Source organism: Pteronotus mesoamericanus, unplaced genomic scaffold (assembly GCF_021234165.1).
Source record: "Pteronotus mesoamericanus isolate MK-2021 breed Mesoamerican mustached bat unplaced genomic scaffold, CSHL_Meso_final contig_269, whole genome shotgun sequence".
NCBI classification, from domain to species: Eukaryota; Metazoa; Chordata; class Mammalia; order Chiroptera; family Mormoopidae; genus Pteronotus; species Pteronotus mesoamericanus.
Window position 1 is genome coordinate 3485303 of NW_026555114.1, and position 60948 is coordinate 3546250.

At 54.8% G+C, this 60948-nt stretch overlaps 1 protein-coding gene across 1 annotated transcript; it reads left to right on the forward strand.

Annotated features, from left to right (window-relative positions):
- Positions 1-12611: 12611 nt before the first annotated feature.
- Positions 12612-56773, forward strand: CRHR1 (corticotropin releasing hormone receptor 1). Its single transcript, XM_054574818.1, has 13 exons — positions 12612-12702; positions 32068-32155; positions 40539-40658; positions 45249-45334; positions 51488-51594; positions 52152-52272; positions 52494-52647; positions 52931-52991; positions 54992-55064; positions 55303-55388; positions 55584-55719; positions 55891-55932; positions 56523-56773. Exons 1-13 carry the CDS (start codon positions 12670-12672, stop codon positions 56661-56663), a joined length of 1248 nt encoding a protein of 415 aa, XP_054430793.1. The 5' UTR covers positions 12612-12669; the 3' UTR covers positions 56664-56773.
- The last annotated feature ends 4175 nt before the right edge of the window (positions 56774-60948 follow it).

Sequence of the window (60948 nt, forward strand, 5' to 3'; positions counted from 1 at the left end):
TAAGGTTAAAACCAGAAGAGCCTTAAGGACCATTTACACAATCAAAATATTTTGACTGTGACCCATGGTAAGAAATCCACTCTATATTGTGACCTGGCACACTCACAAAGAGACATACACATTAAACACATATAAACATACATGCACACAATGTATACATAGACACACTCAACTGCACATGGGAATAGCCATACACATGCACCCACATGCATACAAAACACACATGTACACACATACCCACAATGGAAAGAAGTTTATCTATGTAATACCTTCTTACCTCTGCTATGTGCAGTGCTCTGATTCTCGTATGTGGCTTCCTTTTTTTGGAATGCTGGTTCTGACTCACCAAATTTATTTCACCATCTTGTAATGGGTTACAAACTGCAGTTTGCAGAATGCTAACCTAGTTTAACCCCTTATTTTACAAATAGAAGTACCAAGGTCCAGAGAGAGGAAGGCACCAGCCCAAGGTCACACAGCTGGCCGGTGCAGCCACCTCTCCTCTCATACATGGAGCCCTATACATTGCAGCTGCACTCGCAAGACTGTAGATCCACAAGAACAACAGCCACGTCCCTGTGCCATGTCCCCGTGAAGTCTGGCCCGTGTGGGGGCCCAATAAACGGCTCCACTGGAATGCTGCAGTAATGATGAGAAAGGGTTTGGGGAATCAATGACAGGCCCGCCAGAGTGAGAGATTAATAAATGCAGCGCCACGGCCTGGAGACCAGGTCTGCTTTAGCTCATTAGTGAGGCTGGGCTTTCCCAGGGTTTAGAAATGCTGAAATTGCCAGTGGAGCAAAAATCCTGCTACTGAGTCGGGGGAGGGAGGAGGAGCAGGAGGGGAGGATGGAAGAGAGGTGGAGCTGTCAGGGAGGGGATGTTGGAGGGAAGGTGCTCTGGGCAGCTTTCAGGGGGGTGAGCCTGCCTGCAGCTCATTGAAAATCTGAACCAGCCCCAGAGAGACTGGAACTGGGTGTCCTTCGGTCTCCTCCTGTCATTCTGGGAGAAGCAGCTCGAGGTGAGGCAAGGATGTGCACAGGGAGAGGTGAGAGAGAGTGGAGACACAGAAATGAGCAATGTGGACAGAGCTCTGCTGAGATAATACCAGATGCAACGCTGCTCAGAGGTGGCCGGGAGCCACCTGAGGCCTGCACAGCCCTCTCCCTGACCACTGCCACCTCCATGCCACATCAGAGCTCAGCCACCCTGGGAGTGGCAACTCAGAGGGAGAGAGTGGCTCACCCATCCACCACAGCCCCTCGTGGGAAGTTAGAACCAGGGACAGGTAGCCTGGGAGGGACAAACGCCCATTCATTGGCAGGAAGAGCAGCTACTTTGCCCACACCAGGCCCTCGAATGAAGAGTGACTTGGAGTCGGCGAGCACAGACTCCCCAGGTAGCCCTCTCCTGTGGGCACACCCCTACAGCCCCTGTGCATCAGTGCCCGGCCCATATGCAAGGTGTTGAAAAGGGGACAAGAAGGGTGGGCTGGCAGGAGCAGGGGTCTGGCCATTGGCTTATCCATTCATTTGACAGGTACCTATTGAGTTCCTGCCAGGCCCAGGGCCAGGTGTGCTGAGCTATAGTTGTGAACAAGGCATGGCTAGTGCTTAACACGTAGCAGGGAAAGCAGACTTTGGACAAATATCCGAGGTGGCATGGGGGAGCCCACAGAGCTACCTGGGGCACTGGTGAAGGCTTCCTAGAGGCCATGAGACTTAAGGTAAAATTTCCAAAGACAAAGTTGAGACATCTGGAGTCCAGGTGAGGAGCTGAAATATGATAGGTGGTCTGGGGAGGCCCCACCCCCCGCACTGTGCCTGCAGTTTGGTGGAGCCTCCTTAGCCCTGTGTCTCAGCCTCAGCTTTACAGTGTTGGGAACTTTATTATTCCAGCTGCCTCCAATGGGATAGGGCTCGGCTCGCTGACTCACAATAAACAAACCTTCCAGGGAGTGAGTCATACATCAAAATGCCAATTTGGTTTTCTCTAATGGAAGCATATTTGGCAAGCTAAGTCTCATTGACAGCCTGCTTTAGGATTAGAGACCCTGGTTGTGAATCTCAACGCCACATCACACCAATGAAGGGACTTTGAGCAAACCTTTAATCCTCTATGAGTCTTGGTTTCCTCATCTGAAAATAGGGATCACAGTGGCTACTGAGGGTTGTGATGAGAATTGTGAGTTATTGCATGCAAGAGCGCCTCATTTCTCCATAAGAATACCAATGCACAGGCAAGTGATTTCTCCAAGTTGCATTTATTTTGTAATAGGTGATGAACACATGGTACAAAATTCCAAAGGCACTAAAGGATGTAAGTTGACAAGCTAGTCTCCTTAATGTTCCCTTTCTTGGAATAAGTAAATATCATGACTTTTTTTTTTTTTAATTTAAGTCATAAAAGAATTAGGACTTTTTTTCCCCAAAGGCTTCTCTATTTTACAAAAGTAACACATGTTTTAACAAATCCAAAGACAACAAAAGGAAACACAATGAACACTTTTTCTTTCTCCAGAGCCCCGAGGCTGACAGCCAGAGGTAACTGTGGCTGATAGTTTTCTCGTGTTCCTCTAAAGGAGAACTATTATTGCTGGCTCCCAGTGTACCTTTCAGTGGGTAGCCTGCTTAGGAGACCAAGTTATAAATAAGGACATGCAGGATTAGTCAGGAAGTGGGCAGAGACACTGGGACGTTCCCAGGGGGACATTTCTATTAACTTAGGACCATGGAATAAATTGCCTTTCTCCATTCCAGAGAGATTTATCATCCACCCACCCACCTACCCCCCCTCATCCAGCCATCCAACCCTTATGGCTGGGCCCTCTGCCAGATGCGTGGGGACTACAAGATGAATAAATGAAGCATGCTTTCTTCTCTTTGCATCATCTATCAGTGGGACAAAGGACATAGATCCATCAATTTACACAAGTCTGAAAGGGACAGGAGAGTTCCCTAATATACCACCACCACCACTACCACCTCACAGCCAAGGAAACTGAGACAGAGAAGAGGTAACTTGCCTAAAGTCACAAAGGAAGTGGACAGCTGGGCCAGGACTGGAAGGCAGGTGCTGGGACTCAGCCCTAATATAAGGTGATAAGGTGGGGACTTAGATAAGATAAGATGCGGGGCAGAAGTGAGCCTGGAGAGCTGTGGCAGTCCAGAAGAGAGAGTCTAGCTGTGTTAGAGAAGGTCAGGGCACCCAGGCAGCCGGCAGAGCTAGAGGGGAGCACCAAAAAGAGGAATTGGGGGTGTCCAGGATTCGTTCTGGCTTCCACAGGATGTTTACCAGGGAAACCCAGAGCAAGACAGGGAAGATAATTGGTAGGAGATGCTTGTCCAGCCAGTGGGGCCCATCCTGGAGTTTAGCAGCCACAGGTCCAGGCCCCCAGGGCACCCCTGGGGTGGTGCAGTGCCCAGCTGGAAAAGCACGGGCAGAGCCTGGCATTCCTGCTTTGTCTGAGAGCCGCCTGCCTCCTGCTCGTCCCTGTCCTGTAATCTTATCTTTCTAATGAATTTTGGGGAGACCCCCAGGTCTCTGCTCATTTGTTTCAGGTTGCCCTACATCCTGCCTTCATCCCTTGTCCTGTTCGTCCAGCCAGGTACCCTGGGGAGAGGCCTCACCATCTCTCCAGTTCACTGGGGTTATATGCAAGAAAAGATTCATTGTGTACTCACATTGGCAAACTCAGCTCTGAGTAGCCTGCATCAACCAAGGTCTTAACTGGAAACAAATGGCCCACTTGCATTTAATAATTTGACAAGGATTTACTAAAGGGACTGTTTATAAGGGTTTATACAGATTGAGGAAACTACAAGGTGCCATGCAATATTCTGAGGCCAGTGAGAATTAACTATCCTTAGATCCAAAGGGACAAGGGAGAAGGAAGTTACCAGAACCCTGAAGGACAGTCAGTGGAGAGAGACGGCCATGAACATCAGGGACATAGCCAGTCCATGGCCACCCCACCGGGAGAGAGCTGGTGGGATAAGTTCCCCTACTCTGTTCCGCGCCTTCGGCTGATCTACAGCTGGGCTTCCTATTGGCTGAACCCATCAGGAAGTGGGAGGGTGAGGAAGTCCATTGGTGCAATTACACAGGCCAGTTCTGGGACACACAGCAGGAACAGATGTGGAGGGGCAAATGGGAGGTTGCCTACACAGCCATAATGACCCCCTTCATTACTGTCATGCCCACTCTCCTTTGTGCCCTCACAAGTCTTACCGGCTCTATTTCCTGCGAATGGATCCCCCGCCTGCCTCTCAGGTAGTTGCCTGCCTCTCAGGTAGTTACCTCTCTCTCTCCCCTCCTCTGCCCCATGACTCATGAGCCCTCTGTGCTTCTCTCCCACCGGGCCTGCAGGTGGGACCCAATAATTTCTGCCTTTATCACCCCCTTGCCCCAGTCACATGGGGATGGAACCATGTGGCCAGCCTCAGGCTGGTCCTGTCATGCAGGAGGGACTTAGGAAGGAGCAAGCGTGAGGCCTTCCTCTTCTGGAATGAGCTGCTGCCGCGACCAGCGGGCCAGGCCCTGGTCAGCACTTCTACGGCTCGGGCGCGCCCGGAGGAGCTGGCCCCCACCCAGCTGAGCCACTGGGGCCTGGCCAGATGGCAGCGGGCAAAGCGGAGGCTGGCTCCGAGCCCCAGGCCTGGCTTTGGAAATCAGGCATCGAGTGACCCAAGAGAGGCAGCAGGCCCACAGGTTCCTCAGGGCAGGGATGGCACGGCCCAGCCCCCAACCCAGCTGTGGCTCAGCAGGCGTAGGCCTCAGGTCCAGCGAGTCTGGCAGGGGCTGCAGGGCCTCGGCCAGACCTGGGGAAGGCATTGTGGTGTGGCACAGGTGGTCCAGCTCTGCCCCAAACTCAACAGCTCGTGGAAAAATTGCCTCCTCTTCTGGACAGAATCCTTTTCCCAAAATGAGATCTCCTTTAGAACTTCAATATATAAAACTGGTTCAAACAAAAGTACAGCGTCAGAGCTCCCTCCTCAGTCTCCTCATCACTACCTCCCTCGCCCCCACCTCTAACTCCTGTCCCTTGATGCATATCTTTTGAATCTTGGGGTTTCACATAAAATGAAACCCTGGCGTATGTGCTCCCTAAATGGTCCCAGGCAGCATTAATACACTGTGAATTTTTTTAATGTACAAAAACAGACAAAATGTTACCATAAACCCCAATGTACCTACCACCCAGTTTCAATTAACAAGTCATGGCCAATCTTTTCTTTTTCCATTTTTAAACCATTTTTATTTTTTAATTACAGTTGACATACATTATTATATTAGTTTCAGGTGTACACTCCAGTGATTAGATATTAAAATGGCCTAATGTACTAGGTGCTCTTTAGGGTCCAGTGGCATAACCTTCTTGTTTACCCAACGTGGGCACTCAAGGTGCAGCCATGTCCCCTTCCATGTGCTGAGTACACCCTCCTCTTGTAGTTGAACCTTGATTGCTGTGGACCATCCATGGGAGGGACTTATCCCTAGGGCTATCAGCTACAAGGAGTGGCTGTGACCGCTAACCACCAACCTCCGACCATCATGGAGGATCAGCTGCGCAGGGGGCCCACTCCACAAAACAGGACTTCAGAGGGATTCTGGCACCTGCTGATTCTGCCCCTTGAGTGTGTTGCTTGTGGAGGTGGTAGGATGGTGATCCTTCAACACTGGTCTGAAGCTGTCCACTAGGTGTGCTGGCTCCAGGGCCTCCTGGGAGGGGCAGACAACAGTCAGCCGCCACCTGTGTTCTTCCCAGGGCCACTCAGCATGAGCTACAGAGTGATCTGCAGATGGCTGCTACTCGTGCTGGGCTTGGCAGTGCAGTGATGAGGCTGAGCTGCAAAGCAAGGCTGGTTGGTACTAGTGCCAGGCCTGGGGCCAATGAGCAAGAGGTACGGGACACATTGAGGCCAGCTGTTGATTTTTTTAGAGATTTTAGGAAAATCAAAAGCATGAACCACTGGAAACGGCTTGGGTGGGCCTTAAAGTTCGGTGGGACAGGGCCTCAGGAAATCAGCAGCAGTGTGAACCAGGTGGATGGAGTCTCAGATATGGCACCTGCCAACCAGCTGTATGGGAGGAGAGCTCATCAAAGAAACAATGGCCTCTGCCAGCACTTCTGTCTGGTTGAAAGCTGCCCCCCGAGCACTCTCCCAGATGCACAATTCAGTTCCTCCTCAAATGTCTGGTGCCTTTCAGACTGCTGCTCCAGCAAATTCCAAACATTATGTCATTTCATCTGTAAATATTTCAGTTTACGTCTCTAAAAAGTAAGGACTTGTTTTAAATACATAAACACAATGCCATTATTACACTTTAAAATATCTAATCAGAATTCATATTTCCAATTGTTTATTTACAAGTTTTGGGGAGAGGGTATTTGTTGTTTTTTAACAATTTGTTAGAATCAGGGTCCAAATGAGGTCCACGTATTGCCACTTGTTGATACATCTCTCAGTCTCTCTTTGTCTTGATCTGAATTGTAAGTGGCCAGTGAAGCTCCGGGCAGCCAGTATACACTGGTCGAGAAGACATTCCCAGGAACCTGGAATTCTGCCCTGTGCATTTTTGAAGGCCAGAAGGGAGAGGAGGGAAGAAGCGAAAAGGCTGGGCTGAGGCTCAGTGTTGTGGTTTCCTACCACGAAGCTGTAACTGCTTATTTTGGGGTGGGGGGACCATCCAGCGCTGGGTGAGGCCAAACCTAAGTAGGAAGTGCTTCACTGGTCAGAAGAATCCAGAAGAATGTGGGTGCCTACAGAGTGCACTGCCCTGGAGGCAGGAGCCTGGGGTCTAACCCACTGGTAAAATTGACCATGAACTGCAAACATCTCATTTGGCATCTTTTAAGACATAGGACTTTGCCAGAGGCTAGGACCACTGAGATGAATGGACAGTAGTCTCTGCCTTCCAGGAGGAGCTCGCAGCTCTTTCGAGAAACAGACAAGTACGTTGTATATTTAACTTCTAGACTTCAATGTACTGACCTGGAAAATGGAATCAATAGCACCTTATCTATTAAAGCAGCAGAAAAGGGACAAACTATACCTATAAGAAAGGTGGAGGGGGCGGGCTGAGTGCCAGCTGGGGGTGGGTGGTGAGGAGCATGCGGAGAAGACCCCAGAGTCCTCAAGACCAGCAGGGTGACCTTAAGCAGGACACCCCTACCATTGATGTTACCCCAGTGCCTTCCCTGTGGCCTCCACTTTTGGAAATGATGGAGCTCCGGACATGTAGAGTGGGGAACCCTTGCCTTTCTGTGATTTTCAGACAGAATAGAATGTCTAGGTTTGTCTCATAGCCCCACGGGGAGCCCTGGCTTCTGCTGTCCGTGGTACCACCCACAGCCTAGGTCAGGTGCCTTAACCTCGGCACTATGGGCATGATGAACCAGATAACTCTGCCGCGGAGGCTGACCTGCGCATTCTGGGATGTTTAGTATCATCCCTAACCTCTACCTACTAAATTCCAGTAGCACTCCACCGCCTCCTTGTTGTTGCAACTAAAAGTGTCTCTAGACATTGCTAAATGTTCCATGGGGGGCACAAGCACTCCAGGTTGAGAAGCAGTGGTCTAGGGTAGAGGGATGCTATTTCTCTGCAACGATACATGAGTATGTGCCTTTGCTTTTCACTCTGCATTTCTGGCTGGCACCTCTGATCTGTTGTCACTTCCAGGATGTCAACCTTTCTTACTTCAGGGTACCTTTCAAGTTTTCTTAAAAACAAACACCTTCAATGTCCCTCTCAGCCACACTTAATAAATGCAAAAATATGGTAATTGTGCCCAGAGAAAGCACACTTGCCCTCTATTGGTACAGACTCAGACTTGAGAACAGAAGGAGAAGCCAGTAGGTCACCTGAGGATCTGTCTGCAGCTCAGTGGCCCACCCCTGCCTGCTCTCACTACCAAACTCTGTTCTGTGCCCTGTCTCTGCTCCCCTCTTTGTCCATCCACTGGAAAAAGCAAAAAGGAAAGACTGGTCCGAGAACACCATTTTCCTGGAGTCGGGGCCTCCAAAATGGTACCCCAGTTCCCAGGGGAATCTACGCTCAGGTCACCTCTCCATGGTACACTGGAAAATACCTGGCGCAGGAGCTGGGGACATCAGGTTGGAATCCTTCCTTTGCAAAGCCATCCATGTGACCTTGGGCAAGGGACAACCTCTGAGCTTAGCTTTCTCATCTGTGAAGTAAGGTTATTAATACGGCCTTCACAGAGTTGTTGTAAGGATTAAATGAGAAAATGTTCGTGAAAGAGCTTTGCATGTTACCAACTATCATACAAATCCTAATTCATATGGTTATTACCTGTTCTAAATGAGGGATGAAAATTGCAAGCCCCTTATTCAAGGAGATCATCAGCTCCGCATTGTCTGCCCCCAACTCTGCCAAGCCTTACCTACTCACTGCACCTCCATCCCTCGTCCCCCTCAGACCAGCCTCCTCCCCTGCACCATACCTATTCCTCTGGCTGCGGGTCTCTAAGAGACCCCCTCGCCTTGAAGGTCTCCCTCTTTTTCCACCTGTTTACACCCACTTCCTTCAATACCCACCTCCCAGCCTTCCTCCTCTGGAAGGTCTTCCCTCTGACAAAGGAGGGAGATTAAGATCAGTTTGCCTTCTCCCTCCAGCTGAGCTACCTATATAATCCCACAACCCCAAGCCAAAGTTAAGTACAGTGCTTGGCAGATCTAAATGGATGATGATGATGATGATGATAAGATATAAGATTCAATAATAAAAACAGCAAACACCATGGAAATGCCAGGCACCGTGCTAAGCACTTTACACAAGCAAACTTATTTATTGGGTGCCAGCTGCCTCCAGACCGCAGCACAAGCTAGAATCTTTGCTGCTGAGCCCGGGGAGAACGAATATTCCTGCCTCCATGCCCACAGCCTATCATTGACCTAATGTTACTGGATTTTAATTATTCATCAGAGTGACTGTCTCCCCTTCCATCTGTGAACATATTGAGGGCTAGTGTCCTGTTACATTATTCTTTATTAACCTTAGCATCCAACAGTGACTGGCATATAGTTGCTGCTCATTAAATGTTTGTTGAATGAAGGCACAGGTGAATGGAGTAATTAACATTACCTCCCCTGACGTTCATGTGGTTTTATAAATTGCGTCCCCAATGAGGCCATTTTCCTGACCTCAGACTTCAGAAACATTCTAGACCAGTGCTGTTCCAAGCGTGATCTGTCTGCAAACTACTTGCTGCAAGTTCATGACAAGGTAAGTGCAGAAACTGAGAATGAGCATTTACTCTGAATGAGCATTTACTGAGAGTGAAATTCTGAAGCACTTTGACAGAGTGTTTGACGTCCATTGGATCTAATAGTTTTAAAAATTGAACTTTTACTTTGTATGTCTTTATTTTTTATTTCATTTTTCTAACAACTCATTCTCACTGTAATTTGCAGTTGTATTATTTTGCAACAGATTAGAAATTTAAAAATCAAGAACCAGTTCTTTGGCACAAGTAACCTAAGTGTGGTTCCAGACCACGGACCTCACTGGGCTGCTCAAGGTTAAAGCCAACGCGGTCCTGCAGCCTCAGCCCTCCCTTGCTCTTGCCGGTCCTGCCCCTCACTACTTGTTATCACATCTGGAAAGACACAGAATTGTCTTTGACTCCTGTTGGGATTCCTCATGTTTTCCCTTTCTTCCACGTGTGACAGGCTAAATGAATGAAAGCCGACGGTGGTCTGGGCCTAGACAGGAAGAGGAGAAGGCCAGAGAGGCGTTGGAAGAGAGTTTGGGAAGGACTGGGCTTGGAAGAGAATGTTGCAATGGAGCAGAAGGCTGGCCGGCGGAGCGGGTGGAGACGCTGCCTAAGGAGACCACCCTGAGGCATCAGTCCGGAGAGGCTGGGACTGGGGTGTACGAAGGTTGAGGCAGCTGAGCATGGAAGGCCCTGGTGGTAGCATCTGAGCGGATGAGAGCCGGGATCTGAAAGTGGAAAGAGGCAGTTTCAGGACAAACGAAAGACAGTATGGAACCCTTTTACAGAAGAGGTGTTAAACACGAGGCTCTCATAACCCCCGGAGGCAGTCAAGGCCAAAACCACAAATAAGTAGGTCATGAGGTGATACAGTAGCCTTCCTCCTCTCTGCTCGGGGGGGAAGAGGGAGATGAAATGTGCCATCTGTAGCTGTCCCTTTAGAAAGAGAAGGTCCAAATCCCAGGCCTAAAAATGAGGAAGAGCAAGACTTGATTACTGCCTGATCGATCGCATTAGCATATTTAAAGATCAAGTCAAGGGGAAGATCAGGGCTCAGAAAGGCAAAATTCGATGGTGTTTATTTAGCAGAGAGAAACACGGAATCTGGAAACCTGGAGCTGTCTGGTCCCTGGAGAGTCAGCTCCAAGGCCTCGGGGCAAGGCTGGGGAGCGATGCCGCTGCAGGATCTGGGCAGACCTCCCTGAGGACCCGCCAGCTTTCTCTCCTCTGATTCCACAATCTTCTGCTGCTAGGACCTTCTCATCAAGAATTCTGGTTTCCACAAAGAATTGCCTAGAGAGAGGGACCATGCTGCCCATCTATCTGAGCACCTGGTCCCCTCAGGGATGATGATAGTGACAGTGATTATAGCTAACCTTCTTTAAGCCCTTGTTATAGACCAGGCATCATTCTAAGCCATTTAAAAGTAATAATTCACTTAAACCTAACTATGAGGTAGGTATTCCTAACTCCATTTTATCGATGAGAAAACTGAGGCACTGTTAAATAATTCCCCGGTTTCACACAGCTCGTAAGCAGAAGAGCCAAGGCTCAGACTCAGGCTGTCTGACACAGAGCCTGCACTACACTAGAACACCCTGCCAATTTTGTTGAGAACAATAAAATGGCAATCTGGTTGGTGCACCCATCTCTTCTGGGATTGGTTGGGGTAAGTCAGTGCCAAGCTCAATAAACCAGCTCTGGAGCACTAACCAAATGGGAGTTTTGCAAGATGCCAGACTGAGTGCTTCATCTAGAAAGTGCCACCCTGTATGGCTAAGCCAGTGTGACCAGATGGCTTCCAAAGCAATGTCCCTCTCCACTTCAGAGCCCCAAACCTCATCAGGCCCACCCGTAGAGGCACTTTGAGCTGGGATTCAGAGGACTGAGGGCTAAGCTTACCAGGTATGTGACTTTGGACCATCCATCTCTGGGCCTCAGTTTCCTTGAGTAATTTGCATATTGGATCAAACGACCTCTTACAATATAACTCCCTCCCCAAATGAAGAATCAGTTAGACCCATGAACGCACTAGCTCTTGTCCAATGTGCTGAAAAGTGGATGGAAGGGAAGAGAGAGGTGGGCACGGCGGGGCACAGAATCCAGGGCAGTTAGGTTCAGAGTGGTGCTTCGGGAAGAAAAAAGACAGAAGTCAGTTCTGCCTGACTGGAAGCGCTGGAGGGGAAAGCTTAAGGGGATGGAAGAGGCAGGAGCTGCTTTCTAGAGTTGGGGGTACACTAGGAGCTAGGGTGCCCAGCGGATGAAAACCCGGAGGTCTGGCGGGGCGGCCGACCCTACCCTGAGGGCTAGGCCGAAAGGGGGCGCTGTGGCCTCCTCCCCGCTCTGCCCGCTGGATTCCTAGCTGCTTCCCGCCCCCGCCCCGCTGTAATGCAATGCGCGCCCGCTTTCCCCTCCGTTGGGTTCACATGCCAGCGAGTCCTGCAGAGCACCGCCGTCTCCCCATCTCTTGGGGTTGCCAGGTTCAGCCCCTGGGCAGGCACTTAGTTTGTAGAATGAATGAATGGATAAACGAGCAAAAACAAATCAATTAAAATGAATGAATAAATGAGAAGGGTTCACCACATAGAGCTTTCACGTCTTTGCAAGCACCTAGCATGTCAGTGCCAAAGGGTCGGGCCCAAAGCCCCTGCCCCTGCCGAAGCGGGGGCGGGCGAGGACCTGGTCCTGGCCCGCTGCAGGGCGGGAACTGCCCAAACGCAGTTCCCATTTTTTTTCACCCGGCTTCCGCGGCGGCTTTGCTCAGTCGGGGCCTCCAATAGCTTCGCTCTCTTAGATTCACCAGAGTCCCTCGAGTCTCCCTCAGACTCCTTGGACTCCCCAGGCCCCGACCGCCAGCAGGGCGGGAGGTGGAAGGCTGCCTCCTCTCCTGTCCCCCGCCCCCCCATCCTCGGCTTCTCCCTAAGACTGCGGCGGCCGCCACCGCCGCCAGCGCGTCCCGCCGACTGCCGCAAACCCGGGCGCAGGGAAAGGGGGTCAGCGCGGCGAGGGCGCGGGGAGCGGGCCCAGGGGAGGGGACGGGAGGGGAGGGGACAGGAGGCGGGGTGGAGGAGGGGACGGAGGGGCGAAGCGGAGAGGAGGGGCTGAAGTGGAAGGGAGGGGAGAGCTCCAGAGGGGAGGGGACGCCGCGGCGAGGGGGCGGGGAGCCGAGGCGAGCGCGACGCGGACCGAGGGGTAGGCGGCTGAGGCAAGGCGGACTCCCCGCGGGCGAGAGGTGGTTGCGGGCCGGGCTGAGTCAGGAGACGGCGGCCCGGCTTCCCTAGGGAGGGGAGAGCGAGAGCCCGCCGGGCCGGGCAGCGACAGAGGAGTGCGGCCGCTCACCCCGCCTGCTCGAGCCCGCACCCGCCGCCCGCTCCTCTGGGATGTCCGCGGGACCCAGGCTTTCAGGACGGTGATCGAGAGAGCCCGAGCATGGGACGGCGCCCGCAGCTCCAGATAGTCAAGGTACGAGCGCGCCGGTCAGCCCTCGAGCGCGTGCGCCCACAGCCCCGGGCCGGCCCGGGACGTGGGTGGGCTGGGGCTGTGATGGGGGGATCCCTGGGCAGAGCTGAGCACAGGTTCGGGCGAGGATGGGGTTTGAAGGGCAGCCCAAATCCTGCTCCTGGACCTTTGGAGCCGGCATTGGGTGGGTGGGAGCGCGGGGGGGGGGGTGGAGAACCCAGGTGAAAAAAGAAATCGTGGCGGCGAAGCTGCCGGGACGCTGTCGGAGGAGGGGGTCCGCCCACCCGGGTACCCAGCTCTGCGCGGAGAATCGCTTTCGGCTCGGGGAGTCCAAGCTTGGTTCCACCTCCTAGCCTCCCAGGCTGACCCCAGCCCCGGGACTGGAGGCCCTGGGGATGGGCTCTCCACCCAAACGCCTCCCATCAGCTCCCCCACTCCGCACGCCCCCGCCCTGTTTCTGCGAGCGCCTTCTTGCCCCTTCCCCTCCGCGGAAAGCTACAAGTCAGGGGAAATAACTGTCCCCCGCGCTTCCGAGCCTTTGATCAATATCGCAGTCTCCAGGAGGAGACAGTGCATTCGGTGGTGGGTACGGTGCCTGCGCCGCCGCCCGCCCGCGGCGGGAGCGCAGGGCCCGCTCTCCGAGCCTTTTTACTCCGGGTCCCGGCGCGGCGCCGCGGCTCGCGCCGAGTCGCTCCTACCCCGGGTCTGGCGACGGATCCCGGCGCTGGGAGTTTAGGAAAGTCGCCGGACCGCACGTCCAGCCTCTGCCGGCTGAAGTTCGGGGGCGGGAGGGCGCTGCCAGCAGGCGGTGTTCCCCGGGGAAGGGCCAGGGTCAGCAGTCGGGACCGCGGCTAGTGATAGCCGCCCCTTCCCCTTGCCCGGCGCTGTCCAAAGTGGGTCCGAACGCAGGGTGTGGGCACGTAGGCTGCAGCGGGAGGGCCAGGCGGGTGGGCCTCCGCGCCGCCGCGGGGAAGCTCCGCACGGCGAGCGCCGAAGGATCCGGACTCCGCAGGGTCCACCGCCTGAGCCAGCTTGACTGCGTTCGGTGCATTAAAAAGCGATTACATTCACGAGGATTGAAGCGGGGAGGAGGGGACTGACTTAATTTCATTTTTCCGTTGGTTGTTAAAACCAATTGTATGTATACCAAAAACTCACAAAGTGGTTTGAGTGAAACCACCAAGATTTTAAAATTCAGCTGCCGCCAGTTCATCAGCTGGGAGGCTATGAGTTACCGGGGCTTCTCCATCCTCTGCCTCCTTCTCCCAGGTATTTATACGTTTAAAAAAAAAAAAAATGCCTGAGTGTTGGTTCGATGGAACCTATATCCCTTTTACGACCCATGAACTGAGGACAGGGGGTGAACTCAGATTATTTCCTGGCTGATCAAAGAGGCTGGAAGAGGGGGTTAGGAAGAAAAACATCCAGGAAGGTTGAAGAGATAGCATTGAATGGGAATATTTTCCAAAAGGCTCGTGTGCACCGAGCTTGGTCTAAATTCCCACATCAGTTAGACCGAATTTGAATTTGAAGTTTTAAATGGATTCAAAGGATTGAACTGTAGAGTTTCTTGTTGTTGTTATTTTTATTCCTTTTTAAGTTTACTTGGTAGTAGGTAGATGTTCTTTCTTTGGCCTTTCTTAGAATTGTGTGCAAGTCTCTGCTTAGAATTATCACGTACTCCTAAAAGAAAAAAAATATTCTCTTCTGTTGTTGCCTGTGTTTGTCCCACTAGATGGTGAGGTGGCTGTAGTGAACTCAGTACATGCTCAGGACCAAATGAGTGAGAGTCAGCACAGGAATGGGCAGCTAATGCTGGTTCCAATTTAGGAATCACTTTTTTCTTTTATGTATGTATCATGTACAACCTGCTGGTCATTGTTTTGCCTGCCACTGCAAAGATTAAGTCATTTAACCCTCACAACAGCCCTGGGAAGTAGGAATTATTCTTGATGCGCAGAAAGGCTAAGTAACTTGGTCAAGATCACACAGCCAGTGAGTGATGGAGCCAGAATTCAAACCCAGACACTGGGCTCTAAGTTTTTGTTTGATTAGCTTTTATCAGAAAATATTATGAGTTACTTAAGCTCTGCCAGATGAGAGCTCAGGTAGTTCTGGCAGTGTGAAAGTATGAATCTAGGGGGGTTAATCCAAAACCCAGCTCTGTCCCCACCAAGTCAACAAGTGTTGGGGGAAAAAAACCCACTCTGTGGCCCTTTTTGTGGGACCAGCACCGCACTGGTTGCTGAGAACTGGGGCAGAGTGCCAGGTGAGAGCACCTGAGCGCATGGGAAAAGTGGGTGTGGGCATGAGTGTGCGTGAGCGAAGTGTGTGTGTGAGTGTGTGTGTGTGTGTGTATGCGTGCCCGCGCATGAGAGGGTGGCTGTGTGTGTGAATGCGGACTGGTGTGTGTGTGTGTGGATGTGAAGGAGGAGACAGGTGAACTCTTGTCTCTACCCCCAGGGAAGGGGCTCCGGAGCACCTCTGAGTCACCTACCCACCAGCCGCAGCTCCTCAAAGGAAGACCCCAGTGTAGCTCAGAAAAATGTGGCTTCTGGAGAGTGTGAAGGGTGAATAATTAAAGTAGAGTCGAGGAGGGACCTGGTTTTATTGCTGTTATTATTATAAAAGCAATCTAGCTGCATTATACAAAGTTTGAAAACCAGAGGAGAACATTATTACAACCTCACTCTCCTAACACAGCTAGGTTACCATTTTAAAAAATAACCCGTGCAGGTCCTTTTTCAAGTGCAGGGTTGGGCGCAGCCGTGGCCGTTGGGCACACCCGCTCACTTACTCTGTCACAGCCCAAGTCTGTCCCATGTTATTCCTGAGCTTTTCAAGGGAGATTGTTAACCTCTGCGTATTCCCTGTCAATGCATGCGCTTTGCACTCCTCTATTGGGGCAGAGGTGGGTCATTTCCAAATGGTTTCTTTGACAAGCTGGGATTTTGAGGGGAGCATTGACAGGAGGGACACCGAGGGCAAGTGGGTGAGCCCAGGGTGGGGCCATGGGCTGCCATGGGGGGTGGGAACAACTGGCCTGGCCACGACCAAACAAAGTAGGGAACGGGGCTGACGGCCCGGCCCAGCTGTCGCAGTTCGACATGGCCAGCACCGGGAAGGGCATGGCTCGGGCCAGTCCAGGTCTCAAGGAAGGTATAGACTTATGGAAAAGCAGGACATGGACCAGGGCCAGTGAGGTTGAGCGCAAGTAGAAAATCTATTACTCTCTCTAACATTTGGCTCCTTGCAGAGCATCAGCAGCCAGCAGGGTTTGGCTGCACAGAAGAAGGAGTTTGGAGGGTTCAAGGTGCCCCTTGGCAGCACCCCAGATGCCCATGAATCTTGCCAAGTCATTGGGCCTGAGCCCCAGGCACGGGGTGGCCTAGAAGGAAGGGGCTAGGCACAGGGCTGATCATTGCAGCAGCTATTGGGAGGGGAAGACCATCAGCCTGGGAGATGGCAAACCTGACTGGTTCCAGCTGTGCCTCTAAGGGGCTGTGACTTCAGGTAGGTTTCCCTCCCTCTCCAAGGCACAGCTGGTAGGATATTAGACTAGATTCCCTATTACCTTTCCGTTTCTGTGAAAGGTGTGCTTCCAGACATTCCTTAGGGCCATGGCCCTGCATGGGAAGAGTGCGGCGCGGCAGGTTCATTCCCCAGCTCTGTCCCTTCCCAGCTTCAGAACCTTGGGACTTGGCCCTTGGACCTAAGTACCCTCTCTGGGCTAAGTACCCTTGGTGCCCCCAGCTGTGAAATGGGGGCAATGCCTAACTCATAAGGTTGAGATAAGAATGAAATGAGTTAGTACATAGGAAAATGCCAGAAACAGTGCCTGGCACAGAGTTTGCTTTCAGAAAAAGTCACAAGGCAGCTGCTCTTCAGAGGAAGTGAGACAGTGCAGGAAAAGCGACTGGCAGCTCCTGGATGGTCAATACGCAGCGTTTTCACCTCTTTCACCCTTCACAGCATTGCGCCTAAAACCAGGGCAGGTAGCAGGCATTTCACAAATGTTTGCTGACCAGATGGATGGTGTTATTGTTGCTTCCTCTAGTTTAGTATCCGTTAGACTGTCAGAGAGGACTCACTGCTGTTCCCACAAGAAGTGGATTCCATGAGGAACAGGGAAGGCTGGGAGATGCCAAAACCCCACTAAGGAGAAATGCCAGCTCTGATGCAGGAAAGACTAGAACCACCCCTTAAGCCCACTAGGGTTATTTTTTTAAAAAGGAAGGGAGGGAGGGAGGGAGGGAGGGAGAGAGGGGAAGGAAGGAAGAAAGGGAAAAAAAAGAAAGAAAAGAAAAGAAAAAACGAGCCAGTGCAGCACCCGGTGATTGGAGAATCCCCTGAGGGCGGAGCCTTGGCTGGTAAAACTCCAGCCCCTTGGCTGCGGGGGCCTTTCTTGTTTCCTCCTCAGTGAAAAGGCAGGTGAGTAGGTGATCTCTCCCATCTCTGCCTCTGCCCTAACCCCTCACGGTACCAACAAAAGGAAGAGTGAGTCTGTTTTGGAGCCAAGGCCACGCTATGATTTTAGCTACAGCGTTATATTCAAAGAATGAATTTGTTAGTGACATTTGACTCCTGTATACTTACATCCTTGGGGACCCCTATCAGGAGAGTCCCTTGGAAGTAACAGAATCAAGTCTTTTTTAAATGTTCATCTTTGAACTTGTTCTCTCGACCAACCGCCCCTCGCTCCACTCGCTGTGGCAGTCAGCATCTCCCTGTGTGGATGGAAACATCAGGTGGTGCAGATGTGGGCTTACGTCCCGACTCTGCTATGAAGCTCTGGGCAAATTAGGTTATCCCTCTGGGCTTGGGTTTCTCCGTCTGCAAGGGTGGGGGGTGGTAACAGGACCTACTTTATGGAATAGTCAGAATGACTTCATGAGATGTCAGGTGTGAAACTAAGCACAATGGCAGAGTGTAACTACTTGCTAAATATTAGTTATAGTGGTCATTTAATAAATCTTCCCAAATTTTATCAATCCAAGGAAAACCATCCAAAGAGGGCATGGTGAGGGGATAGGCGGTGGAAGAAGGAGTGCTTGGGAGTGTAGAGTCTTCTGCCCCAGGTCTTTTTGACATTCCCTGGGGAGAAAGGATGGGGCCATCTGCTGTCAGCTGAGCTCAAAAGTCAAAGAACTGACGTGCCTGCAATTGGCCCTTCATGAAAATCTCTGACATGTGAGAATGTGTGACAATAAAAATAAAGACATGTAGGGAAGATAATACAAGATGATTAACTCACTGATGCAAACAATTATTTTGAAAACAACTAGCTGGAGTCTGTTCAGGGACAGATTATCAACCATTTCATTTCAGAGCAAACAGAGTTTGCTTTCAGTTCTGCTTGGCGTCTGCTTCAACCAGAGTGAGAGGCCGGAAAGCAGGAGGGGAGGAAGAGAGGGAAGAAGACAGGCGGGTGTGGCCACGCACCTCCTTTCCTGTGACGTGGGCATGTTGAGAAGCAGTTCTAGGAGATGGTTCCCTGCACATAGAACACCCAACTCAAATGCTTTAGCCAAACGCTTTCTTTGGTGACTGTCCCCCGGCAGACATGGAACTATTTCTGGGATGTTTGTGGGCACTCTTTCCACCCTATAAACACGGGCAATTTTATGATCCCACCCCTTGCCCTGCTGGGCCTCAGGGAGCAGCCTCAGCGAGGTGCTTAGAGGTGAAGTTTATAGGATGCGCACCCGCCCCTCTCCGCCTGTCAATCACCCCCAACCTCCTGCCAATCTGGCTATGAGCCAGGGCACGTAGGTCAGAGCCTGGGACAGAACTGGCCAGACTGGTCCATCTGCTTCCCAGGCTGCAGGATGAGGGGGTGGGGCTGTTCTAGGCTGACAGACTGACTATCATTTGGAGTCCACCTGTGGTGAGGCACAGGGGGGCACTGTTGAACCTTTAAGCACCTAGAGGTTGGAGCCTTTGGGAGGGTTGGGACAAGGTATTGCTCAGTATCCCTGGCAGGTACATGGAGCCAAAGAGCTGGGAGGCAGCCTGCCCAGGGTGACAGGCTAGGGTGAGGGATGGATGCAGGGATTTTCTTCCCCATTTACAGCAGGGATGCTCTCCCTCCCCCATCTCTTCATTCAGGTTTCTCCAGCCTCCTTGGCAGGGGTGGTTTCCAGAAGTACCAGCTGTTCCTAGAGGAACAGCAGCCTCCTCACACCACTGCAGGGACAGAGCTAGGTGGGGAGAAGGGGGGAGGCTTGGGGATGCAGGGCTGGGCTGTGCGGGCTGGAGAGGAAGCCAGGCTCAGAAGGGGTTTGGCTGCCCCAGAGGGGGGCGGAGGGAAAGCCCTGAGCTGTATAAAGCTCGGTCATCACAGGGCCAGGCCCCCAGCACTGGGAGCCCTGACCCTCGGGTCAGAGGCAAAGGCCCAGCTGGGTGCCCATGGGCCTGCTCGGTGTGGACGATCATGTCCTATGAGATGTGGGCATGTGGACAGACAGACAGTGAGCGAGAGGCAGAAACATGGAGAAATAAAGGTGATGCAGAGAAGGAAACCACTGGCTAAAGCTGGCAGAGAGAGAGAGAGAGAGAGAGATCAGGACAGAAAGTTCTGAGAGGAAGAGGAGGGCAGGTGGGAGAGAAAGAGGCGGGGTGTGGGAAAGAGAGGTGGTAGCAAGAAAAAGGCCTACGTGTCTTTTTTGTTCATGGGCGCTTTAAACTTTCTTCCTAGCACACAAGAGAATGAGAGTCCCTGGTTCTGAAGCCAGAGATGGCATTTCCTAGAACCGCCATCCTCTCTCCATTTCTTACAGGAGCCTCCTCCCCCTCCCTCACCTGCTGCCTGGAACCTTCCTCACCCAAGAGCCCCAGAGAGGGGAAAGGAGGGGGCCCATCACCCGCTCCCTCCACAGAGACATTTACTAACCAGGCCCCACACAGACCCCTGGCGTGGGGGCTGCGGAGGCATGTCTGCGAGAAGGAGCTCCCCCCTTATCCCACACCCTCCCACCATCCCCAGGGCGGAGCACCCCCACCAGGTTCAGAAACAACAGCGCCCATTGCCTTGTGGTCTTAACTGTCCTCCGGTCTGTCTGTCACTGTCTTTCTTACACATACACACACTCACCCTCCCCTGTCCTGTAAGCACTAACGGGGGCAGAGGGGGACAGGTGTGTGGCACCCACCAGCTCGAGGCCAGGGCTGAAGGACTGACTCCCAGAGGAGCAGGTGGGCACCCAGAGGCCACTGGGTCTGCAGTGGGCGTGGATGCAGGTCAGACAGCCTCCGTGGCTCCTCCCTGGCCTCGCAGGCCTGGCTGGGAGGCCTGCCCCCGGGCTTGGCCTGAGCCTCTCTTCCCCCTCCTTCTGCCCTTCCCTCCGCTCCGCCCAGCCTTTCTCAGCCAGGCATGCCCCTGTTTACTGAGCTGCCTCCGCACCAGGGCCTGCACCCCTGACCCCACGGAGCCCCCCTGTCCCACTGTAGAGGTGAAGGAACCCGATACTCCCCAAACCTCTCCATCCTCCCCTGGGCCTCGGTCTCCATCCTCCCTCCTTCGTAGCCCCGCACAGACGGTTCGTTTCTGCCAGCCCTGCCTCTGACCGTGCTCTTCCTCCTCCTGGGGCTTCACCACCTAGTCTCACCGTACCAGTGCTGTCTGTCATGTCCGCTGAGGTCTTTCTGAACCATCCCTACCCCCTTCCAGGAAGCCCTCCAGTCTAAGTCCATCTCTCAGCGGCCATTCCTTTGCTTTCTCTGTATCTCCTCCCCTTCATGGGAGCCCCCAGTTCATGGTGGCACCTGGGCTGGGCTCTCAGACAACCGGGATCCTCCAGCTCTTTGCTGTGTCCTTCCACAAGGTCCTAAAGACATTTACTAACCAGATCCCACATGGACGAACCTCCGGTCACTCGCTTCTAAACCAAGCCCTTGCTCCCCCCATAGATTCTGAGCTCTGACCCGGCCAAGAGGATTCCCTTAAAAACAAAAATGAAAGACGGTGCCCCCAGCACCCACTCCAGTTCTCCACAAACGTGGGTGCTCAGCAGATGCTGAACTCTGTGGGGGGCACGTCCCTGCTCCACTCAACATCTGTCTGTGCGCATGGAGGTGCTACGGCGGCAGCAGACACGGAAATGACGAGCTCAACAGACAGATTCCTCTGCTTCTGCATGTGGATTTATGACTCAGTGGCTTATCTCACCAGCACTGCACTGTCGGCATCGCTTGTAATAGAGCGATTGCCGTCCTGCCCCATGTTCTGCCCCCAGTGCCCTTAGCACAGGGGGCAATTGTCCATGTGTAAAAGTAAGGGCAGCATTTTGCTTCATAACAGGTCCGGGGGCCTGGTGAGAGACGTTGCCAGAGGGAGGTCTGAAGTTGGTCTGAGAATAAAGTGCAAGAACTTTCTCAGAACCAGGGGTCTTCAGAAAGCAGGTCCAGGGCACATTGTTCTCCAAGCAGGGGCTGGGGAGGGGCTCGGTGGCAGCCTGGGGCTCCTGCCGCTGCCTGGGGTCTGCTAGTTGTGAGGCAGGAGCAGCCAGGCCAAGCAGGACCTCTATGGGATCCTGTTTCTCAGTCCACATCCCAACCTCCCGGCTACCTACGGGCTGGAGTGGGCAGCCTTTGGTGCCTTTCCCTCCAGCGCACTGGCCCCGGCGGCCTCACCCTGACCGCTGCCGCCCGGCTGTGAAACACGGGCCCATGCGGCAGCTGGGCATGTGGGCACCCCCGAGAGGCAGAGCACCGCAGAGGAAGGAGCACTGTCCCTAAAGCTGCAGAGGCAGGATACCAGCTCTGCTACTTCCTGGCTGGGTGACCTTGGGCAAGTCACACGACCTCTCTGGTCTTGGTCCTCTTCTCAACCATGATGGAGAATAAAGGAGGAGGAAATGCCTGTGTGGCGAGGGGCCTGTCCCCATGAAATTCAACGAGTCGCCTGCACTGCCCCCACTTGACTCCTCTTTTTGACACTGAGCCCACCCATCACTCAAGACCCTTCACCTCCATGGGGCCTTTCCTGGTGAGCCAGCCATCGAGCTCTGTCCCCCACCTAATAAAGTAGGGCTCCTCAAGCCAGCTGTGGGGAAGGATCACATGACTCCTTCCAATCGGTGGCAGGTTGGCAGGTGGCCCTGTTGCGCGTGATGACTGTGCCGCCTGCACCACAGGACTCACCTGGAGAGTTGGACAACATCTGAGTTGGTCTAGACCCTGTTCAACGATGAGTCTATTAGCAACACGTGAGATGCCACAGCAAGGACAGTTCCTATCGAAGCTCCCAAATGCTTATTCACGGTAACAAGGAGTTTGTGGCCTGCACCAGTCCTGACCACATTCTGGGTAGCGTTGGTCTAAAGCCCTCCTCGGGGGACAGAATTCATGTACTGGATTCCTGGTCTCCCTTTCCCATAAGGTCTGGCTGCAGGCCACGCTCTGCACCGCCTGCTGTGAGGACGCAGGGATGGGGCAGGAGGAAGCAGTGACCAGGAGGGTTGAAACCTCTGGTTTGCCCTGAGCTCTTTTCCCTGGCAGTTGTGGGTAAGCCCCTTCCCCCTCTTCCTTCTCACTCAGCAACCTGCACCTCGTCACTGAGGTCAGGGGAAGGCCCGTGACATTCAGCGATCCCAAGGCTCTGGTAGGACAAGGGAAGCCCTTCCTCTGGGGTGGGCTCAGCCTCACTTTGGTTCTAGCCCTTGGCCTCACCAGAGAAGAGGGACCCCCATCTTCTGCAGTGCTCCCAGACGAGCTCTGCCTCCTGCCTCTGAATACTGGCCCTGGAGACAAACCGGCTGAGCTCAGCTTGCTGGCTCTGGGGAAAGGGCTGCCACGCGTGCCCCCACCCCCGGGGAGCACAGCAAGGCGAAGCGCTGCCCGCCGGCTGGGAGAATTCATTCCCTCCAGCCCCCTGCTCTTAGACTGAGGCCGGGAGCTGGGTGTGTGGCTGTTTGAAGGCCACACAGGACTTTGCTAGACAGTGAGATCCGGGGCCTCTTCCTGTCTCGAAGGGCCCTTTCTCTGCTCTCCTCTACTTTCCAGGGTTCCCCTCCCCTCACCCTATTTTGACTGCTGTGATGGGCAGGCAGTGAGTGTTTTCAGAGCTGGGAGGAGGCTGCAAAACCCTCCAGCCCAGGGTTTCGCAATCTCGGGGGCTGGGCGGTCCTTTGCTGTGGGCCTGTCCTGCGCGTTGGAGGGTGTTGAGCCGTATCCCTGGCCTCTCCCCACGAAATGCCAGTTGTACCACCTCCCAGTCATGGCAACTAAAAATATCTCCAGACATTGACACATGTCCCATGGGGGACAATACTGCCCCTGGTTGACAACCACTGGACTAGTTCAGTTACCCTCAATTCTGGTGACAGTTTAGAATCACCTAGAGAGCATTAAAAAATAGAGCCCCACGTTTCCTCTCAGGCCTACTGAACAGGAATCTCTGAGGTAAAGCCTGAGAAACAATTTCTGCCTCCCAGGTGCCCAGCGCGGTCTGGAAACATGATTTTGTCTAATTCACTTCTTTTACAGGCAAAGAAACAGGGTTATTGCCTGTCTTATGGACAATTATATGGCTGTTTCTAATCTCTGCCCTACGCCTCCCTGCTCGGGTTTGGTGGGCCAGCAGTCCCCTTTCCACCAGCCCGTCATGGCCTTGCAAGGCAGCTGCTTCTCCGGGAAAAGCAGCCTCCAAACCTTTAGCCATTTTCTAAGAGAACCTAATTTCCACTGCCAGATGATTCCACTCTGCCTTCCCAGGCCTCCTCGCACCCCCTTAAAATGCAGCTTCTTAAAGGACAGCCCTGTTCTGCCCACACCGGAATCCTCCTCACTTTACACTTGTCAGAGAGCGGGCTGAAGTGAGAACACAGCTGATAGTGGCACCTGCCGAGCCGGTGTCTTCACGCTCCCCCCAACACACGCACCTTACCTCTGTCTCCCAGAGTAGCAGGGATGGTTCCCTAGTTTCTGGGTGCCACAGCCAGCCCCCAGCGGAGCAGCTCCCAGGGGCAGGACAGGATCGGAGCCTGAGCCAGCTCCACCCCCCTTCAAGAACCAAACCCAACCTCCCTGAGTCCCCGCAGATGGGGGGCCCTATTGCTCTCCACCCTCAGTTCCCACTGCCAGCTCTTGGGAAGCTAGGCTGCAGCCCCGAGCTAGAGGTGAAGAGGGAAAAAGACACCTGTGCCTCCTCCTTTAGTTCCATGCTGGGGGTGGGGGTGGGAAGGGAGGCAGGGAAGACGGGCGGGGCACAGCCCCAGGACTGGAAAGGAAAGAAGAGAAAGAGGGAAAACCGAGGCTAGGGGAGACTGAGAGAGGTGGAGGGATAAAGACCAGGAGAGAGGAAGGTAAGAAACAGTCAGGGAGGCCAAGAAGGCACAAACTATGAGGAAAATATGAACAAGTGAATCTGAGAGAGAATCAAAACAAGAGGGGGAGGAAATGAATGCGGGAGAGGCAGAAAAGGAGGCCAGACCAGGAGGGGCGCTCGGCGTGCCCCGGGGTGAGCCCCACCGCCCCCTCCCCGGGCCAGCAAATCCGCACCACGGGCTGTCACTCACGGACGTTCCGTTTTGACTGACTGGTGGCTGCCGGCTCCTAGGGACGGAGTGGCGGTGGACAGTGGGTGTCCTGGGTGGGCAGGGGACCGGTCACGGGGCGCTCCTGGGGGGAAGGCCAAGCCAGGAGGGAAGCCACTTGCACGTGGGAGTCCGCACTATCGCCTGTTGCCTGTTCGCCGCTTACTCTGTATCAAGCCCCTGTTGTTTTAAGGGCGCCATGTTGTTGAGTCTCTCCAAGAGCTTTAAGGTATAAATACTTGTGCCTGTTAGTTCCATTTAAAAATGGGGAAATTGAGGCTCGGAGATGTTAAATGATTTGCCCAAGGTCACACAGGGAGAAAGGGACTGGTAAAGATTCCGGCGTGGGGGTCTCTGGCCCAGAGTTAGAGTCTGAATCCCCACCCTCCCTTCAGTCCTGGAGTCCAAGCACATTCTGACCTGGAAAAGAGTGTAGGGAACTCGCAGCCCTCCTCATTTCACAGAGGAGGAAACTGAGGCAGGAGAGGGCAGGGGAGGGAGTGACTCGCCCATGGTGGTCGCAGGGCAAGTTTGTCAGAGTCAGAACCGGATCTCAGCCCTGCACTTCACACCCCCAAACACTTTTTCCTTCTGGAGTCTCCAGTGGGGCTCAGTGCAGAAAGCAAAGACCCAGAGCAAGAGAGCTCCTGGTGACCAGGAGGGAGATGCAGGAAAATGGGGACTGGGAAGTGAGCCCAAAACATGTCCTCGTGGGAACCATGATGGGACCTCTTGGTCACAGGGGGCAGAAAGTGAAAACCCATCCGTTCATTTACCTGGTCAGTCAGTCATTTATTCAATTCAACAAACATGCATTGGGGCCTCCTCTGTGCCATGCCCTGCGGAGGTCACAAAGATGGCCAAACATAGACTCTGCCCTCAGGGAGGGAGCTTAGAACCCAACCATAGAGTCTGCTGGGGGCCCTGGGAAGGGGGTGTGTATTCCAGAGCTTGGGTTTCCCAGGCTCTCCCTGCTCCTCAGGAGGGTGAAGCAGGCATCTCTCTGCTTTCAGCTCTGCAGGGGGTGGGGGGGCCTCATTAGGGGATCACAGAAGCGAAGTAGCAGGAAGAGGGGGCGGGGGGGGGGCGGGTAGGGCAGGGCACACCCTGAGCCCAAGGCTCCAGGGAGAAGGTCTGGGGGCAGGGACACCCAGGCACGCCCCGCTCCCTGAGCTGCAGGTAGGAGATTTTCATTCCCATTTTTCCTTCTCTGCATGACAGTAATTTAAGTTAATTAAATGTAACAATATTTATTTCTTGTCTGCCTAGAATAATCTTTCACTGCTCACTCTCTTTGGGGTAAAGTGCAGGCTTTTTGCCTTGAGATGGGGGCAGGCTGTGGCTGTCCTGGAAAAAGGCCACGGGGCAGGAGCTTGCCAGAGGGACAGACAGGAAGAGGGTGCTTCAGGGGCCAATAGTCCTGGACAGTCAGGAGGGCTGAGAAAAGGCGTCTGGCATCACTGTCCCATCCCCAGTCTAGTGTCACGCTGGCTAGTGAAGAGGTCACCCGCACCCCAAGGGCCTTAGCTCCCACCGACCCCTCCGCTTGGCACTTCTGTGCCGGGCAGAAACTGCACAATTGCATGTGAGCCCAGCCCCTCCCCATAGCGTCATTCTACAACTACAGATATATCCTCCGTAGGCACAGACACGTTTCAGAGAATGGATTGCATGTGTTTTATTTCTGCAAACCAGATCCTAGTTTTTAAAAACAGTAGGGGAGCCAGCTTTTTAAAGAAATCTTGATTCATGACATCTCCTCTTTTTCATATTCAGATTTTCTTCTCTTGGCTTTGCTTAAAACAGGCCACACCTTGCAAACTCCATATCTAAAAAGGGGTTAACATCCAAAATATATAAGGAACTCATACAATTCAACATCCCCTCAAATACCTCAAGTAATCCAATTGAAAAATGGGCAAAGGACATGAATAGACGTTTTTCCAAAGAAGATATTCAAATGGCCAACAGGTACATGGGAATGTGCTGAACATCACTAACCATCAAGGAAATGCAAATCAAAACCACAATGAGATTATTACCTGTTAGAATGACTATTATGAAAAATGAAAGAGGTAACATGTTGGTGAAGATTGGAAAAAAGGAAACCCTTGTGCACTGTTGGTGGGATTGTGAATTGGTGCAGCCACTATGGAAAACAGTATGGAAGTTCCTCAAAAAATTAAAAATAAAACTTACCATATTCCAGCAATTTCACATCTGGATATTTATCCAAAGGAAAGCAAGATCATTATCTCAAAGAGATACCTGCACCCCCATATTTATTGCAGCATTATTTACAATAGCCAATGCATGGAAATAACCTAAGTGTCCACTGATGGATGAACAGAGAAAGAAAATGTGCTATATATACAATGGAATATTATTCAAGCATAGAAAAGAATGAAATCTTGCCATTTGCAACAACGTGAATGGACCTGGAGGGCATTCATTGTGTTAAGTGAAATAAGTCAGACAGACAAAGACAAGCCCTGAGTGGTCTCTCATATGTGAAATCTCACAAACCTGAACTCATGGAAACAGATCAGAGGTTGCTGGTGGGGGTGGGTAGGTGGGAATGGGTGAAGGCAGTGAAAAAGGATGAACTTCCATTTATTCCATTTATTCAGATGAATAAATTTAGGGGTGCAATGTACAACACGGTGACTGTAGTTAACAATACTGTGCTGTATATTGGAAAGTTGTTAAGAGAGTATTACTCTTCAAATGTTGAATCACAGTCTAGCAAGAGTCTTGGTGAGATCACTAAATCTAATGGTTTAAAAAACCAAACAACTTTCCCTTTAAGCTGAAAAAAACCTTTCCCACCAGAAAGCTTCCAGAGAATGGGGAGTAGGCCAGGCTGGGTCCAACCTGCAGCCCCTCCCCAACCAAGAGGGGAGGCTGCTGTGGTCCGAGGCTGTAGAGGGAGCCTCTACAGCCAAGCCGAGGAAGATCCTGGGCCCTCCGCCGCCACAGACGGCCATGCAGTGTGGTAACGACACACAGACGCTTGTAGGGGACTTTCCATTTCCCAAAGCATCTCACTCCTTTTCCCCCAGGGGGCCCCCATCCCCATCCCTGTGATGCAGGTAAGAAAGGCCACCGTGGGGGGGGGGGGGGCGTTAACTCCCCGGAGTCACACAGGCAGTGGCGGAACTGGGCTCAGGACCCAGCCGAAGGAGGAGTCTTGCCGAAGGATCGGTCCCAAATCCTGCCACTGCAGCTGCGGCTCTCGTCAGCGCTGTGGCCAGCTTCCTCCCTGGCCCAGCCAGAGCTTTACCTGGGGCCTCTGGGCACTCTCCCAAGCTGGGCATCCGACGGGGTTGTGAAGGGGCAGGAAGGCAGGACCCTGTCTCCTGGCTCCTCTTGAACTTTGAGGAGGTGGGGGCAGCCCCCGGTGACTGCGGGCCACCCCTCTTTTCCCTTCAGAACCCTCCCTGAAAGGTTAATTACCAAATCATCCCATCAAAGGAAATTGCACTTTGTGCCTTAAAGACCAAACTGAGCTCCAGCAATGTAGTTATTTATGGTCTCTAATAAGCATTTTCTGGGTGTGATTAACCTTTACGCCAAAGTCACACTGGGATTCAGGATGGCAGCTTCAATGCCAGCCATGCTCTGCGCTGGCCTGGGGGTGGGGCGCGGGCCTCAGCCGGAAGGGGAGGCTGGCAGACCGTGGCCCTCCCGCCACACCCTCTGGGCGGGCTCCTGCCCCCTCCTCTGCCCAACCCGTCTTCCCCTGCGCTGTCCTGACCTGGGCCATCCCCGTCCTCCACCTTTCATCCACTTAATAGACAGGCACAGACTGTCCGTTTACTGGATCCTAGTCCTCACTCAACAGCTAAAAACAGTTTGGTGAACTTGAGCACCTCAACTGTAAGACCCCTGTAAAACAGAGAGCAGGACACCTGGCCCATCTGCTTTCGGCAATGCAGGGCCCCTTGCTGCAGGTTTATTCGGGGCCTTGGGGCTGGCGGGCTGGCGTAAAGCAGCCAGGCATTACCTTGTGAGTGAGCCTAGCGCGGCACCGGCTTCAGATGCTCAGGGCTATTGTTGGAAAATGGTAAACCTTACGAAGTTCTGAAGACTTGGTGTGTCGAAAATTATTCCGAAAGGAGAAAAAGTGGCTAGGGCTGATGTTGAAGCAGAGGAGCGGATGGAGGAATCCAAAAAAGTGGCAGTTCCCTGGTCAAAACCACTTCTGGTTGGCTTTCAGACAGGATGACCTGTCCGTTTTGGGGAGGCGCAGGTGATGTCACTCCGTTTGCCATAGGCTCTGGCCATATTTAGGGGGTGTTAGACCTCCCTGAGAAGTGGAGGATGCTGAACACCCTCCCCAGGAAAATGGTGGTTGTCATTTACTTACAGGGTTTTGTGCCCTGTGTGCTTGCAGACCCCAGGTTGAGAACCCTCAGCTTCAAAAGGAAACAAACCACATCCTTGAAACTTTGGGGCCTGTGCCTACAATGAGGCAATTGCCTGTTGATGGAGATGGAGAACTGTGGTGAATGTTGAAAAGGAGATCAACGTATGGTGGGAGGAAATGCTCAGGGAAACTCCAGATTTTTCGTGGGAAGGTGATTCAGGAATAAGCCAGAAGCCTTTACAAACTCTTCCACAGAGCAAGAGGTGGCGCAGATGCAGATTCTGTGCAGGGCTGACCTTTCTTGAGCGGAAGGGTTGGTTCGGGAATATTAAGAAGCCTTTTTCTTTACACAATGCAAAGCCAGCCCTCTCTCCGTAGAAAATGACTTTGTGAACCATCATACCAAGAAGGAGACATAAGGGTCAGGATCGTAGGCAGCCAGCCAGCAGCAGGCTAGTCCTTCGCCCCGTGGCGTTTGGTTTGGTTTGGTTTGGTTTGGTTTGGTTTGGTTTGGTGTCATGATGAAGCTGGATTGCTCTGCTCCTCAATGAACCCCAGGACATTAAGATGCGAGACTGAGACATCGTGGCTAGTATATTTGCCATCTCATTGGAACCCTAGGGTGTAAGTGCTTTGTATTGAGGCTGTTTCATGCACCTGGGACTAGTCCAGGGTCTCCATTTGCTAGCGCCCGCCATGAGCACCAGGGTCCAGAAGGGATGTGAGCACATGGACAGTGTGACTGAGTTGCTCTGCTTTGGAGGGTTGGGGAAGGTGCTGCCAAGGGGAGGGGCTGTGGAACTGGCTTTTGAGGACCACAGAGTTCACCAGGTGAAGGGTGGGCCAGGGTGAACAGGAGCAAAGGACCGCAAGAGCACAGGTGTGTGGACTCCGGCAGGATCTGGGTACTGACAAGGAGTTCAGTGGGAGTAGAATGTGGTATGGCTTCAAAGTGGATCTAAAGACTGGCTGAAGCACAAGGCGCAACTTCAGGGTCAAAAGGGTAATGGTGGGGTGTCGGGCAGCAGAACCGGTATTTTGGAAAAGGGTGTTTCCAGGTTCTTTAATTTGCCAGTGGGGGAGCCGGCTCTTGGAACCCCACTTTCCTTCTCTGTGTGCGCACACGCATGCATGTGTTGGGAGGTGTCAGAGGCAGAGTGGGGCGACAAGCTTGGGGCAGGGAGTCCTAGTCGCTTCTGGAGGAAACCCTTGGGGGCGGGGCGGGGCTGGGTCCCTGCTGACTGCTGAGCCATGCCCTGCAGCTTAGTCCTTGAGGACTCCGCTCTCTGCTTTGCGAGCAACAGCCACTGGCTGGCCTGGTATCTGCCTTTTCTTTGTGCTTCTGCGTTTTCATTTGGAAAAGTGAGGATAAAGATATTTTGCAGTCTCTCTGGAGACTGCAAAGTTTAATTACTGGTTAATAAAGTATTGGAAGTTCCTTCGGGCCAGAGAGTTGAATGGGTTTGCTCTAATATCTCCCAGGTCCCTGGAGTGAGCTAGCTAACACCGGCACCGTTTGCTGAGCATCCGGAGTCCTGGGCACAGGACGGGGTGCAGGGCTGGGGGTGTACATGGCAGCTTGACCCAGTAAGCACAAAGACACTCCTGTGATGTGACCGAAGGAGTGTGCCCGTGAGTGAATAGCCAACACGCCCACTAAGGGCTCAGGCAGGGCACGGACAGGACAATGTATGTGAGTTATTAGGGTCAAGGAGGGCTTCCTGAAGGAGGTGGTGGCAGGACAGGCTCTGACGGAGTATGAGGAACACTCAGCTCCACCACAGAATGCAGGGTAGGGGAGAGGGGAGCAGAGCCTGCCTTTGTCCTCGGACAGGCGTGGGAAGGCACAGGTACCAGGAAAGTGGGTGGCCCTGGGGGTGGAGGGACAGGATAGGAGAGGACATTTGAGACAGGTGAGCATGGAAAATTCACCTCTGGAAAAAGGCAAGTCAGTTTGCTTCTAAGGACTGGGAGACGGTCCTGAGGTCCAGGAGGGTGAGTGGGAAGGAGTCCAGGGGAAGGGAGGGTGTGTAGCCTTAGAGAAGGTGGGTGGGGGACGGTAGAGCCCAGCTGTGAGCAGGGCTAAGGCCAGGGGGGGGGCCAACAAGGCCAAATTTAAGGAGGTGCCCAAAATCTCAGTAATCATGGTAAATAATATTTTGATATCATTCTGATTTTTCCTTTTAACCCAAGCTCCAATATGGCCCAGCAATGTCACTGATCCTGTCTTAAAAAAAAAAAAGTTTTAAATATTTTGTTCATCATGGATTTTTTGCATTAGTTTAGAGTTTTTAAAATGTTGCATGAAAGTATTACTCCCCTGGAGTGCTGAGTGTTCTGGCGTCTCCCGACTTCATCCTGGCCCTGCGAGCGAGGGCTGTGCACGGCCACCAGGAGCTGCTGGCCGCCCCCCTGACTGGTCTAAACTAGCCATTCGCTCGGTGGGACTCCAACAGGCTCCTCCCTCTCCTCTCTGTCGTTTTCCCACTGTGAAAAATCACAGGGCCTGGCACCGTGCCAGTCTTCAATAAAAGCCGGAGGGGAAACTGAGGCACAGAGAGGTCAAGTAAGCTGTCTGTGGCAACACAGTGAAACTGGGGCTGGAGGCCAGGTCCCTTTTGACTCTAAATCCATAGGAAAGGTGGTGACCTCAAGGGAGGGTACACAATGATTGTGTGGGGGTGTTCACTGAAGAAGAGGCAGCCCTCGAGTGTGGGCCCACGCCACTCTCCTCTCGGTGGGCCGCAATTCTGGAATCAGAGGGCCCCGGGGGGATGGCGGGGTAAAGCTTCTCCCTGGCATCGGGCGCCATCTTTCCTGGCACATTTATTCCTTCACCTCTCTGGGCCCTAGTTTTCTCATCTGCAGAAAGGAACAGCCACACCAGCCCCAGGGAGAATGAAGTGTCATCGCAGATGTAAAAAGGCTTGATAAATGGGGAGGCACGACTTGCAGGGACTGGTAATGAGCTGGGCAGGGCCAAGGGCTGGGAAGCGTCTCCTCTAGTTGAGCTAGAGGCCAGAGGAGCCTGCAGCTCAGGAAGGAAGGTGGGAGGGAGGGACGTGCACTGACGAGAATCTCTGCGTCCCCAGGACTCACGGTGTTGGGCCACAGCCAGGCCAAGCTCGGGGTCCGTGTGGATGGAGGCCACTTCTCTAGGCAGATTGTTTCTTTGGGGGCCTTCCTTCTCACTGGGGGCCCCTGGGCCTCAGGGAGAAAATTCACCTGTCCTGGGGACCTGGCCCCTGCTCTTACCAGCTTCCTTTCCAGGCCCCTCCAAGAACAAGGCAGCTCTAGGCCTTCTAGGCAGAGAGGACACGGAGCGGGGTGGGGGAATGGAGCCTGGCAGTGGGGATGAGTGTCTGAGAAAAGACATGGATGAGGGGGAAGAGAGGGGAGGCAGGAGCTGCAGGCCACACTGCTCACGGCAACCTAACCAGGTCCCTCACCACCCTGTGCCCACAGGCCCTTCTCTTCCTGGGGCTGAACCCCATCTCCGCCGCCCTCCAGGACCAGCAGTGTGAGAGCCTGTCCCTGGCCAGCAACATCTCCGGTGAGTACCCGGACTCCGCTCCTGCAGTCCAGGTCACCACAGCCCCGCCACCTGCCCCCACCAAGGCCTCCCACGCGCTCACACGGAGCCACGCCCTAAGGCAGGAACGGCAGAGAGATTCCCTCTCTGGGGTCCAAGCAATTCTTCTCTCCACGAAGGGAATGCTGTGTTGAGGAGGATCCTGACATTGTGGTGGGAAGGAGAGCTGTCAATAGGTGACAGCGTCTGCGACGGACACAGCAGGAGCATGGGGCAAGTGTGCTCAGTAGTTCTCTTCCCCGCTTTGGGGTGGGCAGCAGGGGAAGTCACCCCAGCCCTTGCTGCTGTGAGGATCAACTTAGGCACCGGGGAGGAGAAAGATGGTGGCTTTGTGCCACAGCATAACAGTGCAGGGGGCTAACTCTGTGCCAGGCGCTGTTGGAGGTGCCTGAGATGTAGTAACCCAATTTTCACCTTTTGAGGCAGATGTCGTAACCCTCATTTTACACACAGGGAAACGGAGCACAGAGAAAAACGAGTAAGTGTTGGAGCCAAGGTTTGAGCCCAGGTAGCCTGGCTTCCAGATACATCTTCAACACCATGCTCCACGCCGCCCCAGTGAAAACATTGCATAACTGCAAATATGACTAATGCATGTATAACTCCTTTTCTTTTCTTTCTTTCTTTTTTTTTTTTTTTTACAAAGGGCCTTTGTATGATGGTCTTATTTCATGTTGACAAGAGTTTAAGACCCCTTTGTACAGATGAGGAAACTGAGGCACAGGAGAGTTACACAGGAAGGTTAGGTCTTCAGCTTTGCCTTCTCAAGGCCCTGTCTTTTCTAAATCTGGGTGTGACCGCGGAGCACTCACCCTGGCCCCTTTAATGGGTCCCAGGGATGCTGCTGCTGGCCCCCTGCACCTGAGGGTCTGAGGGAGACTCAGTCTTTGGTGATTTATTTTTCTCTTCAGGTTTCTCTTCGGTTCAATCTAACTCATTAATTGAGTACCTACTGTGTGCCAGGCCCTATGCAAAGCACTTGGGGAGCAAAGATGGGCTCACTGTCTGATTCAGGAGACAAGCCCACAGACAGACGTATTGTGAGGCAGAGCGCAAAGCACACATTGTGGGGGAAGCAGGCCCAGTGTGCTAGCAGGGAGGCCAGGCCTTAGCTTCTGAAGCTGGGCCTGTGGGGAGAGGAGCCTTCCCCCACTTGGAGCAGCTGCCCTGCCTGCTGTCTTCGCTAGGGAGGGCCTGCGGCGGGGTGGGAATGAGCGCTGGGCTTGGAGTAGGCCAATTGCGTTCCCATGCTCACAGTGACGCTCAGTCTCATCCTGGCTGGAGGTGGAGACACAGGTTGCCCCAGGGATGAGCAGGCCCCTGAGCCTCTCTTTGTTCAGTTGTAAATTTAGGAGGGATGACACTTACCTCAAGAATCCATTATGATTAAACGGGCTAAGTTTCATGGTAATATTCCACAAACTGTAGAGTCCCATGCCCCTGCTGAGTATTATTTATTATTGTTGGTAACACCTGCTGGCTGTTAAAAGTGTTTACCATACAGCTGGGCTGAGGGGAAGGCTTTTGCCATGAATTGCTCATTACAATGCAGGTGGCAAGGAAGTTAGACCAGGAGTGGTATAAATCCAGGAAGGCTTTCTGAAGGAGATTTCAAGGTGAGTCTCTGAGAGACTCTGAGTGTGAACTGGCAGAGAAGGCCCCATGCTCTGAGACAAAGCCAGAGTTGACTAAGGACTAGCAGGCAGGTTTGATATAAGAACAGGGGAGGGGTTAAGAAGAAGAACAGTAAGTCTGGAGAGGTACTGGGAGCCTGGAACATCTCTGGCTGCAAAGTTGGCTAAGCTGGTCACGGAAAGTTCTTGAGCAAGAGTCTGGAGCACTAGCAGAGACAGACTGGGAGGGAGGACACCTGCTCAGAGGCTGGGCCTGAGATGAAAGACCCTGCCTGCAGCCCCGCATGCACTGGGGCCAGGTCAGGTTACATTAATTTGCTTGCTGTGCTCAGGAAGTGACATTCCTGAGCCCTTGCAGGTCTCACCTGTCCTTGGAGGCAACAGGCCATGATGAATGTCACTCATTCCCCGATTATTTGTACTCTGTGCCACTACCCCTAGCTTGGCCCAGCCTGTCTGGCTTCATGGCACACAATCCATCACCCTCTACAATGGCCTCTGATAATGCAGTATTTGTCTTCCAACGCCAATACCTACCCAGACCAATGGGCACTGGTAGACAGATGGTGAAAGTGGGGTGGAGAGACTGGGACAGATGGACGAGCGTCTGGCCGGGGCAGCTGGCACTGAGCCAGGGCCTTTGGGGGGTTTCTCACATGCCAAGAACAGGGAAAGGGTGGGTCCCCAGGGCCATCATGTGGCAGGTCACGGACATGGCAACTCATAGTATCATGTCATGAATAGGACAACATTAGAAAGTATAGAATTACTGACGAATGACATTAGAGACAAAAGGAATCACATTGTTGACAAGAACCCACGGTCATCAGTTCCCATCCCCTGTCTTAAGGTCATGAATGATAACAATAATTAATGATAGCTAATCTTTATTTTGTGCCCACTTAGTGTAGTCACCATTCTAAGTGCTCTAATCTCATTCAGTCATCACAACAGTATAGTCAGAAAGTATTTTTATCCCCGTTTTACAGAAGAGGAACCTAAGTCTCAGAGAGGTTGAGTAACTTACCCAAGCACATACAGTTACTAAGCAGTGACTCTAAGATTTGAAGCAAGTGGGCTTGATTCTAGACTTTCCCACCACCATGTCATGTGGCTGCCCAGAGAGCTGTGGTGCCCAAGGCCCAGCGTGGTCAATCATCCTAGGCTGCAGAGTCGCCCCGGCAACTTCCCATACCCACATTGGGTTTGCATATGGCCCCTAATTTTCCTCCAGACCTACTGTGTGCCTGGCACTGTGCTAGGTATCGGAAATACAAATATGAAGAGCCCCAGACCCACAGGACAGGAGACCCACCCATCTGTCCTGATGAAACACACACCCTACAAAGCCATCTTTCTTCTTTGCCCAAGCAAAGAGGAGGCGATAGAACCCCAAGGTGGTGGAGCAAAGAGCAGGAATCTCTGCCTGCCCTGTGCCGCCCTCTCCAGGCCAGGTGACGCAGGCAGAGCCCCTGCCCCTTCATCCCAGCAGCACCTTCCTCTGAATGGGCAAGCGTGTTGTGTTTCAGAAGCTGCCCGTGGGCCACCTGGCTGCTCCCCTTCTGGACATTCTTGGCTGTGTTCCTCTCCTGGGCTTAAACCAAACAGGGGGATGGGCTTCCCAGCCACCGGGCTGCTGCCAAGCGCCCACCTTCTCTGGTTTATTCAGGAACCCCTGATGAGAGACCCGACGTAACTGGGGCAGGAGCCAGGCTCCAGTTTCCCTCAGAAGGATCTGCTGAGCACATGTGGACCCTGAGCCGGATGGGAAGGGAACTGTGTTTACCTACTTGGGGGAAGAAGCCAGTGTCCAATCGTGTACAAGCATTAAATAGGCCACCTTCAAAGAGTTCTTATCTGTTCATTAAAACAGCACCCCCTCCGTGATCCTGACTCAGCAAGGGTTATTTTCAGAGGCAGGTGGGAGCCGTCAATGCTGCTACTCCTCTCCCCTCCTTTTGCAAGTGTTTGGGGTGGCCTGACCACCCTGCTGCCTTGAGCGACAAGGGTATGGGTCCCTGTGCTCTTTGCCCAGGAAGATGCGGAACTAGTGTTATGTTAGTCCACTTGACTCCAGCCGGTCCAAGAGAGACCCTGAAGGCATCTAGCTGTCCCATGAATGAGGGGATGAGCCAAAGTGAGAGCAATGTCGCTCGCCAAGCACACACCTGCCTCAGGGCCTTTGTACTCGCCGTTCCCTCTGTCTAGAACACTTCCCCCAGGTATGCAACATGACTCCCTCCCTCACTTCCTTTAGATTTCTCCTTAAGTGTGAGCACATTAGGCACCACCAGTTAAAATAGCACTCTTGTCAGCCTTTATATCCTCATCCTGCTTATTTTTTTTCTCCATGTCTGTTTACTGCCCTCCATCTCACTGAGGGCAGGGCGTTTGTTTGATTTATTACTGTATCCCAAGCACGTAGAAAATTGCTTAGGTGGTCAGTAAAAACTTCCGAATAAAGAGCAGTCAATTGACGGGGGAGGGGAGCGGGGACAGCAGGAACAAGTGGAACAAGAAGCTGTGGGGAGGAGTTAGCGCCTAACAAGGGCTAGTAAATTGGTTTGGCTACTTGCAAGGCTGGCTTACTCTAATCCAAACTGCAACTCACCCCAAAATCTATGATATCCGGGTGGAGAAATACCCGCCAATAGTGCAGGAGAGGTTGGACACTGTGATAGTGGGACCTGGAAGGGACATTGATGCAAGAATCAGTCTGACAGTCCTGACTTCAAGGTCCTTATAGCCCCAAGGTGATGACATGAAGACTTAGCTTCCTTCTTCCTTCCCTTTCCAGCTGTGAGATCCACTCCCTCCCCATCCCTGGAACCTATGAATTTTTTTTTTTTTTTTTTTGGTATCTTTCTCCTGGTTTTCTGTCTGCTCCTCCCTGCTTTAATCTCAGGCTTTGGTCTCCTTTATTTCCTCCCTCTCCTCCTCTCTCCTCGCCCACTTGCCTTCCCCGCCCCTTCTCTTGTCCTCAAAGAGCGGTTGAGTGGATTGAATTGAGTGGCATGAATTCCATAATGCAAAGCGCCCTTCACACCGCCGGGTATAGAGTAGTGTTCAACAGATGTTGGTCTCCCTCCGCCCCATCCCCCTAGTCCAACACACTCTTCCAGAGGCCCAGTCTCCGGTATCCCAGGGCCCGGCGCCCGCACTGGTGGCTGCAGGCCTGTGCGGGAGCTGCCAACGCCGCGAAGGAGCACGTGGCAGGAGGCGCACAGCCTATGTGTCAGTCCGGCCGAGAGTACCAATGGGCAGCACCCACTTGTCCAAAACATCGCCTCTGAGGCCCGGCCCTGCTGCCTCTTCCCTTCCCTATACCTGAGTCCCCGCCCCTTTTCCTTCACCCTGCCTTTACTCTTCTTTTCCCTCCTTGTCTCTCCCTGCTATACGGGGCTCCCTAAAGCTGCACCACATAGTAGGACCCCTACTGAATTTTTTGGCCTGTATTTTCGAATCTGAGCCCGGCCGTTGCTCCTGATTCGTCCTTGTACCTCTGGCCAAGCTCTGTGTGGCTTCACCCCTCCCTCGGCCCCGTCCACCTAGTGCCCGCCCCTGCCTCCTGCCACTTGGCCTGTTACTCCGCAGGTAGCAGGTATACTTAAGTGTCCAGACCCCTTTCATTTGGCTTCTTGTCTTCAATCATGTAGCCTCTTCCTCCCTTTCTTCCCATCTCTCCCACAGACTTTCATTCCCTCCAGAATTTTCTGGGCTCTTAATGTAAAGGTCACCTCCAAGGAATGTTTCGACGCACCTGGGTGGGGGAGGGGACAGGGGGGAGGTAGGGCAGGAGGGAGAGAAGCAGAGCGACATGGAGGAACCCAGGGTGCAGAGACGGGTGCAACCAAATACAGTGAGGGCCTGTTGCCCAGGCTGGGACCAGCTGTGGTGCAAGCGGGAAGAGCCCTGGGCAGGCATCAAACACCAGCGTTCAATACCCACTTCTGCCTCTTAGTGTCTCTGTAACTTTGAATGGCAATTTGACTGCTCGGGCCTCAGTTTCCTTCTCTGTAAAACAGAGAGAATTAGCACCCAATGTTGACAGGTGATGCTACGGACTCCTAATCCATACAGTTAGGAGCAAATATCCACAGCCCTGCTCATTCCCATCTCCAAACCCAGACCAGCTGTGGGCAGTGTTAGGGCTCAGGGCATTGGCTGGCGCCTGGTTCTCGAGGCCAAGAGACCCATCTGCTCAGTGGCCGGTCCCTGCGTTGGGTTCGGACTGGGCCTGGCTGTGGCTGGTGCCCAGTCCTACCCTGCCCTTTGTTCTTTGTGGAAGGGGCTCCGGTGAACTGTCCAAGGCAGGAAAGAGAGGGAAATGGAAGAAAGAGAGGGCCAATGCTATCCTGACTGAGAGGGTGTGTTAGGCAAGTTCCAGGTGCTGCCACACATGACACCCCATTTAATATTCCCAGTTCCCAGCTCAGGAGATACTGTGAATGAGTGAGCAAATAAATGGACAACCTACTGAGGAAGGTACACTGGTGTCATTAAATCAGATGGTATATGAGACTGCCTGGCATGTGCCCATCACAGTCAGCCCTCAATAAATGTTCCCCTCCCTTTATTGGAACAAAATGTGGTGTAATAGAAAGAGCACTGGATTTAGAGTCAAAGACACATGGCTCTGTGTCTTGGTTCTCTCACGCATTGACACATGACTTTGGGCAAGTCACTTACTTCCATGGGCCTCAGTTTTCTCATCTGTAAAAAGGGAACATTGCAGGGTAGATGAGGATCAAACAAAATATATGAAGAAAAGCTTTAAAAAAAGCACAACATGGTTCATAATACTATCCTTCCCTTCCCATGGCCATATGCCTCCAGCTACCCCCTCCTCTGAGCTCAGTGCTATCAGCATGACCCATGAGGGATTAAAATCTTAACCTGCTTTCCTCACTCCCCTAACCCCACCCCCACTTGTGAAGCAATTCACGAATGCTGTCGTGTGGCACAGGGCCAGGGCCCGGCCCACCCCAGCCGCCTGGCCCACCGTCTCCTCGAGCCATTAAGCCCCAGTCCAGATTTCTTTCTCTTTCAATTAAATGACTTGGTGTCAAGGCCTCTGCCCCTTGAGCCCTGATTTGCAGGAGCATCCTAGAAATAGCTTTGATTAGAAAGGAAAACCAGCATTTGGTACAAGTGCTGCTCAGCGCTGCCCTTCATCCAGCAGGAAAAGGCCGCCAATCTAACCTAGTGCTGTTTCCTGAGAGACTGGGGACAAGCTAAGCTGGGGAGGGGATGGCAGGTGGACCCCAGCCAGGGCTTGGCAGCTGCTGATGCCCAGACCTAAAGAGGCTGCCCCCGCATTGGTTCACGGCTGTCCCTGGCTTGTCTGCACATTCTTGTGCCATCCCAGGTTATTAACTCCCTTCCATCGTGCTGAGCACACTGGGTCTTGATAGGACCACTGTGCCAGCCTTATGCAGAAAAGGGGCATCAAAAGGCAGAGAAAGAAGGGAAAGTTTCAGAAGGGGTGCGAGGACTCTCCTTGGCCCAGCACCCACCCACTAAAAACTGAAAGCTCCCCGCTCTTCCAGAAGTATTACTGTGGCTTCAACTCTGCCCCAACACACACACACACACTCCACTCCAAAAGAAGCTCTTTAATTAAGGGCCAATATTTGGAAGGGGAATTAACATTCACTTTCTAATTCAGCTGTTTACACCCTTTTTTTACGTCACAGCCCCTTTGAGAATCTAATGAAAGACAAGGTCCCTTTCCCAAATAAAATGCATGTATAGACCAAATTTTTTCAAAGAAACTCTTTTATCAGACATATTTCTACGTTTGGCGTGGAATGCTCACTATAACAATTGATATAGTTACATGCCATATACAGAGGGCTAGTGTTAGTGGTAGGAAGTTTTTTAATAGTAAGTATATTAGTTGATCTGTAATATCAGGGTCTCTATCAACACTTAAAGCTTCCATGAAGCTTTTTAAGAATTAAGAATTTCATTAAGAATTTCTGATCAGATCCAATCACTTTATTTTATTATAAAGACACTGAGGCCCAAAGAGGGCAAGCGACTTGCCTATAGTCACACAGCCAGTAGGTAACACAGCCAGGGTTCCAGACTCATGGTTCAGCGTCCTCTCAACTCCCCTGGACGGTGTCTCCCTCCATTTTCTCCCCATGGTCCCCTTCTCAGTCCTCTCCTGGGGCACAGCACAGACAGTGTATGTCCGGTAAATGTGGTCATCAGGCCAGCCCGAAGGCGGGCTGGCTTCACTTAGCTGGTTCCTCCCTGCAGGGCTGGAGCAGATGTGCTTTGGTTCCAAAGACGTGCGAGCAGGGCTGGGGTAGGGGCTGGCTGGGTCTGTTCCACGCTGTGAAGTCAGAGAGCTCCAGTCTGCACCAAGTGCTCTGCTGAAAGAAGTGTCCTCAGGCTACAGAGCAGGGGACCTGAAGCATGTCCCACTTCCTCTAAATACCAGCCAGGACCTCAGCTTTTAACACCACCTCCTACCATCTCTGTTCTGCCTCTGCTCTGGAGCCCAGTCTGGACCCCTAGTGCCCTAGCATAGAACTCAGGTTCCTTCCCCTGGCATCTCCCCCTGCATAGGATGAGCTATCTCTGCACTAGGGTCATCACTCCGGTCTTGTCTGCAGCGGGTGTGTGTGGGCCTTTGGGGAGGTGAGTAAGACACAGGACTGGGCGTCTTGCTCTGCCTTACCAGCTGTCTCTGCTCGCAGGACTTCATTGCAATGCATCCGTGGACCTCATTGGCACCTGTTGGCCCCAAAGCCCCGCAGGGCAGCTGGTGGTTCGACCCTGCCCTGCCTTTTTCTACGGTGTCCGCTACAACACCACAAGTAAGGGGGTGTGTGGAGGGCGGACTTGTTGGAGGTGGGTTAAATAATAATAACAATTACAGTAATAACAATGCTTCTTGTGTGTGGATATAGTCACAAAGGTCAGCTCTGCTCTGCTGGGCACTGAGTGTTCCTATTGCTGATTGTCACAGTGCTCCTGGAAGACTCTCTCTCTCTCTCTCTCTCTCTGTGTGTGTGTGTGTGTGTGTGTGTTTGTGTGTGTGTATAGTGCTCATTATATAAATAAAGCTTCTGGGGCTAAAGGAGGTTAGGGATCTCGCCAAAGGTCACCAGGTGGTAAGAGGTGAAGCTGGACTTGCCTCCAGGTCTGTCTGATACTTTCTTCTGCAGTTGACAAACTGGGTCGGTTGATTTGAACTCCTACAACCCCATGATGTAGGGCAGGAATCGTCAGGACCCTGAGCTCAGAGACGTTATGAGGCCTGCACAGGGCCCTCCAGCCAGGAGGTGGGAGACTCAGAGTTCTTGATCTGCATCCAGGGGAGGTGGCCTTGCATGCAGCCCCAGAGGTGGTGAGGCAGTGGGGGAGGACCAACCCTGTGATCAGATACTTGATCCCAACGTAAACACCTGGCTCCCCTGAGGCTGTGAGCCTCCACCTCCAGGCTTTACAGCTCCTTGCTATGTCACCTGTCACCCTCAGAATGAATTTGCTCTCTCCTGTCAATGACTCACAGCTCCTGCTTATCAAGACAGCAACAGCTGCAGGCCAGAGCCCCTGACCTGTCCAAGAGGAGGGCAGGGGTCCCTGGTGGAGCCTTGGGGTTTGGTGGGCTTGAGCTCAGGGCCCCAAGAGGGTACCCAGGGTGACCACAGACACCAGAGAGTTTACTCTGAGACTCACTCTGTGGCCGTGAGCGCATTTTCCCTCTCTTATGGCCTCCACCCCGTCTGAAGATGGAGTGCTGGATAACATGGCTGCTAAGACTTCATTTAGCTCAAAGCTCCCAAGTCCTTCTCCTGCCCCTTTCTCCTTTATCAGCTGGTCTACAAGGGTTAGAGTTGGGGGGCTGCAACCAAGAAAGAGTTGGAGGGCCCCGGGGAGGCATTGGGACTGGACAGGAGGCTGGACCAGCCAGACCAAGCAGTTTCATGCATCTGGAACCCCCCAGAAGGCGAAGAAAGACTGGAAGGCTTGTGGGGAGGACATGCAGGCAGGAGGAAGTGCAGGGGGGTGGGAGAGGGAGGCTCAGGGCGCACAGCGGCCAGCCTCTAATTTAGTAGGGCCCATTTGCAATTTCCCAAAAGGAAATGGAGGCAGACTGTAAACTGCCCAAGGTCCCAAAGCGTGGAAGCAGGGCCAGATTGGAAGTCTGAGCCCTCCTGCCTCTCCACTCACAACGCTGGCAGGAAGGAGGCAGCATCGGGGCTGGTGCATGATGGGGGGATGTGGGAGGTGTCGGGAGGGGCCCTTTTTCCCTCTGAGGAACCAGGTCTTGCTCTTTCACCTCCAAAGCGATTCCCAGGTCTAGCCGCACCTGCCCTCCATCCCCACTGCCACTGTCTCTATCCAGGGCACCTGACCTCTGTCCTTGTTCTGCATCTGACCCTGTTACACCCTTGCTTGCAGTCGTCCCTTCTGTGGCTCCCCATTGCCTCCGTGGTCAAGTGCGCACTCCCGAGTGAGGCTGCCAGGCTCTCAGGGGCTGCAGCCCCACCGAGGGACAGCCAGCTCTGGGCACGCCCTGTGAGCGTCCTCCCCTCTTGTCTCTAAGGGTGACTTAACGTGCCCCAAGTAAACGTTTTCAGAACTTAGTACCTGGGGTGTGCTACTCAATTTGCCAGTCCTGGCGTAACTGGAAGCCCGGAGTCCTGGGGTCTAGCCTCGGCTCTGCCTGTGACTGGCTGAGGAGCCCTCGGCACCGGCTCTCCCCGGGCCTCGATTCCTCTGCCTGCAGTGTGGGTGGGAGGTTTGGGTGAGCTTCTGCTCTTCGGCTTCCTCTCTCTTCTCTCTGTGATCCCAGGAGAGGAGCTGGGGGTGCTGGTCCCTGGACATGGGGGGGGAGGCAGGGCTAGCAGATCCCCCTTTCCAGATACTCCAGTGCCGGAACGATGCAGAACACTCCCATGCAGTAAGCAGCGAGTGAGAACCCAGAGTTGCACCTAATCATTAAGCCCTAATTAATTCATTTACTGATGAGGTGCTGCCAGGACTTCCTGGCCTTCTCCTTAATGCCCTCCTTCCGGCTGCATCTGATCTTCAAAGGGATGGGACGCATTTCCAAAAATATCCATTTTCCCATGATTCTTCGGGAGGACTGCTCAGCTCAGCAATCAAAGACGAGGAGGTCGAATCCTCCCTGGCAACGACTCCCTGCTTGTTAGGCCTGTTTTCTTTCAGGGTCGCCTCCTGCCTCCCCAGCAAAGCCTGCTTCCTCTGGAGGACCCACCTTGGCAGGCACTCCAGCTCCTGGCTCCACGGGAGGGATGTAAAAAGGCGGCTTGGGCCAAAGGAGTGACTCTTGTTACCCCTACCAATACCCCCTTTGATAGGGACAAGTGACATGTTCTGAATAGTAACAGTTACAGCTACCACCACATGCCAGGTAGAGCTCCAAGCACTCTGCATGTGTTAACTAAAAACACGCTCAACCATTAGATAGGAATGTCTTGCAGATTAGGAAATTGAGTGGTTGTGTGATTTGCCCAAGGGCACACGGCTAGTAACAGTCGTGCCAGGTTTTGAACCCAGGCTGCCTGGGTGGAGAGCCATGCTCTTAGCACCGTTTGGTATTGCCTCTTGTAAGGGAAGAACCACTGTCCCCAAGCCTCTTTCTTTGCAGACATTCCGGAGCAGCCTTTTGTCCCAGGCACCTCCGGTCCACTGAGGAGACTCTGCATCCCCTGGTTCCTTGCCTCCCCGCAGACCTCCCTGAAAACCCTGTCACTGAGCCCTCAGCATTCTGGCTGCTTATCCTTCATTTAGCAATTACAAGAGAATCAGCAGCACCTTAGCCAACTCTGCCCAAGGCTCAGCTCTGCTGAGACTCAGGTCCACAGGTGGGAAGGCTGAGTAGAGCTTTAAAAATCCATTTAGCCTCGTTTCCCCCCCTGGCAGGCTACCGTGACTGGGTGAGCAGCCTCTCAGCCGATGGGCGGGGTGAGAGGGGAAGACTCACAGCCTCGCAGCCTCGCAGCCTCGCAGCCCTGGCGGCTGGGCCATGTCTCCCTCAGGGACATAGTAGCATCTCCACCCACTGCCCACTCCATCATCTCCTTCTTACCCGGATGCTGCCATGAAGAGGCAGCTCCCACGCTGGATGGCAATTCCGTGGCCCTCCCTGTCCACAGGAGGCCAGCAGGCCCCGGTCACTCACACAGCACGGCAGCACTGAGCGGTCCTGGGCCCTGCCTCTGTCTCCCACATTCTTCCTGGCCCCAGGCATTGGGATTCAGGCAGCTTCCCCAGCCCTCCTCCTTCCCCCTGTGATGTGGGGGTCAGTGGGAACTACAGAAAGGCCTGCTGCAGGACAGAGGCTCTGGTGGAAATGGCTCGGGACTCAATTCTCTTCCAGCTTGTCCTGCCTGAAGTCAGGGCTGGAATTAACTCAAGGCAATCTCTTAGAGCCACCAGTGCTGGAGGGGATTTAGGATGAGGCAGAACAAACTTTAGAGCAAGGGAGAAAAGACTCAAGGTTTGGGTCTTCCTTTGTCTTTTTCCTACTGGGTTTCAGAGCCCCCTCCACCCACCCAGCTCTAGTCACCCCAGAGCCCCAAAGCCAAGCCCCAGACCACAGGGCTCCTCCCCACGTACTTAGAAGGGGACAGGTTCTGGGCTACAGTCAAGCCGATGGCTGCACAGACCCCGCCCCTCCTTGGGCCATGTGCCAGGCCGTGAGCCAGCTGTGCCAGACCCTAAGAATGAGACACTTGTCGTGTGAGACCCACCCCTGTGATGTGCCCCAGCACACTCCTGCTACCTGTCATTTTCTGTCCCAGGACATGAGCTGCTCTGGGGGAATGCCACCCTAGGGACCTTCCCCTGTAACACCAGCCTTGTGAGCCTGACCCCATGTGGAACACGGCCACGAGAGGACCGCCCCCGACAGGAAACCGCGCCACAGATAGTCACCGCGTGAAACCCTGTCATTTCATTGTGCCGCGTGAGCCGTCACCATGCGCCCTCCCACCGTGCCAGGCCAGGCCTTGGGAGTGAGAACTGACTCATCAGATCTCACCATTCTTTTTGGCTGTCACATGAGACCCCAAAATGGGAGAGTTCTCGGAAGGGCATGCAGCACATAAGGGCTTGCAAGGAAACAGCCCAGTGAGCTAGTCGGGACTGCCCAAGGGCCAGCCTCGTGGCCCGATTGTGCCAGCGTGAGCGAGCAGAGTCACGGCCCCACCGTCAAGCGTTGGATCAACACTGAGCCCCTGTTGGGACCGGTGGCCAGAAAGAGGCGAGAAGACAGGGGAGTGGGGAAGCCCTTCCCCAGCTTCGCCCAGAAATCGGGCCCCCGTGCTGGCCCAGATGGATGGCTAGATGGACAGACAAATGGACAGACGGATGCCTAGGTTGCTTTTGGGAGAGGAACCACGAGTCACTTTACCTTTCTCTCCTTTTTCCAGACAACGGCTACCGGGAGTGCCTGGCCAATGGCAGCTGGGCGGCCCGCGTGAACTACTCAGAGTGCCAGGAGATCCTCAGTGAGGAGGTGAGGCTGCCAGGAGGCTACCTGTGCCGAGGGGAGGGCCAGGGCCCCCAGCTCACTTTCGTGCTTGCTGCACGGCCGATGGCCAGTCGGGGTCGGGCAGCCAGAGGCTGATGTCAAGGCCGTGGGAGCCAGCGCTCCCATAACCACAAGGGAGGGTGCGCCAAGTGGGCGGTGGGCAGGCTGACAGCCACGAGCTGGGTCCTCATCCCTCCCTCCCTCCATCCCTCCTGGCCTTCCCTCCTTCCACCCGCGCTGCCTGGAACAGATTTTCATCCCTTTTCCACCTCACCCACCTGAGCAACACATCCAAGTCCCGACAGGGGACTATATCAGAATCGAGGGTGGGGTGGGGGCAGTGCAGTTTGAAAAAGCCCTTTTAGAGAACATTTTAAATAGTTAAATGTTTTTGAGAAGATGTTGTCTACACATAATGCGGATTCAGAGGTGCAGATGGGCGTGCAGAGAATGTCTCCTTCTCAGCCCAGCCACTGGGCTCCCTCCCAGGGCAACCCTCCTACCAGTTTCGTAAGTGTTCTTCCAGACGCCTTCCCTGCACAGTCGAGTAATTAGGGACATGTATTCTTTTCCGTTTTTAGTAAAATGTTGCGTATTATACACCCTGTTGGACGCCTTGCTTTTTTCATATAATTATCCATCTTAGTGATTGTTCTGTATCAGTACATAAAGAGCAGCTTCATTCTTTTTTCACATTTGTATAATATCACCTAGTGCAGATGGACCATAATTTATTTACTCAATTTTTATTCTCAGTCTTTGATTATTACCCACAGTGATGCAATGAATAATCTTGTAAGGTTGACATTTGGCAGATGCACAGGTGTGTCTATCTTCCTGGCATTCCCGCCCTGCCTCCCTTGTCCCCTCCCTACATCTCACTGCGCCCCTTCAGTGGTGCTGAGGAAGGTGGGGGTCGTAGAGCTGGAAGCCCAGGGCAGGAGGGAGGAATGTCAGGCTCTGGTGAGGAGAAGCGAGAGGGGCTGGTCCAGGCAGCCGTGGGAATGCCTGTCCTCAAGGGCCTAAACTGGACAGGACCTCGGAGACCCTCCTTCCCATCCTGACCTGCCTGGGAATGAGAATCACCCAGAGCACTGGCTCCAGTGCAGGTCCCAGGTCTACACCCAATGCCCAGTAAGTGAAATCCTCCAAGGAAGACTGGGGACTCTGCCCCGGGGGTGGGGGGATGGTTCTGATGGGGAAAGAATGAGAAATTCTGACCTAATGCAGCCTGTTCGGCTTACAAATGGGGACTGAGGCCCAGAACGGGGGAGGGGCTCACGCAAGTTTACCCGCATGGCCTGAGTGAGTCAGAGCCTGGAACCTGGGGCTTTGAAGTCCAGGTTCTCCTGTGCCCACCGCCAGGTACTCGGTGTGAGGTGAGGTTGATGGTGGGAGAACAGCTTTCCCCACCTGGCACCCCCCCATCCCTGGGCGCTTTGGTTAGCCTCTCCCCCGGGTTGTGGGGGGAGGGGGTCCTGCTGTTCCCTTTCAGAACCTACAAAGATAGGGCAAAGCTTAGCCTACAAGAACGACACGTTCTTTAGTGGGGCTGCTCTGGCAGGGCGGGAGACCTGGGATGCAGGGCGAGAGGCTTCTGGCATCTCAGATCACACAGGCCAGACCACGTGGTCCACCCTAGGCTGGGGTGGGTGGGTGCGGCTCCCCAACAGCCTGACCTGAGCAAAGATAGCCCCCAGGTTGCTAAGAACGCACCCCCGCAAAGTCCTGAGGTTGAGGAGGAGGATGTCCCCCTGGACTGAGGGAGGGAGGTGGGGTTCCAGGTCAGGAAACATGGCTGAGTCAGAAGAGATAGGCTTGGTTAGGGGTGGGGAGAGCAAGTAGACTGATCAGTGGGGCGGAAATCCTTACCTGATGCACAACAGAGATGTGGGAGAATGGAAAATGGGGTTCATTGTCAGGAAGGCAGGTGGATGCTGTTGGCCACTCTTAGGACCACAGGTGATGCGCAGAGAGGGATAGTAAGGGGGCTGCATGGCCAGGGCAAGAAGTCTTCAGCACCTCCCCAACCCCATCAGACCCACCTTGTGCTCTGGGCGTATCTCCAACTGGAGGTCAGATAGCCAGCCACGCCCACTCCAGAGGGGCAGTCATCAGTCCCCTTCAAGGACATCAGCAAAGCTGGAGACGCCAGCTGCCCCCAGCCTCCCCCCTCCCCCCCAGCACGGGAGCCTCTTGAATGTCACCGGAAGTTCACGGTTCACCCAGATCTCTCCTGCTCTAGGTTAAGCCCATTCCTTCCGTTGGCTGATGGCGGACACTCAGCAGCCCTTCTTCCCCCAACACCCTTCAGAGCCTCGAGGGCAGAAGTCAGCTGCCCTCCGCCTTCTCTTCTCCCCACCCTGTCGCTCCCTTTGGGACAGGGATCCCTCCCTCTCTCCACCAACGGGGCTTGGTTGAGAGGGAGGATTAGGGAGCACCAGCACCAGCTTCTCATCCGTTCCCTCTTTGGCATTAGAGTGGGAACTGCAAGGACTTTGGAGGCAAATGGTTTGGGGCTTGGATTCTGGTTCCAGCACTTGTGCTGTGTGACCCTGGGCAGGTCCCAGCTTCCTGGTCTGTTTGTAAAAGGGCCGGAAGTTATGCAGCCTCTGCCTCCTGGTAGAGGGAGGGCAGTGCCTACCTGTGTCATGGCCCGTGGAGGGTGCACCCCATCTGTCTTCTCACTTGGAGTCATAGGAGGTTACAGCGGACACTCGGGGTGAGGGGTCATTGATGAGGAGACCGCGGTAACACAGCCGCCCTCTCCTCTGGTTGCCGACTCAGGGGGTGCTGCCACTCACAAACCCCCCACCCGGCCCGCCCTGCCTGGCTTCGTCACCCACCCTTTCTCCCAGCAGCCTCTCCCGGCCCCGTTGCCTAGCACTTGGGTGATCGATTAATTTAATTTGTGAAAATGCCATCCCCTCGGCCAGCCCCCAGCCTTGCCAGGCCCCTCCCCACTCCCAGGGCTCCTGTTTCCTCTCGCCAAGAGGAGAGTCTCCAATTAACCAAGCACCCCCAGTTTGGTTTCTCAGCTCTGGGCCCTGGCTAAGCCCTAATTAAGCACCAGCGCCCAGCGGGATTGCAGATAATGGATTGGCAGGCCGGCAGCCTGTGAAATGGGACTTGGGAGGGCGCCCAGAGGCCAGGCTGCGGGGGAGACCTGCCCACAGCCGCAGCCACCAGGGGACAAGCCCCCTGTTGGGGAGCTCCCCAGAGGGCGCTGACCCTCCAGCACCAGGCTGCACTCGCCCCCGTGCCCCTATCAGCAACCCCCGCCGCGTGCCGTCTCCGTCCACTGCAGGGACACCCCCACTGCCCCAGACTCTCCCCCAGCTTCCATGACACTTGCACATGCCCTGCTCCCCTCCCCCACGCCCTGCGGAGCACAGGGAGCCCATCCTCGGAGGGCACACCTTGGTAAGACACAGGTGAGACTCTGGGGGTGGAGGTTTATGGGCTGGGGCTCACTGCTCACAGGGTGGGCGTTTGGGCCAGAACTTCTGAAATGCTTCGGAATCATCTGGCCTTTTTGCTAAAATGAGGATTCCTGACTCAGTGGGCCTATGGAGGGGCTTAAGGTTCTGTACTTCTTAAGGATCCTGCAGTCTCCTAGGTGATGCAGATGTTGCCTGTCTGGGGATCACACTCAGAGGAGCCAGGGGCCAGGTGAGGGAGAAGCTCAGGAAACCCCGGCGGAGAGGAAGGGCCCCAGAGGGTGCGGCCAGGGCAGAGGGGGACCAGGGCTGGGAGGGGCCCGGGCGGGCGGAGCCTCTAGGCAGGGCAGTGGGGACGGGCGGGGAGAACTCTTCGCTCTGTCCTGAAAAGGTGTCGGAACGGAGAGTCTGACAGTGCTGCCATTTGGGACAGGGTGCATCGTGCAGAGCCTGCTCACGATTGGCTGGACACTATTTAGTGGATTCTGGTCATTGAGGGTATGATGGAGTGGCCTCTGCCCAGTGCCCCACTGTGCCACCTTCCTCGGGATGCCTGAGGTGTCCATACTGGACAGGGACAGAGTGCTGGTCGGGTCCCCCGGCACTGGCTGTGTCCATTTGTTTTTCAGGCGTCTCAGCGGCTTCTGTAGGTAATGATGGCTTTCTCTCGGGAGGTCACCGTCTGTCTCTCAGGTGTCATTAAGGCCTCTCGGGAGTGTCACTAGGTACCTCTTCGGATGTTGCTGGCTGTTCTCCCTCGGTGCCACTGACAGCCTCTCAGGGTGTTGCTGACCACCCCAAAGGCTATCTCTGGCCAGCTCTTGAGTGTGGCTGGCCGTCTCGTCTGGTGGTGCTGGTCTCCTGAGGGAGCACTGCCATCTGCCCAACAGTCTTCCCTGGCTCCCTCTGCACAGTGACACCCCACCCCCTCCCCAGCTGGTTCTCAGGTTCTTCTCAGGTTGCATCAGGCTGATGTGGCAGCTGGGGGACAAGGCTGGGACCAGCCTGGGCCTCCAACCCCAGAGCCACACAGGGGCAGCCCTGGAATGGTTTGTCCCATTCTCCCCTTTCCGCCTCGGTGGAGAAAACCCCTCATGAGCCCCCATCCTCCCTGCAGAAGCCCAGGACAGAGAGAGTGCCTCTGTTTTCCATCCCTGCTTGTCCCTCAGGAAATGGCACCATAGGGACAGGGAAAGGAGGGTCTTTAAAACCAAGCTGTACTGGGTTCCACCTGCTGGCTCGGGGGCTTGAGCCAATTCTGCAGCCTCTTCGACTGGAAAAACAGGGACAGAAGGACAGTCTCAGAGGGCAGTTGTGATAAAGAAAAGCAGTGACATCTGTAAAGCTCCTGGCTCTGTGCCCAGCATACATAGGTGCTTAATAAACGACTCACCTCACCCGCAGCCGAACCCCCCGCCCCAGGCACGGCCTGCTGTGAGGGTCCAGGCAGGGGCAGCTGGCCGCAGCTGGGGGTGAAGGGGCTCCCTGCACTGTGCTCATCTTGCCCACCTGGGCCTGCGAGCAAAGCAATTCCCGCACCATCCTGGGCTCCCAGAGGTTGTGGGCGCCCAGGGGCTTCACCGTGTGGATTTGCGGAAAATTTAATGAAAGGTCACTGAGCGCCAGCTCCGGTCAGGCTGGATGCCTGCATGGAGTCTCGGATTTGGTGCCTGCTGCCAGGTGCTCAGAGACCCTCCCTGTTAGCACAGCCTCCTTCCTTTCTGTCTCCCCTTCTTCTCTGTCTCTGCATTTACACCTCGCGTTGGGTCTCAGCCCCTAGGAGCCAGAGTCGCTAATGTAGTCCCTGCCATGTTCCTGAGAACTGAGAAGCCCCTAGAGCAGGCAGAGCCTCTGAGACCTGGGTTCTGCAGCAAGGATGCCCTTTCGGGGTGGGGGGGGGGCAGAGAGGGAGGGCTTGGCTCCTGTGCCTGCGGGGTGTCCTCCTGCAGCGGTACATCCCTTGGGTGAGTGGGCTTAGGCCTCAGTTTTCTCATCTGGAAGATGGATAGGGCTGGACTTGATGGACCATCAGTATGGAAAATGAATTAAGTAGTAACACCTGGGACTTTGTTATAGCCTTGGTGCAAGATCCCCTCCACTTCAAGCAGACCCCCTGAGCCGGGGCAGGACCTAGAAAGTGAATGACAGAACCTGAGAGAGTTTCTATGATGTCCATTCTGTGGGTGCTAATCCACACAGCTCTTCCTCCTCACCTCTAGGGGCAGACGTCAGCCACAGCAGGAGGGACTCAGGGGTGATCAAGAAGCTGGTGGCTCCACCCAGAAATGGGGGATGGAAGGGAGTCTGGGAGGGTGGTGTCTAAACCCACCAGAGCCAGTGTTTGGACTGAGTGGACATGTGAGTGTGAGAGCACACCCGTGAGCCATGCATACACAGTTGCGCGTGCAGAACGGGGAACGCTGTGTGATATGGAGTCACGTTCACTAACATTTGTTGGACAGCACGGAGCAGGGGACAGAGCATGGGATTCGGGGACAGGCAGGCAGTGGGACACAGTCTCAAATTACACAGTGCTGCTCCAGGGCAATGCCTGACGCATGGGGGCTCAGGGAGGGGTAACTGTTGTTAGTGTCACCCACTCTGTCCGGCCACCCGTGGGGGCCGTCCTCAGACACCCAGTGGGCGCAGCGCTGGGGCTGTTCGGGAACCTCACCTCTGTCCCTCTCTCCGGCCTCAGAAGAAGAGCAAGGTGCACTACCATGTTGCCGTCATCATCAACTACCTGGGCCACTGTGTCTCCCTGGTGGCCCTCCTGGTGGCCTTCGTCCTCTTTCTGCGGCTCAGGTGAGAAGTCCCCAGCACTGTCCCTGGGGCTTGAGGAGGGTGGAGAAGTTAGACGCAGGGCACTGCTGGGAAAGGGAGTCCTGCCCCCTCACCTCAGTGGGAGGAGGTGACAGATATAGAGTCCCAGGTCTCTTGGAACCTCTGGCAGAGTCATTTCTGTCCCCCTGTGTAGTAACTGCTGGGGGCAGAGAGGGAGGATGGGGGAAGGCCAAAGCATCAGGGTTAAAAGATCGGGGGAGGCGTCCCACTGGAGACCTTGTGTTTTCTGACCCTCAAACCTGGCTTCACAGGGAAGGCAGGAGAGCCGGGGGCGGGGGAGGGGCGGGGGAAAGGGGCAGCCCTGGCCCTGGGGCATTGGCCTCAGCAGGTTCCGCCCCCAGAGCTTAGGTCTGGGCTGGCAGTAACGGGGAAGGGCCCTGTATGACTTAGCCAGCCAGCCCCGCTCTGAGGCCAGTTTCCTCATCCACACACCTGGCCAGGAGTGGTGCTGGCGGCCTGTCCCTCATCTTCTCTCTCTGCCCCTTGCCCCATCCCCCACCCTCCCCTGCTGCCCCCAGGAGCATCCGGTGCCTCAGAAACATCATCCACTGGAACCTCATCTCAGCCTTCATCCTGCGCAATGCCACATGGTTCGTGGTCCAGCTCACCATGAGCCCCGAAGTCCACCAGAGCAACGTGGTACGTCCTGTAGGGGCAGGTCCAGGGTCAGAGGAGGCATCCGGGTGGGGCTGCCCTGGCAGAGGTGGGGCCAGAGCCAGGCCTTGTGGGCGCGAAGAGGAATGGATCCTGGGGAGCGCCCTCTCCTGCCGAGGGAAGGCCCCAGGCCCAGGGTGGGGTGCTTCTGGTGCCCCAGCCTGTCCCCCGGCTCACTGTCATCTCTGGTGGGGGCGGGGCGGCAGGGCTGGTGCAGATTGGTGACAGCCGCCTACAACTACTTCCACGTGACCAACTTCTTCTGGATGTTTGGGGAGGGCTGCTACCTGCACACGGCCATCGTGCTCACATACTCCACCGACCGGCTGCGCAAGTGGATGTTCATCTGCATCGGCTGGGGTGAGCGGGCCGGCCCCAGCGCCGCCCCCCCCCCGCCGCCGCCCCGGGCAGGCCGGCTGGCTGCAGGGCCAGGTTAGGGCGGCAGGGTGTGCACCGCGCAGCCCTCCGCTCCTACTGAGGGGCGGGAAGATGGGACCATCTTGAAGGAGCCATGTTGGGCGAAGGGATAGCTCTGCCCTGGGGACCCCTATCCACCTCAAGGCCCTGGGCTGCGCTGGGGTCCTCGCAGCCCAGCACCCCAGACCCCAGTGACTGGCCCTGTGACAGCCAGTCTCTTCCCCAGGTGTCCCTTTCCCCATCATCGTGGCCTGGGCCATCGGGAAGCTGTACTACGACAATGAGAAGTAAGTTACCTCCTTCCTTTCTCTGCCCTCAGGGCCCCCTGCACCCCAGGTCCAGGCTTTCAGCCCAGGTCTGCCTGACACTCCCCAAGGGCCTTCAGCCATGTCCCCTTCCCTGTCAGCCAGTTTCTTCATCCCTAACGAGAAGGTGCTGGGGGCTGGGCTCGCTCCGAGGCTCCTTGGCAGTGCCTGAGGTGGGACTGGACAGGCGGACCCAGGCCATGTTATCTATCCTGGGCTCTGACAGCAGGCAGACCACATGAGGGTTACCCGCTGTCTGTGGAGCCAGACTGTCCAGTGATGGAATCGTGGCTCCATCACTAAGTAGCTGTATGACCTCGGGCTACTTACTACAGCGTGCCTCAGTTTCTTCATCTGTAAAGTAGGCATCCTAATAATAATGCCTCCCTCACAGGGTTGTGTGGGGATGACATGAATTAATACATAGTAAGCATTGCAAATAGTTCCTGGCACATGGTATATGCTATACAAATGTTTTCTATTAATTTTAAGACTTGTTTTAACAAAAGATTCCATAAGCATTATAGAAATTGATCCAGACAAATTGCTCAGAGACTCCCTTCAGCTCTGAAGGCCTGAGGTGCTTTATTAAATGGATGCAGGTGCTCCCAGCTGCCCCTGAAAACTAGACCTCCACTGCAGTGGTTCTCAACCTTGGCTCATGTTAGAACCATCCAGGAAGCTTTAAAAAATGCCAATACCCAAGCTTGATCTCCAGGTTCATGTGTAATTGGTCCAGAGTGTGGTCTGGGTGCAGGGATGTTTTTAAACTGCTCAGGTTGATTCTACTGTGCAGCTAAGATAGAGAACCACTGAGATAGAGGCAGAAAAAGGGGACAAAGCCAGGTGACAGGATCTTCTCTACCACAGTGGTTTTAGGAACCCACTGTCTGACTGGGGTTCCAGGCGGCCTCCATCAGGGGCAATTCCTCCCCACAATCATAGTGAGCAGCGTAGCCACCACAACCTCACTGGGATGGACAAGGGGCCTAGAAAAATTATGTTCACATTTATCAGGGTGATCCTTCCTGACTCTGTTTGCACAGCTGGTGGGGTCGGGGTCCAGTCTGGGAGGAAAGGGCAACAGGAGCATTGTAAATCTCGGGCGATGGTGCCTGTGCCTGCAGGTGTGCAAGTGTGTGTGTGAGTACAGGGGGGAAGAGGAAGAACAGGTTTCCCGCCCCTGCCCAGGGTGCGACTTGGAGCGAAAAGGACGCCTGAGCTGAAGTTGCTCTGAATGACTCTGGAGTGCCACCTTGTGGCAAGATTGCTGACACTGCAGCAGAAGAGATCCAGACTGGGGCAAGGGCTGCAGTTGACTCCAGACAGCTCACGTTTTGTCTGCACAGTATTATGTGAAAGCTTGAATTTGTTGCCAGTCTTTAAAAAGTCAGGATTTTCACCCTGGCTGGTGTGGTTTAGTGGATTGAGTGCCAGCCTGCAAACCAAAGGATCGTCTGTTCAATTGCCAGTCAGAGCACATTGCTGAAGGGAGCTCAGGAAAATGCAAAACAAGTCTGCCTCCTGCAACAGGTGGAACCTATGGAATTTCTTCGCCAAGACTATGCACGCTGCAGTTGAGCAGGTTCCGAAACCGCTAGCTGATGGGTGCCCGCTATGTGATGGGGCAGGGCAAGACACTGTCAGTAGGCATGTGCCAGAGCCACAGTGGGGACCAAGGGGAGCGTGGTGTGCGGGCCCCAGCCTTTTCCCCTCAGTGGTCTCTTCCATGATCTCCCTGCCACACTGCGTGCTTCCAGCTTTACACCTAATAATAGAGGATGCTGTCCATCCTGCAGATGGGACAGCGGAGGCACTGTGGTGGGGTCAAGTGGCTTGACCTTTGGCTGAGGTTGAAATTGGGCACCCAGAGCCTGGTTTCTGGCCCCAGTCCTGTCCTGGCCAAGCACCGCCCCTCCCCCACGCCACTGAACTGGACCCAGGTGATCCCCTACCCTCATCTCCCATCTGTGGCCTTCTAGGTGCTGGTTTGGCAAAAGGCCTGGGGTTTACACCGACTACATCTATCAGGGCCCCATGATCTTGGTCCTGCTGGTAAGAACCTGGGTGGGGGGCAGGAGAGAGGGGCACAGTGGGAAGGGGCAATCAGTGCCTTCTGTGAACCCAGAGGATCCCTCTGCCTAGAATGTTCGAGTGCTAATGAAGGTGGGGAAAGAGCAGCAAAGGGGACCAAGACCAGCCCTGAGATAGCTGAGTCCCTGACCTGTCCACTCGCCCCAGACATCTTGTGGACACACATGTCCACACCATCCTGCTGTATGCTCGGTTGCAGATCAATTTTATCTTCCTTTTCAACATCGTCCGCATCCTCATGACCAAACTTCGGGCGTCCACCACGTCTGAGACCATTCAGTACAGGTAGCTGGTCCAGCCTCCCCCACCCCGGGGGGCTCCAGAGATCCCAGCCTCCCATCCAGGGTCTCCCCTCAGGCCTGGCAGTCCCTCCTGAAACCCCAGCCCCCCCTGTCTCAGACTGTCTGGGACCTGCCGCCCCTGCCCCAGTCCCCTCTGGGGTGGGCTGTGACTCTGGGCCTCCCCACCCCGCCACCCCAGGAAGGCTGTGAAGGCCACTCTGGTGCTGCTCCCCCTCCTGGGCATCACGTACATGCTGTTCTTCGTGAACCCCGGGGAGGACGAGGTCTCCCGGGTTGTCTTCATCTACTTCAACTCCTTCCTGGAGTCCTTCCAGGTACCGACACCTACGCTGCCCTCTGCCCGGACCGGCCTGCACCTCCAGGGGTGGGCGTTCTCCCAGGCTGAGGCCTGGAGGGGCAGGGGGCTGGAGAGGGAAGGGGGCTGCCCGAAAACCGGGTGGGGCACACCGCGCACTCCCTTGACCTGCCTTCTCCCTCCACCCCAGGGTTTCTTCGTGTCTGTGTTCTACTGTTTCCTCAACAGCGAGGTAAGGACCCCAGGCTGGGGCTCAGGACAGCAGGAGGCCTTTTAGGACCAGAGATGGTCTGTAGCCTCCCTCTGCCCTCCATGTGCCGGCCCCCTTCCCTGCCCACAGGTTCCTATAGGGATGCAAGGGGAGCCCCAAGGGGGCCCGTGCCACCTGCCCACGCTGCGCCCGCAGTGGCAAGCCTGCTCCCCTGCTCTCGTAGGCGGCTGACATGGCGGCGGGGGGGCACAGATCTGGGGCTTCAGTCTCATCAATGAGTCTGTGACATGGGCTGTTGAAGACCAGGAAGCCGAGCCCTGGGGCAGGAGATGCACGTGGGTTATCCATGGCAAAGGCACGGTTTGTGTGGATTAGAAAAATTCACCCCTTCCTCAGGACCCTTGAGGAAACTGCCCCAGCAAATACACAAATCAATGATGTTGCAATAATGTTCCCTTGTGGCCCTCTCTGCAACTCACACCTGTGTCCCACACCTGTGCACTGCTCACCTGTGTAGCTACTTGCCTGTACAACTGCCTACGGCAGCCCTCGGGGAGGGAGGGGCGTCCTGTGACAGGGCTCAAATGTTACGGCCTGCTCCACGCCCACAGGTCCGCTCTGCCATCCGGAAGAGGTGGCACCGATGGCAGGACAAGCACTCCATCCGCGCCCGCGTGGCCCGCGCCATGTCCATCCCCACCTCCCCGACCCGGGTCAGCTTTCACAGCATCAAGCAGTCCACAGCAGTCTGAGCTGGAGGGCCACGGAGCAGCCCCCGAGCTCTCTGTGGGGAAGATGGCGGCCAGGGTCAGCCGGCTGCCGTGTCTGTGGCGGGGACCAGCTCCTTCCCACTCTCTCTACCTTCAGCGGCACTGGCACTGCGACCTGGGAGGCTCCTCCCTGATCCCCAGCTGAGCAGGAGTCCTGGCCTGTGAGAGTAGTCACACCCTGGGCCACAGGCAAATGGGAAAACCCATAGGACTGCGCCGGACCCAGAGCCTCTGGCTCCCCCAGCCCCAGTCCTCCCTGGCAAATGGAGTGGGAATGGGGAGCTGGGAAATCCGAAGCAGCACATGGGTCCCTCCACAAGGTGTCTTCTCCCAGAGCACAAGGCAGCCAGCGCACTGGAGACCTGGGGCTTCCTCCGCAACTGGGGGAGCCATTCACTGCCCCAGGGGCATCCTGGGAAACCCTTGCAGCAGCATCCCAACCACCGTGATGATGCCTCTAGCCCTTGGCAATGCCTTCCAACAACACTGGGAACCAAGGCCACGTTGTCAGAGTCCTGGGGACATCAGAAACCAGTGGCATCCTCAGACAGCCGGCTATATTACCAGAAATCCTCCCAAGCCACCAGAACTTCATCTGGCCCTGTGGCACTGCCACCAGAAATGCCCTGCCTCGCTGCATTGCACCCTTGGACCTTTACTACCCTGCCGGACACACGGGCTCCCTCTCCCTAACCTGCCCCAGGTGTCTCCCCCTTTGTGAGAAGCTGGGGGTGGGAGGGAGTAGACTGTATGCAAGACCCAGGGTGCGCCCAGCCAAAGCCAGTCTCCCTTTGAAGGGGCAGAGAACACGAGGAACCATCCAACCTGCTGGCTGAAGTGACCGGGCCTCTGGGCAGCCTCTCTGCTGGTCACAGAGAGCTTCTTGCCCCGGACGGCCTCTGGGGCAGCATTGTTACTTAAGCAAAGACAGGAGAAGGGGCAGGACCCGCAGTCCCTCGCTGGCGCCAGTGCCCTGGAGCTGGACAAGCAGCCCTTTGGTCATCCAGCTAGCTGGTCACTTGTGCCCCAGGTGTAGACGGGCCCAGCACCCCCTGGACCCACCCACGCCCCGAGGCACTGGACAGCCAGAGCAGAGCTTTAGGGGTGCGGGGCTGGGTGACAAGGATGGCTGATGTAAATAATAACATTTATCTTTCAACCAGCATTTGTGAAGTTCTGGAGTGTGCCGGGGCCGGGTGGAAGGTGCCCTGTGGAGAAGTGGAGGCCACTCTCAGCGTTCAGGGCTGCTGTGTGTCAGGGAGACCTGGTAGCGCTCACGCACCCATCCAGGATGGGGCGGCGGGAGCCGTGAGAGCTGGCTGAGGACTGGGGAGAGGGGGCGGGTCCTGCCGGGCCCAGGCAACGAGGGCAGCTCTTGTAAGGTGGTGAGTTGAGGGAGAGATGGGCCACGGGCGAACGATGCAGGCAAAGGATGGCGTGGGTTAGGCACAGCTTAGCAAAGGTGGCGATGGGACCAGGCAGGAGTGTCCAGGCCCCAGGGGAGGAGTCAGATGGGAACAGGGAGCAGGTGGGGGTGTGAGGCCCGGAAAGGAAAGTGGCAGGAAGGGTGAGCGCGCACAGGCTGTGGGCCCTTGGGGAGCCTGCATGGGACACACGCCTCCATCATCCCACCCGAAGACAGATGGTTATTGACCCACCAACTCCTTCAGTCACGGGGCAAAGGCTGGTACCAGGTGGGGTTAACCCCCTGCACTTCCCACCGTCACGTGGGCCACAAGAAGGACAAGGGAGAGCGCCCAGCCGCTGGGTCTCTGACCACAGGTGCACACAAGAGTGTAGTGCCAGGGCACCAGGGACAGGCCACGATAGTGTGCTGAGAGCCCGGAAGCTCTTTGGAGGAAAGGGAGGTGCCGTGGGAGAGGGAGGAGCTAGGAGGTGTCCCTAAAAGCCATGTGGGGCACCCTGCTCTGCCAACTCCAGCTCTGTCCCCTTAAGTAGAGAGATGGGGAGGGGGCCAGCTGAATGAAGATGTAGGAAGGGGATCAGGGAACACCAGGACAGACAGGCTGACAGCATCCAGAGCAACTGCGGGGAGGGGCCCCATGGAGTCCTGGCTGGCAGGAGAGGCCAGAAGTGGCTGATGAGTCTCAAATGGCCACAGCTGAGGCATCCTTTTCAACTCCGCGTTTCACTCAATGGAGAAGTGAGAAAGGGAGGCCTTTCTTGGACAGGGGCGGGGGCGGGGGCTTCCCGAGGATGGAGAAGCCTGAGAGGGGCTGGAGGACTGAGGAGGTTGCATAGACAAGACATCTTGAGGGGGCAAGTGGGGCAGTGACTCCTTTTCCTGCTTGTGCCTCCTGGTAGCTTTAGCTGATGGGCTCCCGCCCACCGCCTACTGTGTGCACGGCCCTGTGTGAGGGACAGAGGAGCAGCACCCCCAGGACAACGCCAGCCACCAACTGCTCAGCTCAGAGCTGCTGACTCTGGAAGGCCATCAGAGGAGCTACAGGGGGCTCCCTGGGCAGGCACAGGCTGCTCCAGATGAGCCTCGGGACCCCTCCTATCCAGAGACTGGAAGGGCAGAAGGGCAGCTTTACGCACGGCTGGGAACACCTGGGCCCCAAAGAACTGCAGCCCCTGTGCTGGGGCAGGTGCCCAGAGTTTAGCCCTTCGGCGGCCGGTGTGCGGGCTGGGCTCCGGGGCCAGGGTGAGGGCAGGCCCCCCGGGACACCCTGCCCTGAGGTTTGGCTTGGGGGTGGAGCAGGAAGGGAGGTCCGGTGGGGACAGGCGCGGCCCTGCAGACGCACAGCTTGCTACACTTCAGGGAGGGGCCAGGCAGCTTCAGGGCAGGGGTCACTGCCACGCAGGCCACTCTCGCAAGCCAAAGACCACAGTCGCCTAAAACTGCCCTACCAGAGCCCATTTCTCCTGGGGACCCTCCTTCATGGGCACAGATCTTCAGTGGAGGAAAAACCGCAGTGTGGGGTTTCTATTTTCCACTTGGGGTTCCCCCCACTTGCCTCAGTGTGACCCTACCCTGGGTCCTCGGCTTACCCTCCAGCCTCCTCAGTCCCCTGCTGCTGCCTCGTCAGACCCCCAGGGCCAGGACTGGGGAGGGAGTCAGACCTGGGAAATACACTTATCAGGAAGAGAGGGAGACTTTGGAACCCAGATAATAATTCCTCCATTGTGGACACTCGCAGATCTCTGCAACCCACAGAATCCTTACTAACATTTATCATCCAATCCTCAACCAGCTGATGGAAGCCAGACCCAGACCATTTTACAGCTGAGGAAGCTGAGGCCTGGTGACCCCCCTGAGATCAGCAGTCCTCTGGCTCCAAGACCAGGGCTCTTCCCACCCTCTCAGTTGACTAAAGTCGCTGGGCTTGGATCTGGGGAGACCAGGACTGATAAGGCAGCTCTGGAGGAGGAGGCAGCAAGGAGGCCTCAGCGTGTCCGATCATCTCATGCGGATGTGCCCCAGGTGAAGGTGGGACCACCCCAAAGAGGGCCCCGCCTGTGTTCAGCTGCAGGGTCCTGCTGGTGGGGGCTGTGAGGGTTCGGTATGTCCACCCTGGCTCCTACACCCCTTCCCCATCTTTCCAACATCCTCCACCCCTCCACTTCTTAAATGATGCTTAACTGCGACACTGTAGGCCAGGCCACCAGAAGCCTCTGGGGGTCTCTCTGCACCCACCCAGCCCCTGCTCAGCCCACACGAGGACGCCAGGGGCCTCAAGAACATCCCATCCGGCTGCCTGACTTCAAACTCAGCTGCCCACCCTTGGTCCAAACAGAGGGCGGTGCTTCCTGCATTTCACCAACAGCGATACTATCATTGAGGGCTTACAGGGTGCCAAGCACCGCTGAGCCCCTCACACGTTGCCCTCATCTACTCTCATACCACCCTGTGAGGCAGGCACTGCTATGCCCATTTAACAGATGGTGAAAGCAAAGCCCAGAGAGGTTGAGAGCTGCCCAAGGGCACCCAGCAGGGCCTTGACTGGACGTGAGCCCGGGCTGGCCTCACTTAACCTCCACTGTGTTTAACTCCTGTGCAGCAGGAGTTCTTTGTAAGATGCCCCTCCCTGCCCTACTGCCGCACCCAACACTCTCCCTAGGGAAATTCTTCAGCTTCCCAGTGTGTGGACAAACAGCCTACAGAGACAAAGCCAGATCTCGGAGTTGGTGCCTGCAAAGCCCGAGCCTCAGGCGGACCCCTCTCTGAACGCAGCCCAGCCTCCAGCCTGACCGCAGGCTGCCAGCCTCCCGGCATCCCCAGCCCCTGCTCCATCTCCAAGCA

Bases quoted from the DNA above. Each gene is read 5' to 3' on its own strand.
- CRHR1 (XM_054574818.1), top strand. From the start codon at position 12,670: ATGGGACGGCGCCCGCAGCTCCAGATAGTCAAG. The intron at 52,273-52,493 runs GTACGTCCTGTA...GCGGGGCGGCAG, and splicing joins AAGTCCACCAGAGCAACGTG to GGCTGGTGCAGATTGGTGAC. The intron at 52,648-52,930 runs GTGAGCGGGCCG...TCTCTTCCCCAG, and splicing joins GTTCATCTGCATCGGCTGGG to GTGTCCCTTTCCCCATCATC.